Source organism: Leptodactylus fuscus, chromosome 1 (assembly GCF_031893055.1).
Source record: "Leptodactylus fuscus isolate aLepFus1 chromosome 1, aLepFus1.hap2, whole genome shotgun sequence".
NCBI lineage: Eukaryota > Metazoa > Chordata > Amphibia > Anura > Leptodactylidae > Leptodactylus > Leptodactylus fuscus.
The window spans coordinates 128,462,799-128,534,887 of NC_134265.1; the positions used below are offsets into that span (position 1 = coordinate 128,462,799).

At 41.0% G+C, this 72,089-nt stretch overlaps 4 protein-coding genes and 1 pseudogene across 4 annotated transcripts; 4 read left to right on the top strand and 1 right to left on the bottom strand.

Annotated features, from left to right (window-relative positions):
* The first annotated feature begins 3,338 nt into the window (after nt 1-3,338).
* On the top strand, nt 3,339-4,286 carry LOC142189585 (olfactory receptor 6B9-like). The gene has a single exon (XM_075262195.1). The coding sequence runs from the start codon at nt 3,339-3,341 to the stop codon at nt 4,284-4,286; it is 948 nt and encodes a 315-aa protein (XP_075118296.1).
* Nucleotides 4,287-10,971: 6,685 nt separating this feature from the next.
* On the top strand, nt 10,972-19,633 carry LOC142189586 (olfactory receptor 6B1-like). Its single transcript, XM_075262196.1, has 4 exons — nt 10,972-11,889; nt 17,078-17,178; nt 18,310-18,329; nt 19,554-19,633. Exons 1-4 carry the CDS (start codon nt 10,972-10,974, stop codon nt 19,631-19,633), a joined length of 1,119 nt encoding a protein of 372 aa, XP_075118297.1.
* Nucleotides 19,634-20,218: 585 nt separating this feature from the next.
* On the bottom strand, nt 20,219-21,185 carry LOC142189587 (olfactory receptor 6B1-like; annotated as a pseudogene).
* Nucleotides 21,186-26,546: 5,361 nt separating this feature from the next.
* Nucleotides 26,547-27,739, top strand: LOC142189588 (olfactory receptor 6M1-like). The gene is made up of 2 exons (XM_075262197.1): nt 26,547-26,559; nt 26,760-27,739. The coding sequence occupies exons 1-2, from the start codon at nt 26,547-26,549 to the stop codon at nt 27,737-27,739; spliced, it is 993 nt and encodes a 330-aa protein (XP_075118298.1).
* A 9,581-nt stretch (nt 27,740-37,320) lies between these two features.
* On the top strand, nt 37,321-40,821 carry LOC142194065 (olfactory receptor 6M1-like). Its single transcript, XM_075263094.1, has 2 exons — nt 37,321-37,339; nt 39,905-40,821. The coding sequence occupies exons 1-2, from the start codon at nt 37,321-37,323 to the stop codon at nt 40,819-40,821; spliced, it is 936 nt and encodes a 311-aa protein (XP_075119195.1).
* Nucleotides 40,822-72,089: the final 31,268 nt, after the last annotated feature.

A 72,089-nucleotide genomic window follows, 5' to 3' on the forward strand; every position in this document is an offset into this window, starting at 1 on the left:
GGCTAATTAGAGGCTCCCTCCACCATGAATTGGTCCAAACTGGGTTTTTTAGAGGCTCCCTCCACCATGAATTTGCCCAAACTGGGCTGTTTAGAGGCTCCCTCCACCATGAATTGGTCCAAACTGGGCTGGTTAGAGGCTCCCTCCACCATGAATTGGTCCAAACTGGGCTGGTTAGAGGCTCCCTCCACCATGAATTTCCCAAAACTTGGCTGTTTAGAGGCTCCCTCCACCATTAATTGGTCCAAACTGGGCTGGTTAGAGGCTCCCTCCACCATGAATTTGCCCAAACTGGGCTGTTTAGAGGCTCCCTCCACCATGAATTTGCCCAAACTGGGCTGGTTAGAGGCTCCCTCCACCATGAATTGGTCCAAACTGGGCTGGTTAGAGGCTCCCTCCACCATGAATTTGCCCAAACTGGGCTGTTTAGAGGCTCCCTCCACCATGAATTTGCCCAAACTGGGCTGGTTAGAGGCTCCCTCCACCATGAATTGGTCCAAACTGGGCTGGTTAGAGGCTCCCTCCACCATGAATTTGCCCAAACTGGGCTGTTTAGAGGCTCCCTCCACCATGAATTTGCCCAAACTGGGCTGGTTAGAGGCTCCCTCCACCATGAATTGGTCCAAACGGGTTTTTAGAGGCTCCCTTCACCATGAATTGGTCCAAACTTGGCTGTTTAGAGGCTCCCTCCACCATGAATTGGTCCAAACTGGGGTGGTTAGAGGCTCCCTCCACCATGAATTTGCCCAAACTGGGCTGTTTAGAGGCTCCCTCCACCATGAATTGGTCCAAACTGGGTTTTTTAGAGGCTCCCTCCACCATGAATTGGTCCAAACTGGGCTGGTTAGAGGCTCCCTCCACCATGAATTGGTCCAAACTGGGGTGGTTAGAGGCTCCCTCCACCATTAATTGGTCCAAACTGGGCTGGTTAGAGGCTCCCTCCACCATTAATTGGTCCAAACTGGGCTGGTTAGAGGCTCCCTCCACCATGAATTTGCCCAAACTGGGCTGGTTAGAGGCTCCCTCCACCATGAATTGGTCCAAACTGGGGTTTTTAGAGGCTCCCTCCACCATGAATTGGTCCAAACTGGGGTTTTTAGAGTCTCCCTCCACCATGAATTGGTCCAAACTGGGGTTTTTAGAGGCTCCCTCCACCATGAATTTGCCCAAACTCTGCTGGTTAGAGGCTCAATCCACCCTGATTTTCAAAACAAATGTTGGTGCCAACCTCAACTTACTACAAGGGCCAAATTCACTGCTGGTGACAAGCTCTCCTCACTGCAAGTGCCAAATACACATGTTTCAAGGTGTTTTCCTACTGTCAGAGAGGTGGTATTGAGTGTGTAAAGTGTGTAGTTGTTAGGCTGTGATGTTGGGGTAATAGAGGGTCTTTGGTGTGTTAGATGCCCCCAGACATGCTTCCCCTGCTGTCCCAGTGTGATTCCAGAGGTGTTGGCATCATTTCCTGGGGTGTCATAGTGGACTTGGTGACCCTCCAGACACGGATTTGGGTTTCCCCCTTAACGAGTATCTGTTCCCCATAGACTATAATGGGGTTCGAAACCCGTTCGAACACACGAACATTGAGCGGCTGTTCGAATCGAATTTCGAACCTCGAACATTTTAGTGTTCGCTCATCTCTAGTAGTAATGGTAGTAGTGGTAGTAGTAATGGAAGCAGCAAGAGTGGTAGTAGTAGTAATGATAGTAGTGGTAGTAGTAATGGAAGCAGTAAGAGTAGTACTAGTAGTAATGGTAGTAGTGGTAGTAGTAATGGAAGCAGTAAGAGTAGTAGTAGTAGTAGTAGTAGTAGTAGTAGTAGTGGTAGTAGTAATGGAAGCAGTAAGAGTATTAGTAGTAGTAGTAGTAGTAGTAGTAGTAGTAGTAGTAGTGGTGGTGGGAGTAGTAATAGAAGCATTAAGATTAGTAGTAATGGAAGCAGTAAGAGTAGTAGTAGTAGTAGTAGTGGTAGTAATGGTAGTAGTAATAGAAGCAGTAAGAGTAGTAGTAATGGAAGCAGTAATAGTAGTAGTAGTAGTAGTATTAGTAGTAGTAATGGTAGTGATATTAGAAGCAGTAAGTAATAGTAGTAGTGGTAGTAGTAATGGAAGCAGTAAAAGTAGTAGTAGTGGTAGTAGTAATGGAAGCAGTAAGAGTAGTAGTAGTAGTAGTAGTAGTAGTAGTAGTGGGAGTAGTAATAGAAGCTTTAAGAGTAGTAGTAGTAATGGTAGTAGTAATAGAAGCAGTAAGAGTAGTAGTAATGGAAGCAGTAATAGTAGTAGTAGTAGTAGTAGTAGTAGTAGTAGTAGTAGTAGTAGTAGTAGTAATGGTAGTGATATTAGAAGCAGTAAGTAATAGTAGTAGTGGTAGTAGTAATGGAAGCAGTAAAAGTAGTAGTAGTGGTAGTAGTAATGGAAGCAGTAAGAGTAGTAGTAGTAGTAGTAGTAATGGTAGAAGTAATAGAAGCAGTAAAAGTAGTAGTAATGATAAATGAGAGTTTTTTGTAAGTGTCCTTTATCTTCCAACTCAATGCCAACTCATAACTGCTTTAGTTCAGCACTACTGTATAACTTGCATATATTACATGGCACACTAAGGTTTAGAGATCTCTCCATGTATTCACACAGTTTGAATATCAATGAATGGAGATGATTCTTGGTACTACATATACTTGAATGAACATACTATCAGTTAGTACCATGGAAATGGTTATTAAAAATATGATCTGTTTCTTCATGAGATATTGAGGGTAAAATGAGTCGTTTCAATCCAAGTAAATTACCATTTTTTTTTTTATGGCTGAAGTGTCCATATATTCCCACTAGAAGAAAACTGTTAACCCATAGTAGTGTATTTAATGACTAAAGCCTTATTCACATGGTCATACTGCAATACATTGTAGGAGTAAATGCTCTTCTGGCATAAGCCCTGTCTGTACTAGTCAACACTTACTGAAGTCACCTCAATAGTCTATCTTTGTTCCATTATTTTACTGTATCATTTACTGTCACACTATAGTCATTTCTCCATATTGAGCAACATTTTTTTTTTAATTGTAAAAAGAAAAGAACATCTTTTTTATAGTTGAGTATGTTTTGTCTTATTTTATACAGACATAAAATGTACTATAACTGGAATTGTTCCTGTTATTTTCTGAGCTTTACTCATAGTTCTCATTTGATTTGGTAACCCTGTACTTTGTTGAACATGCAGTAATATGCACTGTATACCATAAAACGAATGTATCTTCCTTTAGGACTAAGCAGCTGGTTGTTGGCCAGAGTCTGTATACTTTTATGCCTTCCAACTTAACTAACACAGAAAACAGATCTGCAAAAGATGGATGGACATCTAGGTAACAACATATCTGTGTTCATACTCATCGGATTCCCAACACGTCCTGTGCTCCAATCAGTTCTCTTCACCGTCTTCCTTATAATCTACATCTTAACTCTAATTGAAAATGTTGTCATCATCATAACCGTCAAAATTAACATAACGCTACACAAACCAATGTATTATTTTTTAGGTAGTTTATCATTCCTAGAAATCTGGTATGTCACAGTCACAATACCTAACCTTCTGAATAACTTTATAACGCAAGACAGAAAGATCTACTTCTTTGCCTGTATGGCTCAGTTGTATATTTTTATATCCCTTGCTTGCACTGAATGCTTTCTTTTAGCAGTCATGGCCTTTGACCGATATGTTGCCATATGTATCCCTCTGCGTTATACGGTCATAATGAGTGACACTTTATGCTTATATCTGACAATTGTCTCCTGGCTGCTTGGATTTGCCATAGCTATGGTTAAAATTGTCTTCATTTTCAGAATGTCCTTCTGTGGCCCTAATATTATCAACCATTTTTTCTGTGATGTTTCTCCAATTTTGAATTTGGCATGTTCAGATGTTTCTCTTGCACAATTTGTGGATTTCATTCTCGGAATGATAGTTACTTTAGTTCCTTTATCTTTAATCCTCATCAGTTACTTTTTTATTGTTTGGTCGATTTTGAAAATATCGAGCTCAAGTGGACAGACCAAAACCTACTCTACCTGTGCTTCGCATCTCACCATTGTTGTTATTTTTTTTTCAACAACATTTTTCATTTATGGTAGACCAAACAAAATTGGTCCCTATGATGAGAACAAATATTTATCTCTACTTTATTCCATTGTGACTCCTTTTTTAAATCCGATCATCTACTGCTTTAGGAATGCAGAAGTTAAGAAAGCTTTAAGAAAGACTTTTAGATTTGGGGGGAAAACAGATACAGATTCATAAAGTGATTTTACTAAGGATGGAGGAGAAAATTATAGAGATATTCCACAACTAAGTATGTATAATAGACTATCTGCAACTTTATTACTATGCACCAATAAATCTCCCTGCATCCTATACAGAACTGTCTACTGTGTAGTCTTTTCTAGGACTGGGATGTGTAGTTTTTCCAAATTTTTTTCATGGCAGGACTGTCCATATATGCCCACTAGAAGAAAAATGTTAATCCACAGTAGTGTATTTAATATGTGTAATGTATGTATTTATTTAGTGTATGTAAAGTATGTAGCATTACATTTTATATATATATATATGAAATTGTTAAATAAAAAATACCTTTATCTCTAAAACACTGGTTGATTGAACCTCACTTTTGGCTTAATTTATAGTGTAGCAGTTTACTCAAAGAAAAGATCAATGTGTAGGATTTTTCATTATAATAGTTTTTATATATTGTAATTAGGAATTTAGAGATTAGCTGCCAAATTTAATTTAATATTAAAATTCAATATTAAATTTAAAATGTAATATAATTGTAAAGCCAGATGCTGCTGAGTCAAATGCAACCCACGTTATAGACTTGGTAATGGTTTAACCCCTTCCCGACATCCGCCGTAATAGTACGGCGCTGCCGGGAAGGACTTCCTGCATGGTGCGCACACAGAATCTGTTTCTATAGACAAATAACATGCAATTTATATGAGTTGTTGCTGCAGAATTGCAGAGTTGCTCCAAAAGCTTGGAAACTTCATAACTTAGTTTGTGGGATTCAAATTATGGTTTGTTAATTTTTCTCCCATGTTCTCCCTCCCATCCCAGTTTTCCTCCCCCCTCCTGGCCCTGGAGTTTGCTCTCGTGTGCCCAGACCACCCCCCCAGTGTGCGTTGTCAGCGCTGTATGATTTTCTCCTCAACAATGCCACGCCGAAGCTCCCCTCTTACGTGGCTGCCTGGAACTCTGACCTCCCTTCGAGTCTGCAGCATGCTGATTGGGATAAATCCTTCCTATTGTCTCACAAATTGTCACTGCCCTGCAGTGCGCAGGAGAGGAGCTTCAAGATCCTTACCCATTGATATAGGTGCCCTTATCTCCTCCACAGGATTTTTCTGCGGTCTCCGACTGGTGTTGGTGCTGTTGCACCGAAAAGGGTAGTATGCTTCATGTCTGGTGGGAATGTGACATCCTCTGGCCATTCTGAGATGCGGTCTTCTCCTTGTACTCTAGGGTGTGTAGATGCCCTGTTGCTATCTCTCCCCAAATGGCCCTTCTCTCAGTTATCCCTGGTAAGCTGTCAGAAATCAAGAAGGACCTCCTGGGACATTTTCTCACGGCCGCCAGGGCTGTCATTCCGAGACATTGGCGCAGCTCTACTCCACCTTCCATGCTCAAATTCATCAGGAGCTTCTCCTTATTCGGAGAATGGAAGCCTTGGTCGCAGAGGATTCCTCTGTTCCCTCCAAGTTTGAACGTCTCTGGTGGTCTTGGGTCCTGTTTCCTCATCTCTTACTTAAGTTGGAGTTAGGTTTCTCCTTGCCTTCCCTTCCACGCTTCCCTCCTGGTCTCCCCTCCTTACCTTCTGTCTTGTCGTGTCTCTTGGGTATGTCTCCGTTGTCTTGTCTTCTCATCTGTCTTTTATTTTCTGGTTCTGTACTTTTTCCCTTTCTTCTCCTCCGCCATTTGCTCTGGTCGGTGTTTTTCGCCCGTCTTTCCGTTCATTTTTTCTTGGTGATGTGTATTTGCTAATATGGTATCTTGGTCGGGGGTGGCTTATTATTGTTTTTTTTGTTTGTTTAATATTTCATATTATAAAAAATCTTCAATAAAACCCAATTATACATAATTTTTCTCCCATAAGTCTATGCAGATACATATGTCAGTATTTTCCATATGTGCACAAATACTTGCATTTCAATTCACATGTTCAGATTTGGGGGACTGGATTAGTTTACTCAAACCAATATTTCTAATTGTATATTGAAAAATTGCAAAATCCAAAAATATCTCAGAATATCATTAAAAAAGTATCTGAAGAAAGAAAGACAGAGGCAAATCATGTCACTATTCTAATACAGAAATATTAATCAAATTCAATTTAGAACACAAGAAAAGTCAAATATTAATTTCTATAACAAGTAAATGAGTTCTATAATGAGGAAAACAAGCTCTGGTATAGAAATACTCAATACATATTTTTTCTTTGTGAAAATCCTGGTGCTGGAGGCTCTATGTGTTCTCCACTGATCTCTATAATCTCTAAGATAAGACCATCTAGAAATAATATACTGTAAAAGGAGGCACAAAGCTACATTACATAAAAATCAAATTGTTACTCACAATGAAAGGAAAAACTGTATGTAAATTTATATATAATTTATTCATATATATATATATATATATATATATATATATATATATATATATATATATATATATATTGGCAACAGAAGCAAGTAATGTTAGAGGGGATGTCCCGGCAATAAAGTTTTCAGTTAGGAAGTTGGGGAAGGTGTAAAAATTGCAAATAAACAAAAAAACAAACAAAAACAAACCCATATTGATCTGTACCTAGTGCTCCAGTATCTCCCTCCTATCTGTGCATGAAGAGTTCCCAAATAACTAGCAAGTACTTACTTGAAAATGTTGTATGGAGTCTCAATATAGTTTTGTCTTGTCTTATACCTCATGTATGTTTGAAAAAGGTTTTATTTTTCATTTGGAAAGTGTAGATCCATACATCCTTTTTTGATTGGGGTTTTTACTCTATAATACTTATGGTCTGTTATTCACCTGGATTCTATGCAATCCTTACGCTCAGAGGTTCTGCAGTTTCCAAGATTTTTAAGATTTCATATTTTTGTCTGCTAAATCGTTGTGACAGTCCACAGCTTACCCAGGTGAGGGTACATCTTAACCACTGATGGTTGTATATGTCCCTTTTGCATGTGGATGCTTGTATAGTAGTTGTGACTCTCACAGCTCAACAAGGTGAGGGTACATCCCTACCATTTACACATGTAGTTCTGTCTCTAGATACCCCCACCACACTACTGACCATTTTCTTAATATAACGAAAGTGTACTAAGACCACAGAATTCAACCCATGTGAGTGATCCTATACCACTACACTTTTCTTTGAGCACTAACCAATTTTTATTAAGTGTATCAAGATATGTGCCGCTCGGCGTTGTTGTTTTTATCTCATTTCTAAAGTATTACCCATTTTAGAAAGGGATACAAGGTTTTTCTAGTGATATAAATCTACAGCTTATCCCCTACACTGTATTGGTGGAAAAAAAAAAAACTTTAAATCTGAATGTGAAATTTTGAATTGAAACTGTATATTCAATTTTGGAATCAGTAAACAGCCAACCAGTAAACAGTTAATGAAAATATTAAGACAATTTCCTTTAGATAGTAGGTGGCCAGTCATTTTGCCCATCCTCCACAGAATACAATATAAAATTATCACCCATAGATCCATCCATAGCACTGTCTCCCTATATCTCCTCCCATGTCACTGTCTACCAGCCTAACTACCCTCTCTGTTCAGTCAATGACATTAGACTTGTATCCTCTTTTATCTGTACATCTCACTCTTGTCTCCAAGACTTTTCTCAACCTGCAATGGTACACTGGAATTCTCTACCCCAGACAGTCAGATTAATACCCAACTACAACAGTTTCAAACATTCCCTAAAAACACTTATTTTTAGGCAGGGTTATTACATAACCAGATCACATAGTTCTACACCTCCTCACACTAAGCTAACATTTGTTATCCTAAGCTATCCTTCCTACTCTATACCTTAAAAGCTGACCCTCCAACCTGAAGTTACCTCGCACTCCATGCATTTGGTATCTATATATTCACGGGCTCATATAGCCTCAGTTACATGACCTTTTTTTTTTTATTAAAAGTTGGCTGGACCACTGTACCAAACAAGCCCTCATAAATACTTCCTCATAAATTTTAAGCTCTCACGAACAGAGCCCTCTGTTCTATTTCATATCTTAATTCTTTGTCAAATTGCAATGTCAATTATTGTCTGTAGTAATCTAGTAGTTATAATAATCTCTCGTGGTAAAGGCAATGTCTATACTGACTGAGGTACTTCATAGTGCCCTGTTCATCAAGCATACAAAGCCTGCCCACCAGCTTGGTGAAGAATATAAGAAGTGAAAAGAAGAGACACCAGGAAAACTACTGAGAGATGGAGATGAAAAAACCCCGTTAAGTGTTATTACTTATTACTGCTGATGGTCACTGTGAAAGCCACACGCAGAAATACCTTTTCCTAATAAAGTTTGGACAAAAAAAGTACATATTAAATTCACAATAAATAATTGGTGTAAAAAAATCTCTCTTCATCAACATGTAAATTTTGGACATTTGTCCATCAGCAACTATGTCATTAGTACGCAAAAGACTGGGGCACAATCCATTCCAGTTGTAATGGTAATGGCTTTGTTTGGCAATGTCCGGACATGCTCTATATTAACCTTCCAGGAAATAGAGTTTGTCGTCACCACTTGGTATAATATGTGAGTGTATTTACAAATTTTCATGTTTTTCAGCATCTTAAGAAAAAAAGTAGCACTTTTATTTACATTTAAAAACAATGGCCCAGATTTGTTCATAGCTAGGCAGTCATAAAATGTTACTGATTTATCAAAGTGATTGATACTGAATACTGAAAGTTTATACTGTCTATTCAGTTGGCTTACTTTGACTTATTTTATGCAAATGTTGGTGCATTTTGTTACATTTAAGTCACTCCACTTTTCTGAGGCACCATGCTAACATGTTAAGCAAGTCGGAAAACTAGATGTGGCAAGATGCACCAGATTTAAGGCAGTGTCTAGTTGTAACCACAATAGTAAAACTGCCTTTTTGTTGAAATATGGCTTTGATTTTCCCTGCGAAAATACAATAAAACTCAGAATACTTGCTGTATTAAAGATACCCATGCCACAATTTCTGCACTCTAAGGCATTGATGGCATTGCCTAGCCATATCTCATCAATCTTTATTATTGGAATTCTACTTGAAAACATAAATCAAATAATGTCTTTACATTTATTTGCACAATAAACTTTAGCAAATTTAATGTTAAGTTGAATTAAAATCCCATGTGTCTGTTGGTGGTAACCGTAGAGAACAATTCCCTAGGTAAGACAATCATGTGGAGAAGTAATAACGCCAGCTAGTCTCACATGGTCATGATGTATTTGGTGTATTGTGTATTTATCCGACTATATAACTGACACCTAATAACCGAAGAATCAGATGCTCTATAACAACATTACAGGAACATTCATACCAGAATGTGCTTTATTACTCTACTTATAATGTGCTTTTTCCTTCCCACAACTGGTCTTCTTTCTATTTGCTCTATTGACAGCCTGGATAAAGGTAAGATTGCTGAAATATAATGTTTCTTATTGAATTATAAAGTCATTGTTAACATATTTAAGCTGGTAAAAATAACTAGAATTTGTGTATGGTCTCTATAAAACAAGGAAGTTGGTGTTATATTCACAGATCATGTGATAGATCACAAATGGTAAATCTCAGTAGCAGAAATGTTGACCTTGTGTCTGTCCTTTAAAAACTTAAGATTACTTTGCATGTACACAGTTCTACTTCTCTAAAGCAAAGACGATATCAAATGTCATTTATAAAAACTGCAGCACATCTGTAGCTCAGGAAATAAAACCAGAGGATGAAAGCAAGTTCTTTATTAACTATCATGTCAGAACAGGGATGAGGGACAAGGTCTGAAACTGAAGAAAAAAGGTTAGGCTTTCGGGAGAAGCTGTAGAATAGTCTAGCACACTTAGTTGAAGCAACATGTCATAGATGTTTACTAAATTTATATATTTAGTTGAATGTTCCTCTAGTCTGAATACCAGTAAACAGTTGTTTTTCTTTGTTTGAGGCCCAATCGCAACATCTTTATTTGGCCTGATTTTTGTTCCTGTTAAAGAAACACTCCAGAATTTTATTTTTTTTAAGTAATGAAAGTATATTCAGAATCTGCTACTGCCCATATCTAGAATCTGTACTCATGTTTGTTGTATGTTTCTCCAAAACACCACAGAGCTCATAAAACTATATACCTGTCATGACCTTAGACTGTGACTTAGGATGATGTCACCACATGCTCTCATAAAGCTGAACCAACTGCTGCTGATAACACTGGAGAAGGTAATGGTGGAATGGTGACCTGACTATGAGAGAGGGAAACTATGGGCTGTATGTGAGAGTGGGAGGTTCGCTATAGGGAGTAGATTATGGGAGAGACAGAGGAGGCTTTGTCACAAATGTGGTAGGGCAGAAGTAGGTCACTTAGTAGTTCTCAAGAGTATCTGTGGATACCTCCTATTTGCACAGTAATACATGCTAGAGAAAAGAGGTCACATTGTAATCATATGACTTATTGAAGACACAATTAGTAGACAGCTATTACTATTGAGTGGAAGGTCTTTCAGACAATATAATGGCTCAAGATAAATAAAAAAAAGAAAAAAATCAGAATAAAAGTGTCCTCTTCTTGTTGACCTTGAAGAATACTTGTGTTTTACTTTACTTGTCTATGTAGATTTGTCATGGTTGACTCATATCCAATATGATAAGATTTTCAAAGCATACTTTTACTGTTGTAGGTATCATCTACAGGTGAGCCCTATGATGGACATTCATAACGGGAACAACATTACTGAATTTATCCTAATTGGATTTCCGACACGTCCAGAGCTGCAGTATATTCTCTTTATATTGTTCCTAATAATATATCTTTTAACTGTAATGGAAAATGTGGTCATCATCATAACAATTAAATGTAATGTGAAGCTCCATAAGCCCATGTATTATCTTCTAGCTAGCCTGTCCTTCTTAGAAATCTGGTATGTTACAGTTACTGTTCCGAATTTACTCAACAACTTCTTAACTCAGAACAATAGAATCTCTTTCTTAGCTTGCATGATTCAGTTGTATATCTTCATATCATTGGCCTGCACTGAATGTGTTCTTTTAGCAGTTATGGCATTTGACAGATACATTGCGATATGTTTCCCATTACTCTATCCAGTTATCATGAACAACACCTTCTGTTTGCAGTTGACCATTGGCACCTGGGTATTGGGATTCTCCATTGCTCTGGTTAAAGCTATTTTTATTTTTAGGTTGCGTTTTTGTGGACCAAACGTGATTAACCACTTTTTCTGTGACATTTCTCCAGTACTAAACCTAGCTTGCACAGATATGTCTTTCACGGAGTTGGTGGATTTCTTCCTGGCCATGATAATTATCATGATTCCTCTTGTATTGATAATCATAACATACATTTGTATTCTCTGGGCAGTAGTAAGAATGCCAAACAACCAGGGGCGACAAAAGGCCTTTTCTACCTGCGCGTCTCATTTGACAGTTGTCATCATATTTTACACAACAACATTGTTCATATACGCTAGGCCAAAGAAAGCTGGTCCATATAATATGAATAAACTGGTGACTATTTTGTATTCAGTTTTGACTCCATTTCTTAACCCAATAATTTATTGCCTGAGAAATGAGGAAGTGAAGCAGACAATAAAGAAGTCATTGGTAACATTGCATGGCATGGTCTTAGGATAACTGCCATCCTCTACCGCCAGCTGCCCTTATTATTACAGGTTATTAGCATATATTTAAATTATTTCATGGTATGTTTATTTGTATTGTTTATGTATCTTATTATGTAATTAGAGCACATGTTCTTTTATGTCACATATGTTCACATGACTTGTTAAATATACAGAAAATACAGTTCACAGTAAATATAAATCATGTTCTAAATATTTCTGGTAATAGTTTTGTCTTTTACAAATGTTTTTCCGTTAAGTTTAATGGAATTTGCCATGTAACGTTTTATCAGGTGCTCCTTGCCAATCTGCCATTTTTCTAGTCTCGATATGATCTGTTCCTAAGGAGCCACAAGGAGAATTTTAAATACCACACAACAAATTTTTATTAAAAAAAATAGCAGCACGAATTGAAAGTCTTCTAGACACCATGTTATCCATGCACTTCCTTTACTAAGGCTGTTTTGAGTAGAGTAGAGCAGGTTCCTAACTACCATAAGTTTACTTTGTGGTCCTAGGCCCAGGCATGGTGAGGCATCCATCTGTATGCGATCACCTTGTTGTGGCAAGTGGACAATTCAATAAATATAATAACAATATAATAACTATAGAATTCTATAATCCATATATTCCATATTCAGTGTTGACACATATCTTAGCACCCATCTTTTTCTTTGCTTTTGCATTACAGTCACAGTAGACATGCACCTCATATGTATTTTACGTTGCTTGAATCTGCTGTGCAACTTTGCTTTTAACCTATGTAGTTCTCTGCACAATTTTTTCTCAGTTTTTTTTTTTTTTTTTTTAAGGACAGGAACATATTTTGTTGCAAAAATTGCAAAATGACTTGTGTAAACACCACAGTCCAAAAGTCAGAAACTTTAAAACGTCAAAGAATAATGTTGGTAACCGGTGCTGCAAATATTTTTTAGATTTCTGACTAACCTTAAGAAAACATTAACTGTACAGGCCGCCATCATTCTTGTATTCTTGTATTAGTGCATATATAATGAAAAGTAAAGCAACTTTACAACTAGTTTTATTTGAAAATAGTTTTTGTTTTATGGCTATAAACTTTATAATGCATAATGGTTTGTAGACTGACACAGTAACTATGAATGTGTTTATTTTACAGCAGTAACAAATAAATCGACTCTAGTGTTACCACAAGATCGAATTATAAAAAGTGTTTTTTTTTTTTTGTTTTTTTTTTTTAACATAGAAACTTATAGGCTAGTACAAGAGCTATAGGCACAACATATTAGGTAATTTTTAATATTTTTAAGACTCTTTGCAAAGCTTTTTTCATTTTTGGTTTTAGATACATTTGAACAACAAAAAGTAAAGACAAGGTGGACACAGAAAGCCATGTTTTCTATATGAAAGCAATTTTTTCTGTTGATGTATATGTTTGAGGACTTGTTTTTCTTTCTTTTTTTACATAGATTGTGAGCCTCATATAGGGCTGAAAATGTACATTTTTCCCTAGCAGTATGTCTTTGGAGTGTGGGAGGAAATCCACACAAACACGGGGAGAACATACAAACTCCCTGAAAATGTTTGGCCCTTAGCAGGATTCAAACCCAGGACTTCAGCACTGCAAGGCTGCACTGCTAGCCAATGAGCCACCGGGTTCCCCGAGGGCTTGTTTTTTTGTCAGATGAGTTGTATGTTTTTGGTGTGCCTATAAGTTATTGACTAAAGTTTATTAACTCAAGGGTACAAAAAAAAACAACATTATTTACAGCATTTTCTATATCATTTTCAATAGTTTTCACTGTACGTTATAAGTAACATAATACCTTTATTCTGAAGGTCAGTATAATTACAGTGATAACTAATTGATATATATTTATGTTTTCTTAATATTATACAATGAAAAATGTTAAAGGAAAACATTTGTTTTTGCACCATCATCTTCTGAAATCCATGAGTAAGCTGTAAGTAATCCATGTAAGCTATACTTAATGGTTGAATTTACTGGAAAATTTAACCTGAAATACAGGGGACAGGGAAATAGGATAAGATAGAAAACAATTAGAATACTTGATGTAATATCTATAGGCAAGCATCCCTCCTCGTTTTTCTTCTCTTCCATGATAGTCCTCTTCGGTTGGCCTCTTAGAAAGCTCGTCTGGTGTTTTCCACACAGTCTGTGCACCAACACCCCACATATATCAGTTGCTGCATCTGATATATCTTCTGCTGACTCTGTCCTTAGCGACTTCTCCACCAGTGGTTACAAAGCAGATGTCACTAGAGGGTTGATGGCTGGTTATATCCCCAGCTAAAAGACAGGTACTTGGGACGAAACCACTAGACCACAACATTGTGCATTTCTTTCACTTACAGTTGATACTTCCCCATATAGTTTAGTGAGTTCTAGGCCTGCTCACACATTGAACATTATCTTGTCTACTAGAAATGGTCCATTCTGCTTAAACATCAGGATAAATGGGGATTACCTGGTAGTCACCTGCACCATCTTGTTGTACACTCACACCAACTCAGTAATGTAATTCAGCCAACCCTCCTTCTTCTTCTCTTCATTCTCTCACAGGCATTGTTCCCTTGAGGGGGAGGGGGGGGGATGAGGTGACCATATTTAGAAGTAGGAAGAAATTTAGTGTTAGCTTCATGTGGGTTTTGCCTTTGGATCTACTTGGTAGGTTTGTAAGCTTACTTGATGTACTTAGTAGTCAATTCTAACCAACTGTAGTAGACTTGTATTTTACATTGACACCACCAGAAAGCTCTGCTTCAGTCCTCTGGCAAGACTACAAGTTCAACAACTCTTGCAGGCCTGCAGCAGCTCTGAGTGGTGCTCTGAGGCAAAAGTCTGCTCAAACTTAAAGTGCCCCTTCTTTTCATGCATGCATCTATCAACATCTTGGGTTGATTCCAGTGCCATTGCCAAGTGCATATGGTGTCAAAGCACTCTATTCTGCACCATCAGTCAGTTTTGCTGATGGCATAGCCTTTTACCCTTGCTGGACAAAGCCTTCCTCTACTGACATTACAGCACCCTCTGAAGCAGTTTCCACTTTAGTTAACTGAGAGTCTTCAGTTATCATCAGTCATCTGTTGAGTAAGCTCCTCCATATCCTTCCTAGGGTTCTAGGAATTTTTCCCTGATGGGCTCTGTCTGTTGTTGTCTGTCTGTCAGAGCCTCATGCACGAACATAACTGCCTTCTCAATGTATCTTTGTGTGCCTGCTGGATGCCTCTAAAGGCTTCTAGGATGGCCAAAAATGTTCATATCCATGGGTTGCGTCATCACCAATTCCTTGATCATAGGCAGGGGCAAGCAACTCCAGGCCGTACAAGCCTTCAGCTATTGGGAATCAGCACAGAACAATAGCAAACCATTCTTCTTCTTTACCAAAACTATTTTGGAAGCCCAATGGCTCTTGCTAACCTGTATCACCTGACTCATTTGTGCATGCTTCAGCAGGTCCTTGTCTATTTGATACAGGGTCAGGGTAATTGGATTGTAACATTGCCAGATGGATGCCCCCTCCTTGTCAATATGTTGTACTCCAATATAAGTATTTTTTATAAATAAGCTTCATGGCAGGAGAAAGTGCTGGCATGGACCCTAGGAACTGGACTATGGGCTGACAACTCCACTTACCATCCGGGTTTTCTCAGGGCCTGGGCATTAGCCACAACTAGTGGTAGTGTCACCTCATGGTCGTTGAGAGTCATCATGTGCACCCATACACATTCTTCTTGCACAGAGGGATGGTGATCCAACCAACGACCACCCCTTCCTGTTATAACACAGGTTGTAGCATCACCTCAGCTCTGCACCAAACTCCAACTCTCCAACTGGCAATTGCACCAATATCTTGTGACCTGTGAGCAGCTTTTCCAGCATGACAGAGGATGCATTATAGTACTCACAGTCCCAGCCCTTATATCATCAGCCTGTCCAGCTCTTTGAAGACATTTATCCCTAAAATTACCTTGACTTTGGTGTCCATGGACTACTCCACCACAACCACGCCCTTCTTGTGTATGATAAGTTAATATAAGTTACTATAAGTTTTCAGTTTTAATTTAAGGATCTTTCAAAGTAGAGTGGAATAAAATTATTTTATGAAAAAATTATTTCACATTATTATTAGAGAGTAAATCAGTCAGAAATTAATGGGGTTCACCTCAAATGTTGCAAGTTGGTTTTTAATTAAACTGAACAAATGATTATTTGTTGGACAAACAAAAATGGCCACGCTACAAGAAAGTGACCACTTCCACATGTTACACCAGGAAATACAGAGCAGACAATGTCATGTGTGCAGTGACTCACACATCACATGATAGCTAAATCGGACAGCCTCTCAACCAATAGACAGTGGTAGGCAGACCTTACAGTGCTGATGTCATACATAGACTACATAAGCTTGTACACTCATGATTAGCCTTTAGTTTCTGTAATGGTGGACATGCACACACATCTGTGTGCTATTAGCTAGGCTATAAGAAGAGCAAGTCAAAAATTGAATAATAATTATAGCAGTACTTTAGTATTGCTAGAATAGATAGACAAGTTCAATGAGTGCTGCAGACGATTAACCCTTTAATTACCAGGAAATAACCTAATCATGAGAAGTAATATTTTTTTTTGCCATCTTGCCTCACAAAATATGCTATAAAAAGGATCAAAAAGACATATGTTTCTGAAAACAGTGCCATCCTTTTGCCCTGCAAAAAGTTAATGTTCAATGAACTGTGTAAACTAAAAGATAAAAATGTTATGCATCTCAGAAGACGGCGATGCACAAGTAATTGATTTATGTCCCTAAATGGGAAATTAGTAATGCATAAAAAAAAATAGAAATTAGGTATCACTGTAATTGTACCAACCCACAGAATAAAGCTAACATGATACTTAGCTGTACGCTGCACAAAAAAATATTTAAAAGGTAAAAAGCAATACCAGAATTGGTGTATTTTCTTTTAACAAGAAAGAATTAATAAAATTTAGTCAATAAGTTACTGTATAGACATCTCTTGTTGTAGCCAGACTAGCGTACTTAATTGAAATTCCTACACTAATCTAAACACACATCCCCCACCTACTTTCTAAATTACATAATTTAGCAAAATTATATAATTATCCAGATTTTTGGACTATCCAGTGATGATCCATTTCCCATTTCCAGAAACAGAACATCACCAATACAACTCCCTTCCACCCCATCATACTCACGTGTCTTCCTTCCAGACTTCCTTCTGTTGGGAAATCTGAAGAGGAAGAAGCCAGGTAAGTATAATGGGGCAGGGGGGTAGGCTGAGTTAATTTGGAAGGTGAGTAATGGGCGGGATAGCTAGGGAGACAGGGTGTTGGTATTAGAGAGGGAGAGGAGTGAGAGGGAAGTAGTGTGAGAGCCTACAACTACCATGATGCATTACATTAGCCAAGACATTGTGTAAACAAATGCAGAAGATGCCAGAAACTCCCAGATAAACCCAGAAATCACTCAAAACAATGCTAAAGGTATTTATGTACACTTATTAACCCATTAATAGCACTAACAGACCTTTTTTTAAAAAACAAAACAAACTTTTTTTTGCTTGTAAAAGCCTTTAATGTCATATGTAGGTATAAACTGCTGTTTGGGCACACAGCAGGGGACAAAATGGGAAGGAGCACTATTTGGTTTTGTAGCATATATTTAGATGCTTGACTTTTTGGAAGCCATGCCACTTTTGCAGGGCTCATTATATACCAGCAAAGTGGAATCCCCTACTGTTTGGAAACTACAACCCAGAAGTAATGTGTCTGTAGCGGCAACACCTCTTCTTTTGAGCCATCTGTGCACAGCCTATACTTATGCTCCTTAGATATCTGGTGTTTGTGGGAGCGTGCTACGATCGCTCTGCTTTGTTATTAGTGGAGCGATGGCATTCTCCTCCTCTAGCCATGTGCTTTTGTGTACACAAAAAGAAAATAAACATGTGTGTTCTTTCCCAATTGTGCAGGCCCTGCTCCAACACCATGCAAACCCATCCACCTCCTTTTTTTCCTCCTGTCTGGACCATTTCTTGCCACCCATCTTCATCTCTTCATCAAAGCAAGACATTGCATCCATTCCTTCTCCTGCCTCCTCATTTCATGGTTGTACGATGAAGTGCTGCTATGTGGTGTTACAATTAATGAGCCTGGATCACAAGAGCCACACAGTGGAGGAGTTGCTTCACTGTATCCTTATGGATGGCTCCTTGCCAACTCCAACTCAGCGGCCTTGCCAAAGACAACTTTACCAATATTGTTGCTGCACTGCAGTCAGGATGAATGACACATTATCCCTATGTGGTGCATGTCCTTAACCTGTATAGTGGATTAAAAGAAGTGCTCCTTGAATGTACATGATTAAAAAATCTCTATTTATAGGGATACAGTCGTTGTCCCCAGTAAGTGAAGTTAGGGTCCCACCCTGTCCAGTAGAAAATATGGATGAACTTCACACTGGTTTGTGTAAACCAATCACCATTTATTATTAAAGCATGAGTGAACGTTTTCGGTCAAAAGACCTTCCTCAGACTCTGTTATGCGGTAATAGATTGAAGTCCATATATGGCTATGCCGTTATGCAAATGCCATCAATCTCCAGTCAGTCCAGACCAGGCCTGCAGAAATGCTCAATTGTACAATAATAAGTCAGGTAATACCACATAGTGCAATAGGAAAGATGCCTATGGCTGTAGGGAAAGGCACAATTCTGCTGGTCTGGTCTGGACCAGAACTGTCCAAAATTCGAGGGAATGCTCCCAAAAGCAGTATTTGCTTAAGGAAAACTATTTACCAGAATTTAAGCAGTGATGTCCAAAAAGCCAAAATGACTACTAAGAAGGAACCCAGGGACTATTGGTTGCTAAATCGCCTCGATGTGATGATTGTAGAAAACAAAAGTAAACTAATTTATCCTACTAAAGAAGGTGTCAGTACTATCTAGTATTATGTCACGGACTCCAAGTTATTTCTTTCACGTACTTCACGGAGCTCATTTGGCTTTTTCATACTTTTCCTAAATAGCATTTGGCATTTTATAGAATGCCTAGGTATTCTATAGCATTGCCTAAAAACGTCGGCCATTCTATAGAATGCCTGCTTTTCATACATTGCCTTTAACTTATATATATAGAATTGTTTTTCTGTCCATTTATTGAATAAGAAAAAATACTTTTTTGTTATCGTGGTTTTAACCAGATTGTGGCTCATTAACAGAAACTCATAGCTTGACCAGTGGTGTCATCTTTATATACCTCCATATTCTTTCTCTTGTGGCTAAACATTGATAATACCGAACAGTACCTGGGATAGGAGGAGGGAGCAGACGCTTATTAAATGTTTGACATTTTTGGACAGAAAAACCTCCAACTGAATCACCAATGTAATTCTCCTGGGATTGGGATGATACTATGCATACCCCTTCTGCCTTTGGGTAAAACCTTCTCTCCCCTTTCATTTTTCCATTGTTTATTTTTGAATTTTTTAAAATTTCATTTAATTTTTACATTTTTGGGGGGCACTGGCTGAATTGAGTATTGGTGAAGGGAGAGCACCCTTTATTCAGAAAAGAGAATAACAAAAACAATTTGTTAAATCTTTTCCTTTTCTCGATTTAACCCCTTAAGCATACATTGATGACGTGACTCTCATTGCACAAAGTGTGTTTGAGTTGGATATGAATAAATATCAAAAATTGTTGGGATGATTTACATGAGTGTATTTTTTTAAATTACTTTTCAGACCTTACTTTATTTCTAGAGTGATCTCTTACGTCAAATTTATGACAACGACTCTCACCGGTTTATAAATTTGTCTCAATCCTCTTTTACTTTTGAATAAAAAGCTGTATTAGGAGCAAATCACTACAGAATTAGCGCATACACTTAATAAATTAGGCATAGTCATAAAAGTTGCACAACAGGTAAAACACTGTAGAATTGTGGTGTAAAATCAGCCCCATTCTATTGAACTTTTTATTGAGTGTTGATCATTGCCAATGGAATAAATAGTGTGTTTGAAATTTAATTTTATTGGTTAACAATATATCCATAAAAACATTGAAAGAAAAAAAAAACATAGAACAATAGCATCCAAACTGACAACTGAGAATCTTATATAAATCATGCATGTATAGTTTTTAGTAAAAGATAAAAAATGATAGGCATATAATACATACAAACAGCACCGACACACTATAAAATGTAGTCACACTCAACTATCTTGTTAATGGTGAAGGCACAAACCACTAATGGTAATACTTTAAGGCTTACTCACCATCCTTCCTCGTTTCCTACTTATTATTACACACAGAAAAGACGTCTGGAAAATTTGTTTGTCGGCACAAATATTTTGTTAACGTATCCAATATTTCTTTGTTACGGAGACAATAAATAAAAGGATTAATCATAGGAGTAAAAACAGCATACAACAGAGATATTAGCTTATTCGCATCTACTGACTTGGCTTTTTTTGGTCGTGCGTACATAAAAAGTGTAGTTGAAAAGAATATGGAGACCACTGTTAGATGAGAGGCGCATGTCGAAAATGCCTTTTGTCTTCCAGCAGAGGATGATATTTGTAAAATTGTGTAAATGATACAAATATATGAAATAGCAGTCACCAATAATGGGATAAGGAGAATAACCAGAGCTAAGATGAAGTCCACCAACTCAGCTAATGACATGTCTATACATGCAAGATTAAGAACTGGCGAGATGTCGCAGAAAAAATGGTTGATGATGTTCGGGCCACAAAATGATAGTTTGGATATAAAATACACTTTTATAATAGTTATTGTAAATCCGGACACCCATGAAGACAAAGCCAGTTGAATACAAAGCTCTTGGTTCATAATTTTAACATAATGTAATGGATGACAAATGGCAACGTAACGGTCAAACGCCATAACCGCTAAGAGAACACATTCTGTGCACATAAGAGAAATGAAAAAAAAGAGCTGTGTCATACAACCGGAAAAAGAGATGGTTTTCCTCTTCGTCAGAATATTTACTAGTAAATTGGGAATGGTGACTGAGACGTAACAAATTTCAAGGAAGGCCAGGTTGCTTAGGAAGAAATACATGGGCTTTTGTAGTTTGGGATTAAGTTGTATAGTGGTAACAATAATGATGTTTTCAGATATGGTCAGGACATAAATAAGTAAAAAAAAATAGAAAAAGAATGATCTGCAGTTCAATTAAAGATGGAAATCCACGCAGAAAAAATTCGGTGACCTCAGTTTTATTTTTAGACTCCATATTCTGTAGAAAAATATCCATATGCCAATGGTTTGTTTACTCCACTAAGCAAGTGTATGTTTTTGCCTGATACTCCTAAAACATGCACACACACAAACATACACACAGATGCACCCACACATACACACACGCACGCATGCACACACACAAAGATGCACACACACGCATAGATGTACACACACAGACACACATGCATATACATCCCCCTCACACACACACAAACACACACAGATACAGACACATACACACACACAGATGCACACACACACACACAGATGCGCGTGCACACACACACACAGATGCATACACACATAGCTGCACACACAGATGCGCATGCACACAGACGTACACACCCACAATCTTTAAACAGAAAGTCATCATTTAATTATATATTTTCCATAAATAATTACACATTGGGTCACTGAACTACCATAAGCTTGTTCATATTTATATCATTAAAAACTTGCAATATGGTAAACAAGAAGTTGCCACTTTTGGTGCAGTTGTTTGGTTTAAGAAGGTTTTACACAGGCAAAACAGCTTTTGTGGTAGTTTTGCACTAAGGTATTTGAACTCAAAGACATAAGTGGATTAAAAGGTTATAGAAACATAATGGAAGGACATATAACTCTCCTTCATGTTGGATCCACTTCTGACTTTGACTCTTAAACTGCATCAAAAACAGCAGCACCATATACTTCCTCAAATAATGTTCTATGTGACACCACCATTACTAAATACATAGCAACGAACAAAAAAAGAATTCTCATGTACTATGTGTGTTATTTATCGTGATATTATAGGAAACTACATTGAGTAGATTCTGGTTAATTTTAGCTAATTATTGAGTTTAATTATGATCATTTATGATCCCAAATGTATTCGTAGAAATATTTTGCTTTCTGTTTTTTTCTCTAAATGTAGATTGTGAGCCCCACATAGAGCTCACTATGTACATTTTTCCCTATCAGTATGTCTTTTTTGGAATATGGGATGGAAAACCATGCAAACACAGGGAGAGCATACAAATGCCTTGCAGATGGTTTTTTTGCGCTTGGCGGGATTTGAACACCAGGACTCCAGCGCTGCAAGGCTGCAATGCTAACCACTGAGCCACCGTGTGGCCCCCATTTTGCTTTCTGTTTGGAATTAGAATACTTAAAATTCTCTGATGAAGAATAAATGTTCTGAATGAAAAAAAATGATTCTGTAAATTGTAAATGACATCAATGAAGTTATTTACTATAAAATGATGAATTAAAAGGTTCCCAAATAATTGTGATACTTTTACAAATGTGTATGGCATCTAATGCTCTTATGTGCTCTAATAATATCTGAAAATGTGTGTGCATAAGGATAAGAAAGAGCAAAAAATCCTTAAAGTTACCTTTGTATAGTCAATAAGAGTGAATGAAGAGTTCAGGAAATGAATGAATATGACAAAATATTAAAGCTGATGAATATATTTACAGATCCTGACTCCTGTAAATGACGGTTCATACTGATCATCTTCTATTCTTTGGAGGCGCCTTATATTGGTTGTCAGTATATTATTGGTAGAAATCCCATGATAACCATACGAGAGATGCAGAATTTTTTTCACATATGAACTAATGGGACTAATTAAATCTAGAGAAAACTAGAACATAACTTATCAGTTAAAAATAATCAAATTTTAGTATTTTGTCTTTATGTGGCTTTAGCTACATATGTTGTAACATTAAAATGGTAATACTAATGGTAATACATTTTACTTATCTCTTCATAGACACTGAATCCATTTGTCAGACATGTTTGTTTTGTTTTTTTCATGAACTTTTGTTGTTTATAGATGATTATTATTTCTGATATATAATTTACATGTTTTACAGGCAATGGAAAATAAAGGAAATTGACCAAATAAACAACTACAAATATTTTACATGCGTTTTTCTCAAAATGGATTCAAAGTGCAGTGCAACGGTTAACCAAATAGTATTTGCCCTATCCTATGTATAGAGAGGGTGTTAGTTGCCCCAAAAACTAGTGGAGAGATAAGTCTTGAGTCTTATTTTCAAGTGGATGTTTGAGGATTTGATGTTGGAGAAAACCTTGTTCCTAAAAGATAATGCCCATCAATAACTACATCCAAGATTTACCCTTTGTCCGAATTTCTTAGAGTTGTATCTTCTATGGATAGAGATGATGACTGTGAAAGTAGCCTTCATGCCATTGAACACAGAACTCCAATCATGTGAGCTTCCATTTTGTTAAGATTTAGCTTTAGCCAGCTGGTACCATTCTTAAGACTCAAGATAGGAAATTGACTCCCGACTTCTAGTATCAGTAATGTAAAAACAATGTCACAAAGCTAGAAAGTTATTTGTATTATAAATGTGCAAAATTCTATGCATAGTATGATACCTCCAGATTGTCCACAATATGTCCACATTCATTCCTATAGCATGAAACTTCCACAGTTTGTCATAGCTTCAGTATATAAATATTCTCAGTATTCAGACTTCTTTAGTAACATACCATTCCACAGAAGCCAGAAGACAGCTAGGACAGGAGACAACAACATACAGGCTATGGGATAGAATCTGTAAAAAAGAAAAAAATCAAATTTACAAAATCTTAATTTGTTCCAATTAGGGTTGTGGCATCAGCTGTGGCCCCTTTAAGTCTGCAGGGTCTACAGAGATGAATTCCCCTTTAAGAAACTGCGTTTTAAATTATGTGATGGTCCGGGTCTTTATAATCCCCTCCATTTCTGACTTCCATGCCGGCTATTGGTTTTAACCTGGTTTTGGACCTTGCTCTGTCATTAAATGTTTGTCTGGTGAGTTGCTTGCAATTCTGATCTCTGGCTTTTGCTTGCAGTTAATCAATTTGTGGCACATTTCTCTGTGCTGTCAACTCCAGTCTGGGATCCTGCCAAGTCCATCTCCAGCACTAGGAGCTCTGGTGAATATGTCCTGAGACTAGCTTTGGCTTATACTGGGTGTGTAGCTGTTTGGTTACGGTTACTCCGCTAGTGGTTGTTAGTTTCGGTTCTGGTGCTTCTCTCTATTCTGACTATTCTGGACCCTGTACCTAAATCTGAGATCCTAACAGAATAGCAGGCCCAAAAAACTTTACCTTAGAACACCTCTAGTGTCTGGTGGATCAGATGCAGGGTGTGACTCAGTTTGTACAAGATTTAGCCCAAAGTGTACAGGAACAGGAGCAGGTTCATTCAAATGTTTCTAGCCATGGACAGTTACCTCTTGAACCTAAATTTAACCTCCCTTTCTGGAGATAGAGAACATTCTTTAACTTTTGCAAGTTGTAAGATGTTCTTCCGTCTGAGGCCTCATTTGTCTGGGACTGAGAAATAGTGAGTGGGAATAATTATTTCCCTCCTAAAAGGAGATCCACAATCTTCGGCCTTTTCTTTTGGTCCTCAGGCCCCAGAACTGAACTCTGTGGAGAGATTTTTTGATGCCTTAGGCCTGTTGTATGATGAGCCAGATCTTCAGGCAGTGGTCGAGTCTAACATGTTGTCCTTGCGTTAGAGACACCATGAAGCCTAGGAATACTGTTCTGAGTTTCACAGGTGGTCCGTTGTATCACAGTGGAATGATCCTGCTCTCGTTTATGCAACAGACTCCCTCAAAGTTTTGTCGGTGAATTATCCACAACCAGTCACCTTGAATGAATGCATGAAGCTCGCCATTCATTTGAAAAGACGCCTACGTGACTCTTAGAGTGAATGTTTGACTGGTACTGTTTCCATCTCCTCTCCAGTCTCCACTCCTGAACCCACTCCAGAGCCTATGCAACTTGGTTCTGATATGTCCCCGCAGGACAAAGGAAATTTCCAGAGACGATGAGGCTTATACTTCTACTGCATGGAGGCTGGACGTACTCTGACTGTCTGTCCCAAATGCCTGGGTTCTGGAAACTTCAGCTTTCTTTAAGCTTAGTCTCTGTATTTGGTAATGCCTTTTGGTCTAAGTCAGGGGTAGGGAACCTTCGGCTCTCCAGCTGCTGTGAAACTACAACTCCCAACATGCTCTATTCATTTCCATGGGAGTTCCAAAGACAGCAGAGAAAGTATGCATACTGGGAGTTGTAGTTTTGCAACAGCTGGAGAGCCGTACGTTCCCTACCCCTGGTCTAAGTAATGTGCCTGCAGTTTTCCAGAACTGATATTTTTGGCAGTTTGTAATTGTGTATTTGGATGACATTCTAATATTTTCCTCTGACTGGTACACTTACATCAAGTATGTCAGGTCTGTTTTTCAGATTCTTCAAGAGAACTGCTTGTTTGTTAAATTGGAAAAACGCCTTTTTGGAGTGCAGGAATTGTCATTGCTGGGTTATATCTTTTCCTCGTCCATCCATATGGATCCTGCCACGGTCCAGGCCATTAATGAGTGGACTTAACACATCTCCAGAAATGACTACTCAAAGTAAACTAATAGTCACAACTTTTTTTAAAAAAAATCTCGTTTTCCAGTTTATTAATGGACAATGATGCCCATTTCTATTATATTAGAATTATAGAACATAACTGAAATTACAAGAACATTTTTAATGAAACCACAATGGCGCTATTAGCTAACTGGCAAATCTCCAAATGTAGATGATACTCAGTTCCCAGAGGTGGATTGTAACAGTATTTAAACCATCCGTGCTTACTCCTACTGTCATTCACAGACCACCTACTACTATTTTCATCTACCTATTTTCTGTAGTAATTACAACAAATATCTTAAAACTCCATCTAGTAGACCATGTCTATTATACAAAATTGTACAACTCAACCTAAAGACAACCTAAATAGTGAGTACCGGTATATATTTTTCTTCTGAGACAATCTAACTTCTTTATAGATTCTATCCAATCCATAAACCACTTAAGTCTGTATGACTAAGATACATATTTGTTATATTTCTTGATTCTGCAAATATTCATCACTTGTAATCGCTGTAATTTATAATAGTTGAATTTATGAGGCATTAGTATCTACAATAGTCATATAAACAACAGCAATCGAAGAATAAGCTGATAGTGGTGGGCTCCAGCATTACAACTGAAAACTAAGGTCTTGGTTCAATAAATCATGTTGTATTATTCCAGAAGACCCAGTGAGAAATGTTATTTTATCATATATTCATCTATCTTATATTTCTTTATATTTATAAAGACATACATACACAAGAATTTATTGGAGGGATCATTGCAAACTAGACAAACATGCAAATAAGGCACAATAACTGGACTGAAAATATATTAAACATATCCTGAGAATACAGGTCTAGCCGCACTGGTGTAGCAATACATCACTTTTTTTTCTGTACAGCAACACCCCTGCCTCCTGCCGTCCAGGAAATCATGGCCCATTCTGGTAAGTGGCCACAGTTTGCTACATAGCCCCCTGCCTCCTATGTAGGGAAAACTTTGAAGAGTTTGCAGTGTCACACCAATCCAATACTAAACTGTGACCCCTTGTAAATAGTGATGCCCTATATTGCACAGCCACAGGTTAAGAGTGATGTATGTGTTAAATGTTTTACCCTGTCCAACCCTGTGCATTATTTTATTTAGAAACAAGTACAACTCTTTATTTCTTTAACAATACAGATATTGTGAACACAGCAAACCTTACAAGAGTAAAAGAGTTTATCATTCTTGGATTTTCCAATGTCAAGGAGGTCCAGTTGACTTTGTTTGCTATTTTCTTGGTCATGTATATCCTGACATTCGCACAGCATGCAGTTATTATTGTGGTTATCCACTTAGATCATCATCTTCATACCCCTATGTATTTTTATCTCATTAACCTCTCATTTTTAGAGATAGGTTACATCACTGTTACCGTACCAAATATGTTGTCCAACCTGTTGTCAAGTACGAAGACAATTTCTTTCAATGCATGTTTTTCCCAGTTGTACATTTTCTTCTTTTTAGGTAGCACAGAATGTTTTTTGTTGACTACTATGGCATATGATCGATATCTGGCTATCTGTAATCCTCTGCATTATAATGGAATCATGAATAGACAAACTTGCATTAAGCTAGCAGGAGGTTGCTGGTTGACCGGCTTCTTCTCTCCACTTATTCCGACCACTTTTACTTCTCGTCTCCCCTTCTGTCGCTCCAATGTTATAAATCATTTCTTCTGTGACTCAAACCCACTGTTAAAACTCTCATGTCAAAACATCAACACCATTGAAGTGATTAATTTTATTTTGGGTTCACTTATTCTACTAACATCCTTCTTGTTGACCATGACTTCGTACATCAAAATAATCTCCACCATATTGAAGATCCCAACTGCCGATGGTCGTAAAAAGGCATTTTCTACTTGTGCTTCTCACCTTATAATTGTATCTATATTTTATGGCACCACAATCTTTACATATGTCAGACCAAAGACCCTGAATTCCTTCAACTTCAACAAAACGGAGTCTTTAATTTACTGTGTCATCACCCCTATGATCAATCCCATGATCTATAGTTTAAGAAATAATGATATAAAGCAGGCGCTGAAAAAAAATGTAAGACTAATAAAGATAAATTTTTAGGTGCATATATATAAAAATGATGGCCTCTTAGCAGTAGTTAAATGGGCTGTTGATGTGTTGTGTATTTATTTGACCTCTATAAAAGCTACAGATGTGTCCTTCATTACCTATTAGAGATGAGCGAACAGTAAAATGTTCGATATTTGTTTCGAGTAGCCCCTCAATATTCGACTACTCGAATCAAATATCGAACCCTATTATAGTCTATGGGGGGAAAATGCTTGATCAAATTATACTTACCAAGTCCACGAGTGAGGGTCGGGCTGGATTCTCCGAGATGTTTTCTCCTTGCAGCATTTGCACTACAAGCGGACATGCGCAGTCGGCTCTGCCCAGGCCCGATGACTGGCAGAGTGAATTCAGAGCCGGAAGACACCGCGGGGAAGCTGCACGGAGAAGACTTCTAAAGGTAGGAGAAGATCAGCGTTGATTGGCCGACTGTATAGCATTCGGCCAATCAATGCTGGTTCTGCATCGAACTTTTACATTCGAATAGCGAGTGGTACTCGATCAAGTACGAGTATTTCGGATACCGTAGTATTCGATCGAATACCTACTCGATCGAGTACTACTCGCTCATCTCTATTACTTGTGTCTTAGCTGACATGGTTAGTTGTGTTTATTTCAAATTTAAGGGTTTATGTAGGGATGTAAATGTATTTACAGTGTGTTTAGGACACTGAATAAACATGCTTACTGTATAGCAGACGGCCCTCCAGGACCCCAATGATTCACTTTATAAAGCAGTGCAGAGGTCTTATTCCTTAGCCTGTCCTGATGCTGCTTTGCCTCCCTGTGATGTCACTGACTCTTCTCTGCTGTAACTGCATAGAATAAAACAGAGATGAACAAGTGACATTTACAAATCATTAGGGTGCCAGCCTTTAGGTGGCAATGCACTTATGTCACAAAGAACGCCACAGTGTGCCTTGGAAGTGGCAGCTGATGCTGGCCTGGACAGGAGTGTGGACAGGTGAGTAAAAATTATTGTCCACTATCTATTATTATTATTTTTATTATTATTATTATTTTTTGGATCTAAGGGTCCATTCACACGGAGTAATGCGAGGCGTTTTTTGTGCTTATTTTGTGCTTATTTTTACGGCCATAAAAAGACGTTTCCATTGAGTTCTATAGTAAAATACGCCTGTATTTTTACGTCCGTAATTTTACATCCGTAAAATAACGGACGTAAAATTACGAACGTAAAAATACAAGCGTATTTTACTATAGAACTCAATGAAAACGTCTTTTTACAGCCGTAAAAAAAAGCATAAAATAAGCACAAAAAACGCCTCGCGTTACTCCGTGTGAATGGACCCTATCAAAAACTAAAATATGTCTGAAGCGTATATCTGATATACATATCAAACAATGTACAACTTTTAAAACATACCTTTAACCACTTCAGTACCGGGCCAATTTGTGGTCCAGGACCAGACACATTTTAGGTTTATTATGTATGTGCAGTTTTGAAGTCTGTAAAATTTTTCTCATATGTCTTAGTCAACTAATTTTTGCGTCTTTTTTCGGGGACACATAGGGTTTTATTTTTATGTTATTTTTATTTTCAAATGTGTTTTAATTTTTTTTATATCCAGGAAAATATAAACAAAATAGGAGGGAAATTGTGTCTGGTTTTCAATTTATAATTTTTTTTAAATTTAATAACACAAAGTGTCACTGAAAAACTTTATAAGGCTGCATTCACACAGAGTAACGCCAGGCGTCATTTGTGTGTAATTTGTGTGTCTTTTACGGCCGTCATAAAACGTTTACATAGAGTTCTATAGGAAAAGACGCCCGTCATTTACGGCCGTCATTTACGGCCGTCATTGTAATGACGGCCGTAAATGACGGCAGTAAATTACGGGCGTCTTTTCCTATAGAACTCTATGTAAACGTTTTATGACGGCCGTAAAAGACACACAAATTACACACAAATGACGCCTGGCGTTACTCTGTGTGAATGCAGCCTAAAATAGTTTTTCCTCTCCGTTACGGTAATTTTTATTTTGTATGGTGTTGTAAGGGGCGGGGCTATAACCTTTAATAACGGCATTTTATTAGCGTATTATTTATTTATTTTTTATTATTATTTTATTTACATTTTTTAAAAACTTTTTTATTATATTTTTATTTTATTTTTTTTCCAGATTGTGTCCCCATAAGGTGATAAGAGACCTTTGGGGACATCTGATCACTTTTTTTTTGTACTTGAGGCTGATTTCTCCTATAACTGGGGCTGGTACATTTAACCTCAGTTACAGGAGGAATACAGACTCCTGCACACTGTATACACAGTATGCAGAGCTGATCTGAGTCCTGTAGGACCCAGCAGCTCTGGCAGGACACTGCTCCTGGCAGATCACGTGTCCGCCGGGTCAGAGGGCAGCTGAATTATGGCTGCGTCCATAGCCGTGTATACAGCGCTCATTGAGCGCTGTATACACAGCGATCGAGAAGGCAGGGGAGGTAATAAATCTGCCCTGTCTTCTCTCTAGGAGCTCCGGCTGAAGTTACAGCCGGCTCCTAGTGAAAGCAGCTACACGATCTCCGTGCAGCTGCTGTGTTCTGGTGGATGTACAGGTACGTCCTGGCAGAACTAGGCAACCACTTCCCAGACGTATATAGTCTATGGGCGGTCCGGAAGTGGTTAAGCATTGAATGGCCAGTATCATACTTGGGGATGCTTTCTTGCACAAAATCTTGTAAAATTTCTAAACAAGGAGCATAAAATGAATACTGCTAAATCGAAAGAAAATCTTCAGGAAAACCAGCTGCAGTCCATAAACAACTAAAGTAATTTCCAATGAAAACAGTACATTCATTCATAAAGCCAAAACCATTAAAGGGGTAATCCCATGTACATAATCATAGCTATATTTTAATTTGTAATCTCTTCCCTTCATCCCCCGGCATAGTATAGTGGATGTCGATTATTTAAAGGGATCCTATCATTAAAACAGAATTTTTCATCTTCTTCAGGAACGGGCTCTTCATGCGTCTTCTTCTGGTGCTGGTGGTCAAACTTATAGGCCTTACAAAGTAAGTAAGCGTCCATTTTCTTGTTGCCTATTGGCATGTACAGTCGGCTCTGCCTGAGACCTGAGGCCTAGAACTTTGATCACCAGCGCTGGAAGAAGACGTGTGAAGAGCCCGTCCCTGAAGAAGATGGAGGTGGCACTGGAGAGTTCTCTCACAGCATTGGGGATGCCTCCAGTCCTGTTTGAGCGCTGTTGCCCGCCACCAGTGCTGCGAGAGAATTCATTTGCATACCAACGAAAACCGTGATTTATACCGAACGGCGGCGCAGAGAAGACAGCTAAAGGTAGGAGAAGAATAGCCTTTCTTAAGGCTACTCCTACGTGTTAGTTAGCAAAAATAGTGTTTAATGATAGGATCCCTTTAAGCATTGTGACCACTCAGTAGCTGATTGCCATAGCCCTGGGTCTCTGATATATTATACAGCAGAGACCTGATGCTAATGCTCACGATCAGTGCCCCCACTGATCGTTGGCAATAACTCCCTGATGCATTGCTCAAAGCTGACTGAGGCACTATTTTGCCAGGGATCTACTGCGCCCTGAGCAAGATCTGACGTTGGCGTCCGTTAATGGCATTGCCATTCTAATGCATTGTATTAGTGATCACACTCCATGGGGTTCAAGACCCCTAGGGGGTCTAAAACATGCCAGCAATTTAAAAAAAAAAAGTAAAAAAATATTGAAAAATATTAAATAATTCAAATCACCCCCTTTTCCTACAACACATATAGAAGTACTTGAATACTGTGAAACACATACACTTTACAAATCCCTAAGTCCAAAAATGCCCCATCTACAAATTTCTAAAAATATTTTTCCTATACAGGAAACACCGTAGTGAGAAAAGAAAATGAAAAGTGACGAACCACCGCTTTTTTTTTTTTTTTTTTGCTGTTTTTCATCTGGTAAAAATTTGAATAAAAAGACATTCCACAAAATTATATAACTAAAAAGTACACATGACCCCGCAGAATGAGATGCTGTATTTCTACTGCACACAGAAAAAATTATGGTGACTTTAAGAGAAAAATTTTGGGGGAAAAGTTTTAGATCTTTCTTAAGGGGTTAAATGTAAATAAAAGTATGTAAATTTGGTATCCCCAGAATCGTACCATAACATAAACTACATGTGACATGTGATTTTGGCTTCAGATTAAACGTTGTAAAAATGAAGTCTGTAAGTCCTCGTTCACATCTGCATCAGTAATCTGTTTGGGGGTGTCCGCATAAGTACCCCCCGAATGGACTACCAAAGGCATTTGCAAGCAGACTGCAGTGAAAGCACATGGATCTCCATAGACTACAATGGGGACTGTGTGCTTGCTCCAAGATCTCCGCAGGGAACATGCGGACAGGAAAGTAGTTCACAATCTACTTTTCTGTCCGCATGACTCGTGTGCAGATCTTGCGGCAAGCACACAGACCCCATCATAGTCTATGGGGTCCATGTGCTTTCACTGCATACCACTTGTACATGCGTTTGGTAGTCCGTTAAGGGGGTCCCCATGCAGACTCCCCGAACAGATTATCAAACACAGATGTGAACCAAAGGTAAGAAAGTGCACTTTTTCTCCAATTCTGAATTTCTTCCAGCTTCCCAGTACATTGTACAAAATAATAAATCATACAATTATGAAGAACAATTTGTCCTGCAAACAGTAAGCCTTAATATGGTTCTGTGAATGGAAAACCCCCCCAAAATTATGGGGTTTGGGAGGTGGGGAGTCAAAAACAAAAATCAAAAAATGTCACTGGCGGGAAGAAGATAAAGAAATATGCCATGACTTTTGGATATGGGATGTCCCTCATTCCTTCCTAAAACCACCCAAACTACGGTAAATATTGACTTTGAATAAATGCACAAAACAATTTATTTTGGGTGTCAAAATGACCACAGCTTTATTAAACTCACAGAAGTAAAATAATGACAGAAGGAGTCAAGTGAAGTGCTAGACCATTGGGATTTACGAATACTGTGAGATCCCCAGCTGTCTGACATACAGCACTCGGCCAGACAGCAATAAATAAATAAAGGGGGTGGCACACTCCAGCTTGCAATTCTAGCAGAGCCAGTACTCTTTAAGGGCACCAACGACCCTGTGCTTAACCCCTGTGCCCGCCCCTGGATGACGTTACTATTACGACATCCTTCAGGCTGGCCATTTCTAAAGCTCAGCCTGTTCACCACCATGAGGTTTAACCTCCTCTATTAGTTAAAATAAGTCCACAATAACTTACCTGCAACTTCCACCTGACTCCTCAACCGCAAAAGTAAAGCTGTGACAGTTTATCAATGGACCATGTGACACGTAAGACTTTATTACACACGACTGACTAAATAATGGCAAACCCCCGACTCACAAAGAGTCATCCTACAGCACTCAGGAGAGGAAAAAAACCCTGTGGAGGAAACCTCTAGGGAACCATGGCTGGAGGACGGCCCTTCCCTTGGGCTTAGAAGGATAATGCCCAACAATAACTCATCACAGTCATCTCATAATTGAATATATAGAGCCAAATACACAATTACAGTAACAAAGCAATGATACAATAATACATTAGACAGGAAAATGTGAAAAAAAAAGTGTAACATAGTGATGAAAAGAGGGTGGACGGGCGGGTGGGAAACACTTCATCCAGGACTTGTGATGAGAAAGAGGATGAAGATGGGTGAGACAGGAAGTGACATCTATTCCTAAAATCCTCCCTCCCTACAGTAACACACTAAGCACTATATACTAAAGCAGAATATACACAGATACAGTATATACTCCTAAAGCAGAATATACACAACTATGTACTCCTAAAACAGAATTTACACAGATATATACTCCTAAAGCTGAATATACACAGATATATACTCCTAAAGCAGAATATACACAGATATATACTCCTACAGCTGAATTTACACCGATCTATTCTTAAAGCTGACCCAGTCTGTATAAATCTACACAACGATTGCACGAAGAAGAAACTACAGGAGTTATTGGTTCCCCCATCCCAAAGTCATGTCCCCCTTTTGTTGATGGCTCCGGGGTGTCTTTTCTGTGGGCAACATGTTGTACCCTCATGGTGTCTTTAAAGACATGCACTCCTAAAACTATTAAGTGGGCTATCCTGGGTTGAATATGTGGGCAAACTGCTGCTTGGGCACACAGTGGGGCTCACGAGGAGCACTGTGCTTTTTAGCCATTGAAGTATAGATTTAGATGGACTATCTAGACGCCATGTTGCTTTTGCGGAGTTCTAGAGGGGCCAGTAAATTGGAATTTCCCAATAGGTGACCCCATTTTGTAGGGGCAATTTTAGGGTCTCTGCAAATGTGATACAGTATGTTGTCCAAAAACCAACAATCTAAATCTGCACTTCAAAAGCACATAGCATTCCTCATATCTACGCCCTGCTGTGTGCCCAAATGACAGTTTATGCTCACATGTATGACACTGTTGTACAAAGGATACTGCACTTAACAATACTGTATGTGGATATTAAATTTCTGCTTGGGCACAGCTGGGAACAGAAGAGAAGGAGTGATAAGTTGTTTTTTTTAGGTCATGCCACTTTTACAGAGCCACTGAATTGTCAATGAAGTGGAATCTGCAGACATATGACCCCACTTGGAAATTACACCCCTTAAGGGATTTACCAAGCGTGTGTTGCATTCACTTATTTTCCAGAAATTAATATGCAGCTATTGCAGTGAAAAATAAAAATTGCAAGCGAGACAAACACTCCAAAAACTGTTAAGTGGGTATCCTGGGTACCACTGCTTTTGGAGCATTCATCTTTGATACAAGCTGGGCACAACATTGCGCATGGCTTATTCCTGAGTTGTGACATTATTCCATCAGTTGTGACATTATTTTTGAAAATTAAATTATAGCAATACTTAGGGGTTGAAAATGCTCACTTTACCCCTGGATAAATTCCTTCAGGGGTGTACTTTCCAAAATGGGGGTTATGTTTAAGGGAATTCCACCTTACTGGCATTTCAGGAGCTCTGCAAAAGTGTGATGACATCCAAAAACCAAACACTATACATATGTGCTCCAAAACCACAAAAGCACAGCGAATGGTGAAAAGTCAATATGTAAGCTGTGCGGAGTGAACTGGGAACACTAAATTTCCTATTGGTCACTCTGGGGGTCACTTCTGGTGTCTTTTCCCTTGTAACATCTACATTTCGAACATCTACATGCTTGAACAAAGCGTATATCAAAGTAAATTCTGGGATTTATGTCAACTAAAGGAGGGCCTGAAATGTAGAAATCTCCATAAAATAATTTTGCAATTGGAAGCACAAAGGATACATAGGCTTCAGAGTATGAGTGCTCAAGGGATTGCAGGATTCACTTATTCTGCATTTCTATAAAATGGATGTGGAAAAGTTTCATATTATTCATTAGAATATTCTATAATTAAAAGTGATTTATTATTGGTGATTTATGCTGTGTATGGACCACTCACTCTTGAGGAATAATTCCCTGAATTAATAATTATCGTTTTCTATGTTATATAATGTGCATAAGGATGCCTAACTTTAGGGTATATTCACATGGAGGAAAAAGTGGCGGAAATCTTTTCCGCCTTGTGAACATTCCGTGCGGCTAGCGGCTCCTGTTTAGGCCTGAATGAATGGGAATAAACAGGAGTGTGTCTCGAGCCACGGACACAGAGGCTGAGTCAGCGACAGAATACGTGGCAAGATAGGTTATGTCGCTTTTTTTTCCGCTACTAGCAAGCGGCTCCCAGTGAAGTCAATGGGAGTCATTTTTGCAGGTGGATTTTGAGGCGGATCGACAGTGCATAAAATAAATGACTATATAGTTTAATATACCGTGTTTGTCAAAAAATAAGCCCTACCATTATTTTTCAGGATTTTTGGAATATGTCCAAGCCCTACTCCGAGAAAAGCCCTAGCTACAGTTCATTAAAAAAAAAAAAGTGTCCAGCCAACTATACATGTAAAAAAGTTAATAGAACACAACAGAACAGATAATAGACGCCTCATCAAGGAAAGCAGACACCCCCAAAAGAAAGAAGACACCCCCAAAAGAAAGAAGACACCCCCAAAAGATTTGCAAACTCTAGAGAATCGCACATTGACTTTTAGAGAGCTTTCTGCACAAGATGGCACTAGTGAGAAAGTTCTCCACAACAGTAAGGGTTGACTACCTATATTGCTGGTTTCTCACACACAGATCGGGTAGTGCCGTTGGTATGACTACATTATGGCTGCCTTCAGTCACCAGGGGGAGCCAACTGCTATACTTGGCTGCAGTGGAACTCTACTGCAATTGCAAGGGGCTTGACACAGTAGTAACGCAGATCTGTGTGTGAGAGCCCATCCACCATTAGTACTGGCCAACTTTTAAATTGTTTTGGGTGTATGAGGGTCTGGTGAGTGGATTGTTGGTCATGGAAAAAAATAAGACATCCCCTGAAAATAAGCCCTAACCTATTTTTTGGAGCAAAAAAATAATATAAGATCCTGTCTTATTTTTGGAGAAACATGGTAATAAAAGTTATCTTGCACAAATATGGGAAAATGGAGCTTTTTCTGCTCATTTGTTAAACGCTAAACAAGTATAGATGAATTCTTGTTCAATATCATATTCTCTGTTCCTTATTTGCAGCTAGGAAAGTTTTGCCATAGACAAGCTTCAATAATTATATTCCTATAACAGGCCTGGAAGTTTCACAAGGCTCCTGGCTATCATAGGAACTGCACGTCTCCTGCAATCTTGCCGTGCAGGGGCAGTAACAGTATTTATAATGTAGATGATGAGTGGGGGCTGTGATCAGAGGGGCACATAGGGGATAATAGTGGGCTTAACACTAAGGCCTCGTTCACATCTGCATTGGTATTCCATCCGGGGAGTCCGCATATGGACCCTCCCCTAAACGTAATACCATAGGCAATTGCAAGCGCTATGCAGTAAAAGCACACGGATCCCTATAGACTATAATGGGGTTCATATGCTTGCCGCCAGATCTTCGCACAGAACATGTGGAGAGGAAAGTAGTTCATTTGGACTCCCCCGGACGGAATACCAACGCAGATGTGAACGAGGGGTAAGAATTTGATTGTAGACTTTACTGTTGGGTCTCAGTATAACAGTGGAATTCTGCCCAATATGCTTCTAAACAGATGATGGACATGTCTTGCTTCAGTCACAGTCCTGTAATCAGATATCTGTCTTGTCTTGTAACTTGCACTTGTGTATTCATGATATGACCATGGTCCACTGGAAATGAACAAAGAAAGACAGCACAGAGTATATTTTTATTATACAAGCAATAATATTTATTTTCTGGAACTGAACAACCCTTTAATGAAACCTCAATGGTGCCATTAGCTATCTCACATACCTCCAAATTTATTAAATAGACAGTTCCCACAGGTGGATTGTAACATTACTTAAACCATCTGTACTTTCTTCTACTGTCATTCAATGGCCACCTGCTAATACTGCCATATACCTTCTACTCCAGTAATTGCCCTAAATACTTTAAAAATCCATCATGCAGACTATGTCTACTATAAACAATTGTACAGCTCAACCTAAAGCCAACCTAAATAGTAAGTATATATTTTTCTTCTATTCTATCCGTAAACCACTACATTCCATATGACTAAGATACATATACAATGTAGAAGGCCTTTTATTTATACTTGATACCTCCATTACTGTCATTTATAATGAAGATTAGTTACATTTATGGAGCACTAGTATATAATATAGTATACAGTGTAGTGTATGTAGCAATAGTCATAGAAATAGTTAAAAAATAAAATAAAAACACTCCAAAAATATTTAAAGAAAATAATTTTTGAAGGACATATTTTATATGAGACATTTAAAACAAACAAACAAATAAATAAATAAATAAATAACAACACTAAACGAATAAAGTGATGGTGGATGGAGTTCTGCACTCCAACAGTGAGCCAAGGTCTACATCTCATATATGTTGAATTACTACTGAAGATCCAGTAAGAAAAGTTGTTTTATTAGATTATGTAATCATCTTATATGTATTTATATATTACAGATACAGAGGCATTTATCATAGAGATCATTGTAAACTGTAACAGTCCGTGGAGTCTTGTCTTCCTCTTAGTTGGTGACCGCTATATGGGGGGGTGGTTTGGGGTATAACAGTCCATGGAGTCTCATCTTCCTCTTGTTTGGTGACAGCTGGACACGTATTGGGCAGTGATCTCCAATCTCCACAGTGGCCTCTTCTTCTCCCAGTAGGATGTAGAGTTTCCTCTTCTCATCTGCAGATATGAAGTCTGGGATGTGGGCAGAGAGTCTTTGGTAGTTGACGGCCCTCACAGCTGAGTATTTGGTGCAGTGTAGCAGGAAGTGGGTCTCGTCTTCTAAGGCCCCCTGGTCACAGTGCTGGCACAGTCTGTTCTCCCGTGGCTTGTACGTCTGCCTGTGTCGCCCCGTCTCCATCTCCAGGTTGTGGGCGCTCAGTCTGTACCGGCTCAGGGTCTGTCTGTGTTTGGGGTGGCGTATTCTCTCCAAGTAGGTGGCCATGGTGTAGTCTCTTTGCAATGACTGGTACACAGTGAGTTTCTTGGAGTTATTTATTGCGCTTCTCCATTCCTCGATGTACCGCTCTTTGTTTCTCTGAATGACTCCTTTTATTTGAGCCTTGTTCAGGGCATGTTGGGGGTTTTGGCTTGGCAGATGGGTGATGCTTGGTTGGGTGTTATCAGTTTTTCTCAGGGCTCTGTGGCTCAGCCAGGCTTGGTGGTGGTAAGAGCCAGGACTGCTGCCCTGTATGTGAGTCCAGAATGATAGCGACCTCTTCTGCATGGTGAGTCATAGAGGGAGTCTGCCTAGCTCTGCCCTGCAAGCCATGTTGGAGGTGCTGCGATGGACATGGAGCAGGTACTTGCAGAACTCCAGGTGGAATGTCTCTATTGGGCTGGAATCCCACTTTGACTGGTCTGGGTAGGTGGCTGGGCCCCAAACCTCACTGCCATAGAGAAGGACCGGAGCGATGACTGCATCAAATATCTTCAGCCAGGCCCTCACCGATGGTTTGAGGTGGTACAGTTGTCTTCTGATGGCGTAGAAGGTTCTGCAGGCTTTTGCTTTCAGGGTTTCTATTGCTGCTTTGAAGCTTCCTGATTGGCTGAGCTCCAGCCCTAGGTAGGTGTAGCTGTTGGTTTTCTCCAGTGTGGAGCCGTTCAGTGTGAATTGTGGGGTGGGGGCTTTGTTGTGGCCCTTCTTATGAAATACCATGACTTTGGTCTTCTTCTGGTTGATGGGTAGGGCCCATGTGGTGCTGAATTTTTCCAGCACTGACAGGCTTTCTTGGAGGTCTTTCACGGTGGGGGACAGGAGTAGGAGGTCGTCAGCGTATAGTAGGAACTTCACCTCCTGGTCGTTCAGGGTGAGGCCTGGGGTTGGTGAGGCCTCCAGGGCTGTAGCCAGTTCATTGATATAGATGTTGAAGAGCATTGGGCTCAGGCTACAGCCTTGTCTGACCCCTCGGGCCTGTTGGAAGTATGCTGTCCTTTTCCCATTCACCTTCACACTGCACTGGTTTCCGGTGTAGGAGCTCTTGATGACGTCATACGGTCTTCCTCCTATTCCACTCTCTAGGAGTTTTAGGAGCAGGCCTGGGTGCCATACTGAATCAAACACCTTCTTAAAGTCCACGAAGCAGGTGAATATCTTGCCTCTTCTGGTGTTGTGAACGTGCGTCTTGATGAGGCTGTGCAGGGTGTAGATATGGTCTGTGGTGCGGTGGTTTGGCATGAACCCTGCTTGGCTCTTGCTGAGGACCTCGTGTTGCGTGAGGAAGGTGATGATGCTGTTGAACTGTTTCCCTAGCGTACTGCTGATGCAGATCCCTCTGTAGTTGTTGGGGTCGTATTGGTCCCCATTCTTGTAGATGGGGGTTATGAGGCCTTTATTCCTGCTTCTTGTAAATAGTGATATCCTATACTACACAAGCAAAGGTTAGAAATACCGTATCTGCTATATATTTAAACCTGACTGTTAACAACATGATATTCTCTGATTCTATCGTGCAAAAAATCTTTAAACTTGAAGAACTAATTTATTTCTTAATACAGATATCGTGAACACAGCAAATCATACAAGAGTAACAGAGTTCATCATTCTTGGATTTTCCAGTGTCAAGGAGGTCCAGTTGACTTTATTTGCAATTTTCTTGGTCATGTATATCCTGACATTCGCACAGCATGCAGTTATTATTGTGGTTATCCACTTAGATCATCATCTTCATACCCCTATGTATTTTTATCTAATTAACCTCTCATTTTTAGAGATAGGTTACATCACTGTTACTGTACCAAATATGTTGTCTAACCTGTTGTCAAGTACAAAGGCAATATCTATCAATGGATGTTTTGCCCAGTTGTACATTTTCTTCTTTTTAGGTAGCACAGAATGTTTTTTGTTGACTACTATGGCATATGATCGATATCTGGCTATCTGTAATCCTCTGCATTATAATGGAATCATGAATAGACAAACTTGCATTAAGCTAGCAGGAGGTTGCTGGTTGACCGGCTTCTTTTCTCCACTTGTTCCGACTATTTTTATTTTCCGTCTCCCCTTCTGTCGCTCCAATGTTATAAATCATTTTTTCTGTGACTCACCCCCACTGTTAAAACTCTCATGTCAAAACATCAACACCATTGAAGTGATTAATTTTATTTTGGGTTCACTTATTCTACTAACATCCTTCTTGTTGACCATGACTTCGTACATCAAAATAATCTCCACCATATTGAAGATCCCAACTGCCGATGGTCGTAAAAAGGCATTTTCTACTTGTGCTTCTCACCTTATAATTGTATCTATATTTTATGGCACCACAATCTTTACATATGTCAGACCAAAGACCCTGAATTCCTTCAACTTCAACAAAATGGTATCTTTAATTTACTGTGTCATCACCCCTATGATCAATCCCATGATCTACAGTTTAAGAAATAATGATATAAAGCAGGCGCTGAAAAAAACTGTAAGCCTAAAATAGTTCATCAAGTTTAAGGGGCCTATATAGGAAAATGACGGCTTCATAGCAGTAGTTAAATGGATTACGCTCTACAGACAGAGTGTGTGAGCCCTGTCTTCCATTGATTTAAGCTTTGCATGGTTACATAGGTACTGACGCTTTTCTATTAATTGTTATTATGCATAGCTGTAAAACAAGCACCATATTGTATAATATGTTGAGTGTAATTTGTTTATTTATTTGTTTATACGTTTCTTCATTGAATTATTAACTGTTTTAGGAGGTAGGATACTTTGCATATTAAAGGGGTTATCCAGCTTCCAAAAATTATCTGAAAATACATCCACAGCAGTGCTAAATACTCATAGTTTCCTTGTGCAGCGTTTTTTGGCTTTATTTCACTTGAGACTCCTTGTATCACTATTATTTACATGCAGTGAATCTGTGAATTCAGTGACTTTTTTCATATTTTCCTTCTCCCTTCCAAAAATTCCTAACTTTTATATTTTTCTGCTGACATAGCTATGTGAGGGCTTATTCTTTGTGGGATGAGTTTCATTTTGCACCATTTTTTGTGTTTTGTTTTTACGACATTAATTCTGCATTAAAAATTATATGGCAACGTTGTCCAGTGGGTCTTTATGGTTACGGTGATACAATATTTAAATTGGTTTTACTGGTTTTAAAAATAAAAAATCACATTTTCAAAATGAACAATTTTCCTGGGGTCACCGTATTCTAACACCTGTAACTTTTTTTTACTGTTTTGTTGCTGGAGATATGTCAGGGCTCTTTATTTGCAGGACAAGTTATACTTTTTTATTGGCAACAATGTTTGGTATATATGACTATGGGGAAAAATGATTTGTTTCAGGGGATCCCACCATTCAACTCAGGAGAGTCACCAAGTCCACTATGACACCCCAGATAATGATGCCAACACCCTGGAATGCAACTGGGACAGCAGGGGAAGCATGTCTGGGGGCATCTAACATGCCCAAGTCACTGTATTACGTCGGGATCCCGGTCAGCTTGCGACATGCGCGAGCTGGCTTTTTCCCATAGGAATGCATTGACCAGCATTGATTGGCCAGTGTACAGCATTCGGCCAATCAACGCTGGTTCTGCCGGAGGAGGCGGAATCTAAGATCTGTCCACAGCAGTTTCCATTGTGTAGCACTGCTACACGGAGAAGCGGCAGAGTTCAGCACACACAGAGATGCAGCAGAGCTGAGTGTGCAGCATGGTTCAGAATGGTTCACCATTCGTCTAAAATGGAGGTCACCTGATTTCGGCAATTCCTTTTTCTGATTTTTTTTCTATGCCTCCGTTGTCGTAGTTCCTGTCCCACCTCCCCTGCGCAGTTGTTGGTTCAAAAAACGTGCCAGGGAAGGTGGGAGGTGATACTAATTTTTACTGCGTTTGCCTCATGGTATTCGATTGTAATAGAATACCTCGAATGGCCTGATATTCGATCGAATCTGTATTCGATCAAACGGTGTTCGCTCATCTCTATTTTTGATCCTTTTTTATTGCCATTCTTTGGAATGCGAAGTGAGCAACATTTGTTAATTTTTACATGGCGGTATTTTATTATTTTTTTAAAGTGTTTAATATAAAGGATAAATAATGCTATTTTTGGAGAGTGGGGAGGTATGTACCTAACACGTTAGTTTGATTTTTCTTTGTTTACTTTGTTTTAATTTTTTTTTTTAAGACTTCATTGTGAACTTTTTTTTTTCCTTTTGACCTTTCCCACAAGGGGACTAAAACCAGCCAAAAGCAGCCCGTTCATTTCTATGGGGAGGGCACGTATGCCAACTCCCATAGAAAACAATGGGATCTGTTTTAACGTCGCTGATTCGGAACGTTTACACTTTCAGAATCAGCGAGCGTATATTCCGTGTAAAGGGGCCCTGAACTATTTTTCTGTATGCATGTTCTGTGCAGAGACCATGAGGAAAGCACACGGAGCCCATTATGGTCTATGGCAGACCTGGGCAATAACCGGCCCTCTGACTGATTCAGTCCAGCCCATATAGCTTGTGGGATAAAAGCATAGCTCCTGAGCTGCCCGCTTTTATACTCAAGTATCACGCAGCTCCCTGCATGTCTCGCTATGTCCCTTTAGTGTTTTATTTAAGAAACCTTTCCTCAAATCACCTCCCTGCTTTTATAACTGCAATAAAAGCAGGGAGTGACCGGGGAAAGCTTGCACTACTGTACTGAGAGGACCTATGTGACGTCAGACGTCACATGACTAGGGTGGCGTGTCTTAGTGCCGGCAGGACAGTGCAAGAAGATGGGGACATGTGAGGTGTGTATCCTAAGGTACTGAGAGGGGAGGGGAATGTGAGCTGCAGGATGGAGAATGTGTGTTTGTCTGTGAACGTGTGTGTGTCTGTCTGTCTGTGTGTGTCTGTCTCTGTGTGTGTCTGTGTCTCTGTGTGTCTGTCTGTCTGTGTGTCTCTCAGTAACCTAGGGGCAGAGATGGAGGGGGAACATGAAACTGGGGGCAGATGAAGGGGGACATGAAACTGGGAGCAGATTGCGGGGGGGACACGAAACTGGGGGAGAGATGGAGGGGAGACATGAAATGGGGCAGATGAAGGGGGATATGGAACTGGGTGAGAAATGGAGGGGGGACGTGAAACTGGGTTAGATGAAGGGGGCATTTAAACTGGGGGGCATTAAACTGGGAACGACTGGAGGGGGCATTAAACCATGGAGGTAGCTGGAGGGGACTTGTCTCTAGTTGCCCCCAGTTTAATATCATCCTCCCTATCATCCCATCCTACCCCTACTGTTTAATGTCTGCTTCCAGCTGCCCGAGTTTAATGTCCCCCTCTAGTTGCCCCCAGTTTAATGTCCCACTTTATCTGCCATTAATTTATTGTTCCCCTCCAACTACCTCCACTGTTTAATGTCCCTCTCCAGCTGCTCCAGTTCCATGTCCCCTCTAGTTTCCCCCAGTTTAAACTGGGGCACCAGGAGAGGGACTTAATACTGTGGGGCAGTTGGAAGGGAACATTATAATGTGGGGACATGTAATGTACGGGTGACTGTAGGAGGATTATACTGTGTGGGGGCACATGGAAAGATGATTAGGAATCGGCGGAGTCAACATAGAAGTGGGTGGAGCTAAATGTGTAGCAGAGCGAATAGCCCTCTTATGCGGCCCCAAGGGGAAAATTAATTGCCCACCCCTAGTCTATGGGGTCCATGTGCTTTCACTGCACTCTGCTTGCCAATGCGTTTGGTAGTCCGTTTGGGTGGGGGGTCCCCATGCGGACTCCCCAGAATGGATTACCAGGACAGATGTGAACGAGGCCTAACGACTCACCACACTAAAAAGATTAATACAGTATGAGACAAGTAAATTAGAATGTGAGCACCACTGGACAGAGATTGACAACAATATCTATGTGACTGCAAAATACAGATGCAAAAGGAATTACATTGAACAGAGTTTCCAAGATTGTATTATGTATTTTATTTTTCTTATCTTTACATTGCTTATTCATGTACATGATATGGTTGTACTCCTGGCATTAGAAATGTTTCAACAAGAAGAGATGAGCTTGCAGCACTCCGAAGTCTTAAAAAATCTTCAAATTTTATTTAGACATTTCTTTAAAAACAGATAGTCCACAAAACATCCAGTGTAAGACGGAAAAAACACAAAACGTGATTTAAATGAATCGCTTACGCGTTTCGGGGGTTAGCGCCCCCTTAATCATAGCTTGACCTTGTCTGAATTTTTCAGCCTTATATATGGTGTTCACACAAACATTAGAAATGTTTGATATTGTCACTCACTGTCGTTTTGTCCTTATACCATAAATTTAAGGGTCCATTCACTTTGAGTTTTTTGGCAAGGATTTTGACGAGGAAAAAATCCACTTAATGAATTAGGAAATTTGCCAATTCCACATTGATTTTTGCCAAATCCACATGGATTTTCTGCCTCCCATTAATTGCATTGGTTTTGCAGGCAGAATCCGCCTGAAGGAAGTTTTTTTTTCCACTAGTGGAAAAAAAAAGCTAGCAAAACCCATAGAACTCTATGGGGAGGCTTTTTTTCCACATGGATTCTGACACGGATTCAGCACCAAAATCCTCACCCAAAAACTCAGTGTGAATGGACCCTAAGGCCAGGTTCACACGATGTCTTTTGGCACGTAATGTGCCACGTAGATGCCGCGGGAGCTTTTGCGGGCCGTATACGCTCCCATTGTTTTCAATGGGAGCCGGTACCATATACGCGGCGCTATTTTGCGGCCGCCACAAAATCACGGCCGCAAAACATTACATGTCAAAAGACATTGTGTGAACCCGGCCTAACAGCACATGTTACCTATATACATTATAACCGTAAGCACAGCCGCAATGATGCAGTAGCTTCTAACACCAAGACCATGTGATAGTCAGCTAGCTACCATTTAAGTCATCATGCCACTAAGGCCCCCAACATTTATTAGTCTAACAGGATATGTCTATATTTAGTTATGGCATACCATACGTTTCCCATAATGAAGACCGCTGGGAAGAATGGAAGACTGGGGAAAATTAGGCTTAGGCTGCATTCACACGCTGGCGTTTTTTGTGCTTATTTTTGCACATAGCGCCGCGTTAGCACCGCGTATACGCCGCGTTTGCGCCGGTCAACGCCACCACAAAATAGCACGGCGTTAATGCGGCGCTAACGCGGTGCTATGTGCAAAAATAAGCACAAAAATGTGAATGCAGCCTTACAATGATGTTGCTGGATTAATACAGTGTTTTTCTGACAATTCAGAGTTATGTAAAGACAGGCTAGATTCTTTTGGAAAATGTGCACCAGGATGGGCAGGGTTTAGAATTGTGCAAATGTGATTCAATAGCATAACTAAAAAATAAAAAATAAAAATATATATAATTTATTGATGGACATACATATTGAAAAAGCACTATATGCGCAAAATGGCTGTTAACTGTTTTTTTCTGCCTAGATGCTGTCACTCTCTCTCGATGTGTTTAAACTACTGGAATAAAGAAATCTTTTTATGAAAACGATTGCCTTGGTAAGTGCCCCTATTCTTTTTTCTACTTTTTGCTGATTTTTGTCGTGTTTATTTCTGGGAGCGTGCACCTCCATTAAAAGGCATAGACAGGCCTAGCCTGCCGTTTCATTACATTAATGCTACCTACAGTACAGGCCAAAAGTTTGGACACACTTTCTCATTCAAAGAGTTTTCTGTATTTTCATGACTATGAAAATTGTAGATTCACACTGAAGGCATCAAAACTATGAATTAACACATGTGGAATTATATACTTAACAAAAAAAGTGTGAAACAACTGAAAATCTGTCTTATATTCTAGGTTCTTCAAAGTAGCCAAAAACACTGATACAAAACAAAAAAGGGAAAAAAAAGGGGGGGGGGGAGGACCTGAAAAGTCCTATAAAGTACCAGTAACCACCTTAAAGTGGGATGAAACAGGGAAACAGGTCAATATAAATAGTCTAGATTGCCATATGTAATAGGTATAATATAAAATAAGCCGACACCCTCTCTAGCAATATCCGTTACACACTAAAATAACAGCAATAACAGGCCTGTGACAGGTGGAAAAGTTAAGTCACTCACAATATAAAATCCAAATTTTTGGCATCTTTCAGATGGGAATAATAGCCGGTGTTTTTTCTTTTTGTTTTGAACTCACAGCAGAATTGAAACATTTGAACTTTGAACTAGTTTGGGGTTCAAAAAACATTTTAACAGAAAAAGGTCGTCTAATTTTACACGCATAAAATGGAATCCATTGAAGTCAATGAGAGTCTTTTTTTCAGCGCTGATTCTTTACTTGAGTAATTGTGGCAAAATCAGCGCCACAAAACTCTGCTTGAATGCACCCTAACACTTAGAGACTTGACCTGAGCACGAGTTTGCACGGTATCGTCCCACCTATCCGCTGTTCACATCAGAGGCTCCCTGAACAAAGTAGCGGATCAGTTGAGTGGGGGTATTATTGTATCAGGAGAATGGTCCCTCAATCCAGACGTATTCCAACAGGAGGTGAGGTCTCCCAGAAGTGGATCTGATGGTGACCTGACTAAATGCCAAGGAAGAGACATTCTTTTCCCCTTACAGACAGGACAATCCCTAGGCAGTGGATGCCCTGTCCATCCCATGGAGGTTCAGGCTGGTCTACATATTCCCTCCAGTTTCCATGATACCAAGAGTGTTGATGAAACTTAGACAGGACCAGGTCTCTGCAATCCTAGTAATCCCATTCTGGCCAAAGAGATCCTGATTTGCGCAGCTCATGGAAATGAGCAAAGGCAATTATTGGAGGCTTCCCCCCTCCCAGAACCTGATCACACAAGGAGAGCTGAAATGTCAGGTTCTGAGGAAATTCAACCTGACAACCTGGAGGTTGAATAGTCCCTATTAGGGAATAGAGGACTGTCTAAGGCCGTTCTGAGGACGCGTGCCTTTGCTAGGGCTGAGTCCACCAACAGATCTTATGGAAGAATTGTAAAAATCTTCAAGAGGTGTTGTCAGGACCACAACTTCAGTTCCATTGATCCTCCGGTGCCGGTGATCTTGGACTTCCTACAGAACGGCCCAGATAAAGGACTATCTCCTGCCACTCTAAAGGTATATGTGGCTGCCCTTTCCACCTATCTGGAGAGGCAGTTATCTCAGCACTAAGTAATAAGTGCATTTCTAAGAGGTGCTACAAGAATTAGGCCTGCAGTGACTGCCCCGGCACAACAATGAGACTTTGGAACAGTCCTATCCTCTCTCTGTGGACCTCCATTCGAGCCTTTGGAAGAAGTAGATCTCAAACATCTATCATATAAAACCATTTTTCTCCTCGCCATTACATTGGCAATGAGGGTTGGTGAGCTGCAAGCCTTGTCATCTGAGTACCCCTATAGTTCGTTTTTTGAAGATAGGGTGCAGCTTCACTTTCTTTCAACCTTCAGGCCAAAGGTGCCTTCTGTGGAGAATTTATCTCAGTTGGTGGTTCTACCAACCTTCTTTCCGGATCCTTCCTCTTTTGAGGAAGAGAGGTTACACAAGCTAGATGTGGTGTGTTGTCTACAGATCTACATAGACCTATCCAGAGCTTTTAGAAGATTCAAGCATCTTCTATTAAAAACAGGTGGCATTCAGAAGGGGCTGAAGGCCTCAAAAGCATCTATTGCCTGCTGGATTAAAGAGACCATCAAGCTAGTGTTCGAGATTCAAGGGAACCTCCTCTGTGCTTTCTAAAGGCCCATTCTTCTAGAGCAGATATGTGCAGCAGCCGCCTGGTCATTTCATCTAACTTTTGTACGCCATTATAGATTGTCATCCCGTACTACTGAAGCCACTGCCTTCGGGCGGGCGGTTCTTGAAGCTGTGAGATGAGTGGACCCTCCCTAGGGGTATTACTTGTCAAGTCCCCATATATTGTGTTGGGGACGTAAGGGAATGGAGGATTATGTAGATAATCTGTTTTCCCTTAGTCCTAACAGCAGCACAAGATTTCCCTCCCTAAATTTTGTGTATTACTTGTTAAAATAACACACAAGGGGGAGGGCTCTAGGTCTTCTTATAGGGAGCTAGGCTACATTTATTATGCTAATTAAAAATTCTGCCTGTCCTATTAGCACACAGGGTCAGAAAATACACCATATGTTGTGCTGCTGTTAGGACTAAGGGAAAACAGATTATCTACATAATCCTCCATTTTCTCCAACAAGTGAGGACTGTACCAGGGCATTTATCCTTTGCTACAAGTTTTCTATATCAAGCAAAGCTCAGGAAAGCAACTTCAAAATATCGTCAGAGTTGTGCAGAGTCCCTGTCACCCTACCTGTAAGTTACCCAATGGTGTCAGATATCTACTGGCATTGTGGGCACAAATGTGGGACAACGCTATACCATGGAACGGCCACCATGGACCAAGGTTACTAAACTGATAAAAAAAATCTCACATATGTTGAGATTGAAAACAAATCTGCCACTCTGCTATCCATTCTTCTTGGCCGCCTCAAATTCCTTACCAGTTCCTTGATCAGCTTTATGCGGATTGCCATGAGAACAGTGATGCTGTTAGGATTGTGCAGTAACTGCGGCAATGACATGGGTGTCGCCGAATGTTCCTCTGCACAGTCCAGGGTTGCAAGGGTTAACCTGCCTTGCAACAGCCGGGCGTGGTCGACTGGTTGATCGACATGTGTGTCGACCTATGGACGCTCGGATTGGGCAGCTGGGCTATTTGGTGGTGACCGCCCCTTGCCTATATAAGGGGGCTGGTCTGCACGCCCGGCACTCTATGATCGCATTCCAAAACCTGAATTGATGTGTGTGTGTGCTTGGGTTCCTGCCAGAAATATTATTAGTTTGCCCTAGCTAGTAAATGACCCCTGAGCTAGTAATGCCATTGTTAGTCAGGCAGCATGCTGCCTTGTATGTGTGGTAAAAGTCAGTAGGGTCAGCTAGCAAAACTTCTCAGACAGGGTGACTGGGAGTGGGCTTGGCAGTTGTTGCCTGGGTGGTTGGGTGGAACTACCACACACAAGGTTTACTTGGTCTCTGGCTAGTCCTGGAGTTCAGGCTAGCCAGTTTGTTTATTTGTGCGGCTGCTCTGACTGCATGCCTCTGTGAATGTTAACAGAGCGCACCTGGTCATTTAATTTAGCTGGCAGTGACATCAACTGTCAGTCACTGTTCACACCAGGGTTTTAGCAGTCATAACCCAGAGGGCTCCGCAGGGTTTTCATTTTAGTTTTTTTTTTTTTTTTTTTAATAAACCCTGCTGACCATAACAGATGCCTAGACTTTGGAAAAACACGAGAGCCCCTATAGTAACAGATTGTTTCCAGGAACTTACTCATTTGAAATGTATAGAGGGAACTTGCATTGTGCCCATAATGAAGTCAAACAAGTGGGTTTGGGTCTGGGCTCTATGGTTAGCCTTTCCAACATCCCCATAGTTTGTGACATACACCTAATGTGGGGTTCTCTGACTGGTTACGATGATACCATATTTGTATCGGGTCTATTATGATCTAACAAAATTACTGAATAAAATACCATTTAGCAAAAGTAACAGTAATCCTCTCCCCCTACTGGATAAATAAAATTTTTGGATAGTTTAGACTTGTACGCGTGCAGTGACTCCTAATATTTTTATTTACTTTTTTGCTTACTTTAATTGATTTTGAATGGGAACTTAAAGAGAACTTAAGCTTGTGTAATAGGGCAAAGCAGCTAGGAGGCCGTTGATTACATGGCTATTCCTTGCAATCTCACTGAGAGTGGAGAAGGGGTCGAGAGGGAGAAAGAAGGAGAACTTTCTCACTTCTACAGCTAGCTTAATCTGGAACCAAGTGCCATAATATTATGGCAATGAGAGTTACCTATATGGTTAGTGCAAGCATCATCTCCTTCACAGGGATTTGGACTTCTCTTTGGAATGATAACCAAGTGGCTACCATTTAGACTTGTCCTAATGTAATTAGTGGCTGGCGAGGGCCTTATTTGCTTAGGCACCTATGAAGGGATCAGAAAAAACCTAAATAGCATTGGCGGACCATGGCTTGGTTGGGCACATGTTAGCCTATGAGTGTACCAGAGGCAGGCCAGGGAAATGGGCACACAGTAGTTGGGTCTACATGAGGACATGCTGAGAGAGGAGGTGGACGATTTGCCTAATTTTTTTTTTGTATTCTTACCTTTTGTATATCAATAAAAAAACACTTAAAATAATTTATATTCTGCATTTGTCAATGTATACAGAGCTTATATGGCAACATTATATGGCATTTATCATATCACATCAGATCAATGTACATTCCATTTTTGCAATACTAATCTGCTTTGCAGAGGTAACTCCAGGACAGAAGCCTCCAAGGTTACATCATAGAAATAACATTTTCATCAGTTTAATTGGTCTCTCTACTTTGCTTATTATTAACAAAAATCATTAACTTAAAAGAATACATGAGATCTAATTAATCCTCTGGCTCCAGGACTGGAAATAATCATTGTCTTCTCTTGGGCATGTTCCTAATTGACTGGCACTACACTGATACAAAGCACAGAGGACCCTAGAAAGCAAACTACATCATCTTGAAAAAAAAAAAAAAATCCAGCTCAGTGCCAACATTTGAACTTCTTCTGTTGTAATGCTAAAAACTTTTAACATTTACTAATTCTATGTATAATATTCGTTCTATAACTAAAGTTGGAAGTCAAATGACATGTTTATTATAAATAAATAATATTCTTTGTTAATTGTGGTTATTTTTTAGCAGGGAAATATAACTGACTACACACAGTAAAGATAGTCGCCCATTATTAGAAAAACATGGTTTCTTATTTTTCTTTAACCAGCACACACTAGACATGAGTGACCCTCTCAAGATTCATTTTGTTTCGGGTTCGGGTGTATTGGGTTCCAGATTTGTTTTGGGTGGAATAAATTGAGTATAACCACAATTTAAATTGGATTAAAATATACAGTAGTGTCTATGGCAAACACAGCTGAAGTTATGTCATAGTGAAAGTGACATGTCTGTCTATGGAAAAAAAAGATGCTAAGCAGTGGTTACAAACTCCGAGCTTAACCATACACTGCACTGCCACTCTCTTTAAAATGTTCCAAAAATTAGCCATTTATTAGGGAAAGGTGTTTGCCCAAGGTTTTTTCTAGACACATAGGGCAGTTATATTGTAAACCGAATTTTGTTGAAAAATTTTCCAGTTTTCATGGTTTGTAAGTGCTACAGGCTTGTTATTTTGGAAACCAATTTCTCGCTGTGAGTTTAGTTAAAAAGTGATGAAGAATTGGATGCAGAATTTCACTCAAACATTGTGTATATATTGGAAGAAGCAATGCTACTTGTGTACTTTATTTTGTGTACTTTATATTCTTTCAGCAGATTTCAGGTTCAAGTCTCCTTTATGGGACAGGAAAAAAGTTTAAAGAAAAGTTTCAAAAGTTAATAATAGTTTTGAGTGAATCCAAACTGCAGCACAGTGAACATAACTAAGCATCTACCCATACTGTCTCCTAGTGAAGACTTTAACTCACATGGTGGATGTTGACACATCTCCTGGTACTTAGCGACGGGTCCTCCCTGTTCACTTTCTGGGTTGTTAAAATTGGACACATGGCCAGAACCTTCCCTTTATGTCTTGGAGGTGCTGGTTGCCCTGTGGCAAGTTTCCTTTCAGAATGTGTGTTCAGCACCGCAAAGGGTGTCATCACAACAAGAGGATTCGCCTTTCCACAGCCAGTGTGGACATACTTACATTCACTGAGATGAACCAAGCATGGATGCCACAGGACTTGGCTGTGCCAGCACAAGTGAGTACTGTAGCATGAAAGAGAGCATTCCTTTTACACTGTCATCTGCTGATCCCACATAGATGTCTACAGAACCTGTTCTATTAAACACTTAGGGCCCCTTCACACGGAGGATACTCTGGCTGATTCGGAACGTGTAAACATTCCGAATCAGCAGCGTTTAAATTAGGTCCCATTGCTTTCTATGGGAGCTGGCATATGCGCGCTCCCCATAGAAATGAATGGGAAAAAGCAGCCCATTCATTTCTATAGGGAGCGCACGTATGCCGGCTCCCATAGAAAGCAATGGGACCTGCTTTAAACGCTGCTGATTCGGAACATTTATACGTTCCGAATCAGCCAGAGTATCCTCTATGTGAAGGGGCCCTTATAAAAGTAAATCCCCCTGACCGAGTGGAGAGGTTGTGTTGACGTAACTGATTATTTTACCCTTCCTTTGATCCTTCAGAACAATGTGTGCATCAGAATATTAGCTGAGGCAGGTAGCCAAAAGATACCAGTCTCTTTTGTCAAGTTTTCAGTGAGGCAATATGGATGATTTAATCTGATACATCAGGCATCGCTGGGTGGAAATCCTGGCTGATCCATACCTGATTCATCTTGACAAAGGTCAGTCTCTCCATATTCTAGGTGGACAGGCGAGTTCTCCTTGGGATAACTATGGTCTCCGCCGCACTAAACACCCGCTGTGATGCCACACTACTGCCTGGACAGGACAGCTTTACCAGGGAAAACTCCAGTTTGGCTAACCATTAGTCTAGAGGTTTTTCAATGATGGTTGGCAGAGTACACTCCAAGTATGCCACCACCTGTTGGTTCAGGTTACAAATTATTATACATAATCTCTGCAGCTATTATAAAGCCCTTCCTTGCGTTTATTATAGTGGGGAGAAAATAAGTGGCTTATTTGGCATTGTGTGTTGAAAGGAGAAAATTACAGGCATTTTTGCCATGCATTAGTGGCAAAAGAAAAGGATTGTTATCAACAAGCTCGTATTCACTGTATAGTGGAACTGAGCCCACAGCCTACAGTAATTGTCAAGCTAAGGAAAAGAAAAGGACAGAGGTAGGTTGAGGACATGTGAGGGTACAGGGCCTGTTCCCAGGCCATGCGAACTAAGGGTTGTGTCAGACGAACCCACCAACTGTTGTATGGGGGTGTATGATGTGACTTGGGAAGAAATGGATGACCGAGTCAACCATTCTATAACCACTGAGTTGCTGGTCAAGATACAATCGCTAACTGTCACTGGGATCTCAGGCCTCTGGAAGTGACCCCTGCTGCCATGCTCCCTTAATATGCTGTGATCTTTGCCTGCACCAGAAATATCTAGGCCTGTGACCCTCCCCATTAATGGTCTGCTGCTTTTCTGTCTGATATAAGATAAGATAATCCTTTAATAGTCCCACATTGGGGAAATTTCAGCATGTTACAGCAGCATAGTAATACAGGTACAGGATAATACAGAGTAATATATTACAGACGTAGACACACATAAGCTAAGAGGAGAAAGATATACTAGGAGTCCATAGCAGCTAAGGAAAAACGGAAGAGAAAGAGGAAAAACCTCATGGTCATCGTTATAATCATTAGTTCTCTGTGCGGAGAGATCTTCGCTTGGTCTGATGTAGATTATACAGCCTGGTCGCGGTTGGAAGGAAGGACCTGCGATAGCACTCCTTCTCACTCTTGGGGTGAAGCAGATGGTCACTTACAGTGCTACCAGGTCCCATCAGGGTCCCATACATGGGGTGGGATTTGTTCTCCCGCATGGAGGTCACCACAGACAGTATCCTTCTGTCACCCACCTCCTGTACTGGGTCCAGGGGGCTCCCCAGGACAGAGCTGGCCCTCCTGATCAGCCTGTCAAGTCTATTTCTGTCCCTGGTTGATATACTGCTCCCCCAGCAGGCCCAGTTTCGAATAGTACTCGCTCATCTCTAGTTATGGTAAATATCAATGGTTCAGTTATATCTGAAGAAGAAGCTCAGAGGAAGCTTCGAAACGTTATATTCTGTCATCATTATGAGTTAGCCATTAAAAAAGGTATCACCTACTGAAGACTTGCAAAGTTTTTTTGTTTTTTATATTTCATCTCTAGTTATAACAGATAACTGTGGAGATTAATGGGTAACAATCCTTTTATTTGCCACTAATGTATGGCAAAAATGCCTGTAATTTTCTCCCTTCAACATACAATGGGGAATAATCCACTTATTTTTGAATCCACTAATAAACGCCAAGAAAAGACATTATAACAGATAATTTCGGAGATTAATGGATAACAATACTTTTTTTTCCCAGTAATACACATCAAAAATGCCTATAATTTTCTACTTTCAACACACAATGGTGAATAAGCCACTCATCTGCTGATGTCTACAGAACCTGTTCTAGTAAATATTTATACAAATAGTGCCCCCCAACAAAGTGGAGAGGGCGTCATAGTGACATGGCGAAATAGTGTTAAGGTAGCAGCAGCATGAGGAGGCCACAGAGTGGCAAGGTGATATAATGTGGAGGTTGCAGCAGCCTTAGGAGGCCATGCAGTGCCCAGTGACAGATTAGGGGGGAAGCAGCAGCGTGAGGAGGCAATACAGTGACCCAGTGGCAGAGTGGGGAAGTGGCAGCAGCATGAGGAGGCCATACAGTGACCCAGTGATCGAGTGTGGCTAAGAATGATTGATTTTTGCCACTACTGTCTTGAGAAATGCAGTGTAATTTGATAGTGGCAACAAAATAGCAAATATGTCTGTAATTTGTTTCCCCACTGATAACCACTTTTAAAAAAGAATAACAACAGATAACTGCAGAGATAACTGGATAAGAATTCAGTTTTCTTTGGCAAAGTAGTACTGAAAAATGGCCTGTAATATTATGCTTTGAATGAACAGTGAATAAGCCCGATATAAAAAAAAACTCCTTGAAAAAGGCATGAGAACAGATAACTGCAGATATTAGTGGATGATAATTCACTTTTTTTTTTTTTTTTTTGCTGTAAAAGGCTTGTTGTGTTCCACCTTGAACACACAGGTATGAGTAATGAGCAGCAGTATAGCAGCAGTGAGTGCGCAATGTGTATTAAGATTCTTGCTGTTAATGACACTGTAACCACCCCAAATTCTTCTTTGATTTCCTCTCTACACTTGTAAACTTATTTCCCTGAACTTGTATCCTTTTTCTCACACTGTCCTTAGCTTCTGCTGATGGTTGCAGGCATGTCTAAGTGACAATAATTAAGGTGCACATGCATTTTAGCTAAAACCCACAATTTTCAGCACATATTGTTCTGCACAATACACACTAATGTTTAGGACATTCTTTTATTGTACTAATGTACTGGCCTGGAGAAATCTTGAGGTTTGAAATGTCTTAGTTTAATGTGCTGAGTTATCACATATCTTTTGTGCAAAAACCATATATTTCACACTAGGATTTGGATTAGATCATTATAGGACAAAGCAATTGTACCTTTCTGGAAGGTTTTGCTTTAGAAAGGTTTCCTGTCTTTGTCCTAATGTGATACGATCCTATTCCTGGCATTAGATATACAGCTACTGCACTGATCCATATTATAGCCACCTGAATGAATCTCAAAGGAAATTGTACATATAGAATTTTATAGGGACTGTAAAATGCTGTGGTTTTTGCCATGTGGGGATTCAGCATAAGACAATTATTTGTGTGGTTCAGACTAAGGCCCCATGTATTAAGCCACCGCCAAAAATCACTACAGGAAAAACCGTGGTGGAAACATATTGCAGTTATTTTTTTTTTTGCACTACTTATTGCAGAAATTCCATAGAGGCTTCCAAACCACGGTGTTTACACCATGTGGGGTCCCAGTCTTAAGGAGTATTAGTCATTTAGACAGGATAAGGAGCAGTTAAGTTAACCCCTTCACAACATCACTCGTATTATTATGGTGGATATCTGGAATTTAAATATGATGAATAGAGATGAGTGATCAGCCGATCCGAACAGCACGCTTGCATAGAAATGAATGGACGTAGCCGGCACGCGGGGGGTTAAGCGGCCGGTCGACGTCAAAGTGGAAGTACCAGGTGCATCCATTTATTTCTATGGAGCGTGTAACATCTTTCTCCATCCGGGCGTTGGCGTCATCATCCGGCCGCACGCTGCGGCACAGGAGATGTAATTTATTCCGTTGGTTTCTCTTTGCACTGTCTGAACACTGCCCTATGCCTTTTCTTTGGTAATTGATTTTCCACCACACCCATCTCCTTCACCTTCAGTTTGCTCTGATCCTCTAATGTTTAATCTGACCTTGCCCTGTGATTGACGGCCTGCCTTCCTGTCAACTCCATGGGCGGGTTCTTCCTCCCTATTTAGCCTTGGCTCCCAGTCACACCAGTGCTTGCTATTGCCATGCGCATACTTGCTCTTTACTGTCTCTGTTTTGATTACTCTATTATACTTGACCTTTGGCTTTCCACACTGACTTCTCTTTTTGGACTCCAATTTGGTACTGCATTGCCTGACTGTTACTGACCCTTGGCTAAGTTGACTTCCCATTGTTGTTGTTCGTCTTGTCTGCATTTTGTGTGTCACATATTCAGGGAGAGAACGTCTTCGTGGTTGCCGCCTAATACGTAGAATAGGGCCTGACAATAGGAAGGGACAGTTGGGGGCATAAGCTTAGGGCTCACTGTCTCTTGTGTCCCCGTTCCAGGGTTCCCTAACACTGCCTAACAGCATGCTGTTCGGATCGGCTCATCCGAACAGTACTCGCTCATCTCTAATGGTGAACACTCAGAAGCTGAGCATCTGCTATAGACGCCGGATCTCCAGCGCCTCAGACAAAACCATTTTTGTGGCAAGGGCGCCATTTTCTTGTAGATTATCGGCACTTGGAACAAGATCTGGGTAACTACATCTTACCCTGCAAAAAAGCACTCTTTAAATATTTACATTTAACCTAATATTAAATAAATTCTAAAATAGAAATGAGGTTAAAAAAAGTTCTATTATTATTTTTTAGTATTACTGAAAAAAAATGCAAAAAGTATTTATTTAATCCACCTCTCAGATACTCTTCAGTCTTTCCTGTCCCCCATCTCCTCAATCTCCTGTACCAACCTGGCCACCAGTCACTATACTGAAACTCTTAAAAATGCATTGGATGAGGTTGCTCCCCCCCTCCACTCCTAAAGTCCCACATAGGAGGCAGAAACCCTGGCACACGTCACAGACACGATTTCTTCAGTGGTGCTCTAGGTGTGCCGAACGTGTTCTGGAGAAAATCACGCTCACCTGCAGATTTCCTTCACTTCAAGTTTATGCTTAAATCATATAGCTCTGCCCTTCACCTTGCCAAACAAGACTATTTCACTGCCCTCATCTCTTCTCTCTCCAGCAACCCTAAAAGGCTTTTTGAAACCTTTCACTCCTTACTCACACCCAAGGTACAGACGCCATTCACAGACCTTAGTGCTTATGACCTGGCCACGTATTTCCATGATAAAATTGATAAGATCCGTCAGGAAATAACTGCCAAAGCCCCAGGTGGCATTGATTCCCACACCTACCATAGTACCGACCCCCTCACCAACCGCACTTCAGACTGCCCATTCTCATCTTTCGAACCTGTTACAGAAGAGGAAGTCTCCCAGCTACTTTCTTCATCTCGCCCTACAACCTGCAGTAGTGACCCCTTCCCCTCACGCCTTCTCCAATCTCTGTCCCCTGCTGTCACAACTTAACTTACTAAAATATTTAACCTCTCTCTCTCTTCTGGAATCTCCCCATCCTCCTTCAAGCATGCTGTTATAACTCCGCTATTGAAAAAACCCTCCCTGGACCCGTCCTGTGCTGCTAACTATTGACCCGTCTCTAACCTCCCCTTCATCTCTAAACTTTTGGAACGCCTGGTTTATTCTCGTTTAATCCGCTATCTCTCTGCTAACTCTCTGCTTGACCCCTTACAATCTGGTTTCCGCGCTCTGCACTTTACCGAAACGGCTCTCACAAGAGTCTCCAATGATCTCCTGACGGCTAAATCCAATGGTGACTTCTCTCTTCTTATTCTTCTGGACCTCTCTGCAGCTTTTGACACTGTTGACCATCAACTTCTCCTCACTATGCTCTGCTCAGTCGGCCTCAATGACACTGTGCTCTCCTGGTTCTCCTCTTATCTCTCAGATCGCACTTTCAGTGTATCATTCGCAGGTTCTGTTTCCTCCCCTCTTTCCCTTGCTGTTGGGGTTCCTCAGGGCTCGGTCCTTGGCCCCCTGCTTTTTTTCTCTCTACACAGCCCCCATTGGACAAACCATTGCCAGATTTGGCTTCAGGTACCATCTCTATGCTGATGACACCATATTATACACATCTTCCCGTGACATCACCCCTGCACTCATACAGAACACCAGTGACTGTCTCTCTGCTGTCTCTAATATCATGTCCTCGCTCTATCTGAAACTAAATCTCTCTAAGACTGAACTACTACTGTTTCCACCAACTAATAGATCTATCCCTGATATATCCATTGCAGTCTCAGGCCTTACTATAACTCCTAGACAGTATGCCCGCTGCCTCGGGGTCATGTTTGACGCAGACCTTTCCTTCACCCCTCATATTGAATCACTCGCACGTTCATGTCACCTCCACCTCAAAAACATCTCCAGAATAAGCCCTTTCCTTACCAGAGATACACTAAAGACACTTATTGTCTCTCTGATTCATTCTCGCCTTGACTACTGTAACTCCTTACTAATTGGTCTTCCCCTTACTAATCTCTCCCCTCTACAATCTATTCTGAATGCAGCGGCCAGGCTCATCTATCAGGCTAGATGCTACAGCGATGCCTCGGGTCTGTGCCAGTCACTACATTGGCTGCCTATTCATTATAGAATAAAATATAAAGTCATCACTCTCATCCACAAGGTTCTCCATAATGCCGCACCTCCCTACATTTCCTCCCTCATCTCTGTCTACCACCCAACCCGTGTTCTCCGCTCACTCAATGACCTAACACTTACCTCCTCTATCATCAGAACCTCCCACGCTCGTATACAAGACTTCTCCCGAGCTGCACCACTTCTCTGGAATGCTCTACCCCGGACAAACAGATTAACTCCCAATTTCTACAGCTTTAAGCGCAAACTAAAGACACATCTCTTCAGACAGGCCTATCACAATTCCTAATGTCAACCCTTCCGTACTACAATTAGAATCCCTAAATTTTAACCCTCCTCTGTCCCCGCTCCCACACTACCCCACTTGATATGGTGCCTTTTCAGCCTAACTTATCTGTTCAAGCTCCATCCACATGTTAAACGTCACCACTAGTGACGGTTCATACAGTATTATTTGTGTAATGACAGTCACCTCTATTACAGAAGCGTCTGAATACTGTATAAGCAATGCCGCCCCTGCTACCTCTTGTGTCACCCCCTCTGCCCCATAGCTTGTAAGCTCTCTTGAGCAGGGCCCTTAATCCCATTGTGTGAAATGAAGTTCTTTGTTATGTATCTGTCTATATCTGAACCCTACAAATTGTACAGTGCTGCGGAATATGTTGGCGCTATATAAATAAAATGTATTATATTATTATTAATTATTATTATTATTATTATTATTATTATTATAAATATCACAGCCTTCAAAACCGTTTGTACTAAAATCCCCAAAAATATGTCTGTCATGAACTAGGAAGAATGACCCAATCATGAAGTAGTTCACTGCAAACCAGTGGTCCAACCCATTGTGGTACAATGTGCAGTTTTTATGATATCATGCAGAGCATTTTTGACCTGCTCATTTCTAAAACTGAATACGAAAGGACTGATAGGTGGAATAATAAAAACCACTATTCCGCTTACTGTCTTATTGATCACCAATGAGTAACCTTGCCTTGGTGTGATATACATAAATATGCTGCTGGCATACACAATGATCATGATTAGAGATGAGCGAACACTAAAATGTTCGAGGTTCGAAATTCGATTCGAACAGCCGCTCAATGTTCGTGTGTTCGAACGGGTTTCGAACCCCATTATAGTCTATGGGGAACAGATACTCGTTAAGGGGGAAACCCAAATCCGTGTCTGGAGGGTCACCAAGTCCACTATGACAACCCAGGAAATGATGCCAACACCTCTGGAATGACACTGGGACAGCAGGGGAAGCATGTCTGGGGGCATCTAACACACCAAAGACCCTCTATTACCCCAACATCACAGCCTAACAACTACACACTTTACACACTCAGTACCACCTCTCTGACAGTAGGAAAACACCTTGAAACATGTGTATTTGGCACTTGCAGTGAGGAGAGCTTGTCACCAGCAGTGAATTTGGCCCTTGTAGTAAGTTGAGGTTGGCACCAACATTTGTTTTGAAAATCAGGGTGGATTGAACCTCTAACCAGCAGAGTTTGGGCAAATTCATGGTGGAGGGAGCCTCTAAAAACCCCAGTTTGGACCAATTCATGGTGGAGGGAGCCTCTAAAAACCCCAGTTTGGACCAATTCATGGTGGAGGGAGCCTCTAAAAACCCCAGTTTGGACCAATTCATGGTGGAGGGAGCCTCTAAACAGCCCAGTTTGGACCAATTCATGGTGGAGGGAGCCTCTAAAAACCCCAGTTTGGACCAATTCATGGTGGAGGGAGCCTCTAAAAACCCCAGTTTGGACCAATTCATGATGGAGGGAGCCTCTAAACAGCCCAGTTTGGGCAAATTCATGGTGGAGGGAGCCTCTAAAAACCCCCAGTTTGGACCAATTCATGGTGGAGGGAGCCTCTAAAAACCCCAGTTTGGACCAATTCATGGTGGAGGGAGCCTCTAAAAACCCCAGTTTGGACCAATTCATGGTGGAGGGAGCCTCTAAAAACCCCAGTTTGGAGCAATTCATGGTGGAGGGAGCCTCTAAAAACCCCAGTTTGGACCAATTCATGATGGAGGGAGCCTCTAAACAGCCCAGTTTGGGCAAATTCATGGTGGAGGGAGCCTCTAAAAACCCCCAGTTTGGACCAATTCATGGTGGAGGGAGCCTCTAAAAACCCCAGTTTGGACCAATTCATGGTGGAGGGAGCCTCTAAACAGCCCAGTTTGGGCAAATTCATGGTGGAGGGAGCCTCTAAACAGCCCAGTTTGGGCCAATTCATGGTGGAGGGAGCCTCTAAAAACCCCAGTTTGGACCAATTCATGGTGGAGGGAGCCTCTAAACAGGCCAGTTTGGGCAAATTCATGGTGGAGGGAGCCTCTAACCAGCCCAGTTTGGACCAATTCATGGTGGAGGGAGCCTCTAAAAACCCCAGTTTGGACCAATTCATGGTGGAGGGAGCCTCTAAACAGCCCAGTTTGGACCAATTCATGGTGGAGGGAGCCTCTAAAATCCCCAGTTTGGACCAATTCATGGTGGAGGGAGCCTCTAAACAGCCCAGTTTGGACCAATTCATGGTGGAGGGAGCCTCTAAAAACCCCAGTTTGGACCAATTCATGGTGGAGGGAGCCTCTAAACAGCCCAGTTTGGACCAATTCATGGTGGAGAGAGCCTCTAAAAACCCCAGTTTGGACCAATTCATGGTGGAGGGAGCCTCTAAACAGGCCAGTTTGGGCAAATTCATGGTGGAGGGAGCCTCTAAACAGGCCAGTTTGGGCAAATTCATGGTGGAGGGAGCCTCTAACCAGCCCAGTTTGGACCAATTCATGGTGGAGGGAGCCTCTAAAAACCCCAGTTTGGACCAATTCATGGTGGAGGGAGCCTCTAAACAGCCCAGTTTGGACCAATTCATGGTGGAGGGAGCCTCTAAAAACCCCAGTTTGGACCAATTCATGGTGGAGGGAGCCGCTAAACAGCCCAGTTTGGACCAATTCATGGTGGAGGGAGCCTCTAACCAGCAGAGTTGGTGGAAATCAGGGTGGAGGGAGCCTCTAACCAGCAGAGTTGTGGGAAAGCAGGGTGGAGGGAGCCTCTAACCAGCAGAGTTATGGGAAAGCAGGGTGGAGGGAGCCTCTAACCAGCAGAGTTGTGGGAAAGCAGGGTGGAGGGAGCCTCTAACCAGCAGAGTTGTGGGAAAGCAGGGTGGAGGGAGCCTCTAACCAGCAGAGTTGTGGGAAAGCAGGGTGGAGGGAGCCTCTAACCAGCAGAGTTGGTGGAAATCAGGGTGGAGGGAGCCTCTAACCAGCAGAGTTGGGGGAAATCAGGGTGGAGGGAGCCTAGTATTAGCAGAATTGTGCAACGCTTATGGTGGATGAGTATGAGGATGCGGAGGAATTGGAGAGGTTGAGTACAGACATGGAGTTTCATGTTGGGGTGCTTTACACAGGTGGGCCCAAAAATGAAGGCTCTATCCAGTGGTGGTTCATTTTTATCAAAGTGAGCCGGTCGGCACTCTCAGCTGACAGACGGGTGCGCTTGTCAGTGATGATGCCACCGGCTGCACTGAACACCCTCTCAGATAGGACGCTGGCGGCAGGACAGGACAGCACCTCCAAGGCATATAGGGCAAGTTCAAGCCACAGGTCCAACTTCGACACCCAATACGTGTAGGGCGCAGAGGGGTCGGAGAGGACAGGGCTGTGGTCGGAAAGGTATTCCCGCAACATGCGCCTATACTTCTCACGCCTGGTGACACTAGGACCCTCCGTGGCGGCACTTTGGCGAGGGGGTGCCATCAAGGTGTCCCAGACCTTAGACAGTGTGCCCCTCGTTTGTGTGGACAGGTGAGAACTTGGTTGCCTACTGGAGGAACTGCCCTCCCTGCCGCCAACGTCACATGCTGGAAACATCTCCATCATATTCTGCACCAATTGCCTGTGGCAAGCATTGATGCGATTGGCCCTCCCCTCTACCGGAATAAAAGACGAGATGTTGTTTTTATACCGGGGGTCAAGGATAGCAAAGATCCAGTACTGGTTGTCCTCCATGATTTTGACAATACGCTTGTCGGTTGTAAAGCACCCCAACATGAACTCAGCCATGTCTGCCACAGTGTTAGTTGGCATGACTCCTCTGGCCCCACCGGAAAGTTCAATCTCCATTTCCTCCTCATCCTCCATGTCTACCCATCCGCGCTGCAACAATGGGACGATTCGAAGTTGCCCGGAAGCCTCCTGTATCACCATCACATCATCGGACAACTCTTCTTCCTCCTCCTCCTCCATTAAACGCAGTGAAGCGGACAGATGTGTGGACCTACTCTCCAGCTGTGACGGATCGGATGCTATCCCTAACTCCTCTGTGTGATCTGAGTTATCCCTGATGTCAATCAGGGATTCTCTCAGAACACACAAGAGCGGGATTGTAAGGCTCACCATCGCATCCTCAGAGCTCACCCTCCTTGTGGACTCCTCAAAGACCCGTAGGATGTCACAAAGGTCTCTCATCCATGGCCACTCATGGATGTGAAACTGAGGCAGCTGACTTTGTGGCACCCTAGGGTTTTGTAGCTGGTATTCCATCAAAGGTCTCTGCTGCTCAACCACTCTATTCAACATCTGAAACGTTGAGTTCCAGCGTGTGGGGACGTCGCACAAAAGCCGGTGTTGTGGCACATGCAGGCGTTGCTGGAGAGATTTTAAGCTAGCAGCGGCTACTGTCGACTTGCGAAAGTGGGCGCACATGCGCCGCACATTCACCAGTAGCTCTGGAACATTGGGGTAGCTCTTTAGGAAACGTTGCACCACTAGGTTGAAGACGTGGGCCAGGCATGGAACATGTTGGAGTCCGGCAAGCTCCAGAGCTGCTACCAGGTTCCGGCCGTTATCACAAACGACCATGCCTGGGCCCAGGTGCAGCGGCTCAAACCATATTGCCGTCTCATCGAGGAGGGCATCCCTCACCTTGGAGGCAGTGTGCTGTCTGTCCCCCAAGCTGATCAGCTTCAGCACAGCCTGCTGACGTCTACCAACGCCAGTGCTGCAACGTTTCCAACTTGTAGCTGGGGTCAATCTAACAGCGGAGGAGGAGGCGGTGGCGGAGGAGGAGGCGGTGGCGGAGGAGGAGGCGGTAGAGGAGGAGGAGGAGGGGGTGTTCTTCTCGTGTCCCTGCCAGGAATGTTAGGCGGGGAGACGAGGTACACCGGGCCAGTTTGGGAAGCAGTCCCAGCCTCAACTACATTCACCCAGTGTGCCGTCAGTGAAATGTAGCGTCCCTGTCCGCATGCACTTGTCCACGCGTCGGTGGTCAAGTGGACCTTTGTGCAAAGCGCGGAACTAAGGGCCCGCCTGATGTTGAGTGACACGTGCTGGTGCAAGGCGGGGACGGCACACCGGGAGAAGTAGTGACGGCTAGGGATGGCATAGCGAGGTGCCGCAGTTGCCATCAGGTCCAGGAAGGCGGGAGTTTCAACAAGCCGGAACGCCAACATCTCCTGGGCCAGCAGTTTAGCGATGTTGGCGTTCAAGGCTTGCGCGTGTGGGTGGTTAGCAGTGTATTTCTGCCGCCGCTCCAATGTCTGAGAGATGGTGGGTTGTTGTAAAGAAGCGCCTGATGGTGCCTTTGATGGTGCAGGAGAAGGAGATAAGACAGGAACAGGGGAGGATGAGGGAGAAGTCAACAAAGTGGCGGAGGCAGATGAAGTGGTGTCCTGGCTCGTCCTCTGGAGTGCATCGCCAGCACAGTCAGCAGTGGCAGTGGCAGAGGCAGTGGCAGTGGCGTGAACGGCAGGCGGCCTTTGTCCTGCCGTTGCTGCCTGCCACTGATTCCAGTGCTTGGATTCCAAATGACGGCGCATTGAAGTGGTGGACAGGTTGCTCTTCTCAGAGCCCCTAATCAATTTCGAGAGGCAAATTGTGCAGACAACACTATATCTGTCCTCGGCGCATTCCTTGAAAAAACTCCACACCTTCGAGAAACGTGCCCTCGAGGTGGGAGTTTTTCGGGGCTGGGTACGAACTGGAACATCTTGGGAGATTCCGGGTGTGGCCTGGCTTCGCCTAAGCTGCTGACCTCTGCCTCTGCCTCTAGCTACCCTTTTTGGTGCTGCACTTGCCTCAACATCCACACTACTTTCCCCGCTTGACATCCCCCCTGTCCAGGTCGGGTCAGTGTCCTCATCATCCACCACTTCCTCTTCCAACTCCTGTCTCATCTCCTCCTCCCGCACAATGCGCCGGTCAACTGGATGCCCTGACGGCAACTGCGTCACATCATCGTCGATGAGGGTGGGTTGCTGGTCATCCACCACCAAATCGAACGGAGATGGAGGAGACTCTAGTGTTTGAGCATCTGGACACAGATGCTCCTCTGTTAGGTTCGTGGAATCGTGACGTGGAGAGGCAGGTTGAGGGACAATGAAAGGAGCGGAGAACAGCTCTGGGGAGCAGGAACAGTTGGGGTTATTGTTCTGTGAAGCTTGGGAATTTTGGGAGGAAGGAGGACAAGACTGTTGGGTAATAGGAGGAGAGGAGGCAGAGTCTGACTGGCTGCTGGACAATGTGCTGTAAGCGTTCTCTGACAGCCATTGCAAGACCTGTTCCTGGTTCTCGGGCCTACTAAGGTTTGTACCCTGCAGTTTAGTTAATGTGGCAAGCAACCCTGGCACTGTGGAGTGGCGCAATGCTTGCTGCCCCACAGGAGTAGGCACGGGACGCCCTGTGGCTTCACTGCTACCTTGCTCCCCAGAACCATTCCCCCGACCTCGCCCACGGCCTCGTCCACGTCCCTTTCCGGGAGCCTTGCGCATTTTGAATTCCCAGTTAGAAATTGGCACTATATACCAGTAGCAAAAATTGTGGGTGCACGTAACCCCAATATATTCTTTGAATTCCCAGTCAGACAATGGCACTATATACCAGTAGCAAGAAATGAGGGTATTTATAACCCCAATATATTCTTTGAATTACCAGTCAGAAACTGGCACTATATGGCAGTAGCAAGAAATGAGGGTATTTATAACCCCAATATATTCTTTGAATTCCCAGTCAGAAACTGGCACTGTATACCAGTAGTAAAAATTGTGGGTGCACGTAACCCCAATATATTCTTTGAATTCCCAGTCAGACAATGGCACTATATACCAGTAGCAAGAAATGAGGGTATTTATAACCCCAATATATTCTTTGAATTCCCAGTCAGAAACTGGCACTATATGGCAGTAGCAAGAAATGAGGGTATTTATAACCCCAATATATTCTTTGAATTCCCAGTCAGACAATGGCACTGTATACCAGTAGTAAAAATTGTGGGTGCACGTATCCCCAATATATTCTTTGAATTACCAGTCAGAAACTGGCACTATATGGCAGTAGCAAGAAATGAGGGTATTTGTAACCCCAATATATTCTTTGAATTCCCAGTCAGAAACTGGCACTGTATACCAGTAGTAAAAATTGTGGGTGCACGTAACCCCAATATATTCTTTGAATTCCCAGTCAGACAATGGCACTATATACCAGTAGCAAGAAATGAGGGTATTTATAACCCCAATATATTCTTTGAATTCCCAGTCAGACAATGGCACTGTATACCAGTAGTAAAAATTGTGGGTGCACGTAACCCCAATATATTCTTTGAATTTTCAGTCAGAAACTGGCACTGTATACCAGTAGTAAAAATTGTGGATGCACGTAACCCCAATATATTCTTTGAATTCCCAGTCAGACAATGGCACTATATACCAGTAGCAAGAAATGAGGGTATTTATAACCCCAATATATTCTTTGAATTCCCAGTCAGACAATGGCACTGTATACCAGTAGTAAAAATTGTGGGTGCACGTAACCCCAATATATTCTTTGAATTCCCAGTCAGAAACTGGCACTATATGGCAGTAGCAAGAAATGAGGGTATTTATAACCCCAATATAGTCTTTGAATTCCCAGTCAGACAATGGCACTGTATACCAGTAGTAAAAATTGTGGGTGCACGTAACCCCAATATATTCTTTGAATTACCAGTCAGAAACTGGCACTATATGGCAGTAGCAAGAAATGAGGGTATTTGTAACCCCAATATATTCTTTGAATTCCCAGTCAGACAATGGCACTATATACCAGTAGCAAGAAATGAGGGTATTTATAACCCCAATACATTCTTTGAATTCCCAGTCAGACAATGGCACTGTATACCAGTAGTAAAAATTGTGGGTGCACGTAACCCCAATATATTCTTTGAATTACCAGTCAGAAACTGGCACTATATGGCAGTAGCAAGAAATGAGGGTATTTGTAACCCCAATATATTCTTTGAATTCCCAGTCAGAAACTGGCACTGTATACCAGTAGTAAAAATTGTGGGTGCACGTAACCCCAATATATTCTTTGAATTCCCAGTCAGACAATGGCACTATATACCAGTAGCAAGAAATGAGGGTATTTATAACCCCAATATATTCTTTGAATTCCCAGTCAGACAATGGCACTGTATACCAGTAGTAAAAATTGTGGGTGCACGTAACCCCAATATATTCTTTGAATTACCAGTCAGAAACTGGCACTATATGGCAGTAGCAAGAAATGAGGGTATTTGTAACCCCAATATATTCTTTGAATTCCCAGTCAGAAACTGGCACTGTATACCAGTAGTAAAAATTGTGGGTGCACGTAACCCCAATATATTCTTTGAATTACCAGTCAGAAACTGGCACTATATGGCAGTAGCAAGAAATGAGGGTATTTGTAACCCCAATATATTCTTTGAATTCCCAGTCAGAAACTGGCACTGTATACCAGTAGTAAAAATTGTGGGTGCACGTAACCCCAATATATTCTTTGAATTCCCAGTCAGACAATGGCACTATATACCAGTAGCAAGAAATGAGGGTATTTATAACCCCAATATATTCTTTGAATTCCCAGTCAGACAATGGCACTGTATACCAGTAGTAAAAATTGTGGGTGCACGTAACCCCAATATATTCTTTGAATTCCCAGTCAGAAACTGGCACTATATGGCAGTAGCAAGAAATGAGGGTATTTATAACCCCAATATATTCTTTGAATTCCCAGTCAGACAATGGCACTGTATACCAGTAGTAAAAATTGTGGGTGCACGTAACCCCAATATATTCTTTGAATTCCCAGTCAGAAACTGGCACTATATGGCAGTAGCAAGAAATGAGGGTATTTATAACCCCAATATATTCTTTGAATTCCCAGTCAGACAATGGCACTGTATACCAGTAGTAAAAATTGTGGGTGCACGTAACCCCAATATATTCTTTGAATTACCAGTCAGAAACTGGCACTATATGGCAGTAGCAAGAAATGAGGGTATTTGTAACCCCAATATATTCTTTGAATTCCCAGTCAGAAACTGGCACTGTATACCAGTAGTAAAAATTGTGGGTGCACGTAACCCCAATATATTCTTTGAATTACCAGTCAGAAACTGGCACTATATGGCAGTAGCAAGAAATGAGGGTATTTGTAACCCCAATATATTCTTTGAATTCCCAGTCAGAAACTGGCACTGTATACCAGTAGTAAAAATTGTGGGTGCACGTAACCCCAATATATTCTTTGAATTCCCAGTCAGACAATGGCACTATATACCAGTAGCAAGAAATGAGGGTATTTATAACCCCAATATATTCTTTGAATTCCCAGTCAGAAACTGGCACTATATGGCAGTAGCAAGAAATGAGGGTATTTATAACCCCAATATATTCTTTGAATTCCCAGTCAGAAACTGGCACTATATGGCAGTAGCAAGAAATGAGGGTATTTATAACCCCAATATATTCTTTGAATTCCCAGTCAGACAATGGCACTGTATACCAGTAGTAAAAATTGTGGGTGCACGTAACCCCAATATATTCTTTGAATTCCCAGTCAGACAATGGCACTATATACCAGTAGCAAGAAATGAGGGTATTTATAACCCCAATATATTCTTTGAATTACCAGTCAGAAACTGGCACTATATGGCAGTAGCAAGAAATGAGGGTATTTGTAACCCCAATATATTCTTTGAATTCCCAGTCAGAAACTGGCACTGTATACCAGTAGTAAAAATTGTGGGTGCACGTAACCCCAATATATTCTTTGAATTACCAGTCAGAAACTGGCACTATATGGCAGTAGCAAGAAATGAGGGTATTTGTAACCCCAATATTCTTTGAATTCCCAGTCAGAAACTGGCACTGTATACCAGTAGTAAAAATTGTGGGTGCACGTAACCCCAATATATTCTTTGAATTCCCAGTCAGACAATGGCACTGTATACCAGTAGTAAAAATTGTGGGTGCACGTAACCCCAATATATTCTTTGAATTCCCAGTCAGAAACTGGCACTATATGGCAGTAGCAAGAAATGAGGGTATTTATAACCCCAATATATTCTTTGAATTCCCAGTCAGACAATGGCACTGTATACCAGTAGTAAAAATTGTGGGTGCACGTAACCCCAATATATTCTTTGAATTACCAGTCAGAAACTGGCACTATATGGCAGTAGCAAGAAATGAGGGTATTTGTAACCCCAATATTCTTTGAATTCCCAGTCAGAAACTGGCACTGTATACCAGTAGTAAAAATTGTGGGTGCACGTAACCCCAATATATTCTTTGAATTCCCAGTCAGACAATGGCACTGTATACCAGTAGTAAAAATTGTGGGTGCACGTAACCCCAATATATTCTTTGAATTCCCAGTCAGAAACTGGCACTATATGGCAGTAGCAAGAAATGAGGGTATTTATAACCCCAATATATTCTTTGAATTCCCAGTCAGACAATGGCACTGTATACCAGTAGTAAAAATTGTGGGTGCACGTAACCCCAATATATTCTTTGAATTACCAGTCAGAAACTGGCAATATATGGCAGTAGCAAGAAATGAGGGTATTTGTAACCCCAATATTTTCTTTGAATTCCCAGTCAGAAACTGGCACTGTATACCAGTAGTAAAAATTGTGGGTGCACGTAACCCCAATATATTCTTTGAATTCCCAGTCAGACAATGGCACTATATACCAGTAGCAAGAAATGAGGGTATTTATAACCCCAATATATTCTTTGAATTACCAGTCAGAAACTGGCACTATATGGCAGTAGCAAGAAATGAGGGTATTTATAACCCCAATATATTCTTTGAATTCCCAGTCAGAAACTGGCACTGTATACCAGTAGTAAAAATTCTGGGTGCACGTAACCCCAATATATTCTTTGAATTCCCAGTCAGACAATGGCACTATATGGCAGTAGCAAAAATAGTGGGTGTATATAGCCCCAATTCTATTGCTAGGGGACTTGCAGGGTATTTCTGGGGTGAAGGTGGGGGGGCACACCGTTGGAACGGGTATCGGGGGTATATATCGGGTATACGGGAATACACTGACAGTGTATTCCATTCAGGATCCTGGGAAAGCTGGGTTGCGGCGATTGAGCCCGTCAGTGCCACGTTACACTGACAAGCTTCTCCCTGGAATTTAGCTCTTATAAGAGCTGTTGGTTGTCTTCTCCTTCCTATCCTAGCCTGTCCCTGCCTACCCAGAATCTAAGCCCTAGCTAGCTGGACGGAAACCTCCGTCCTCGGTGAATTGCAAGCTCAGAATGACGCGAACCTGGGCGGCGCTGTTCTTTTAAATTAGAGGTCACATGTTTTCGGCAGCCAATGGGTTTTGCCTACTTTTCTCAACGTCACCGGTGTCGTAGTTCCTGTCCCACCTATCCTGCGCTGTTATTGGAGCAAAAAAGGCGCCAGGGAAGGTGGGAGGGGAATCGAGTAATGGCGCACTTTACCACGCGGTGTTCGATTCGATTCGAACATGCCGAACAGCCTAATATCCGATCGAACATGAGTTCGATAGAACACTGTTCGCTCATCTCTAATCATGATTGAAAAATGAGATGTGCAAGTGGAAAAGGTTTTTTTTCCTTCCAGTCACTGATGGAATATGAAAAATAGTCAATAGAATGTAGGTATATGTGACTATGACAAAGATTAAAGACCCTAGAATCACTAATGAAAATAGACAAAAGTCAATGATCTGAAGTAAAGAGGTATCTGTACAAACCAACTGAATCAATGGCACCGAGTCACAGAAAAAGTGGTTAATTTTGTTTGGACCACAATAGGGCAACTGAGCCTTGAAGATTGATGGTATGCTAACAGCTAGGAATCCACCTAACCAAGGATGAACTCACACAGACATACGATTAGAGAGCAAAGAATGGACCTCCCGGTGCCAAAACACTTCTGTAATCAAAATCATAATATGACCCAGGATATGAAGATCCTGGTACTAAGGGGGAATTTCAGAGACAGAAAAGATCGCCTCATATGGGAATTTAAACTTATGACGACCCTTTGCACTCTCCAACAAGGTTTAAACAGGGCCCAGGGTTTTATGGCCTTTTATAACCACTAGACACCACGTCACTGATCAAAGAAGCCATAAACCCAGAGAACTTTCCTGCGAACTGATATATATGTGTTGTTTTTTGTTTTTTTTAAACTGTTTATGTTCTGTTTTCCATCTATTTTGCATCTAACACTCCATTTCTCTGTATATATATGCCTACCTTCAGACATTGTGTTATACCATCCTGATGAAGGGACCTTTATAGTAGTCCCGAAAGCTCGATATGTCATCAAAAAACTTTTTGAGTTGGCCATTAAAAAAGGTATCAACTACTGAGGACTTCTCTCAGAAAATTTCTTTCATTTCATATCCACTGGCTAACACGGTACAAGGATATATATTTTTTCTCTAACCAAGATAGTACTACTAAAAAAGTGCATCGAGTCTTGCTCATAATCAAAGTGTAATGAAAAGGATTACAAACAGCAGTATATCGATCATAAGACATCATGGCAATAAGTATAAAATCTGCGGTCCCCAGAACGGAAAAACTATAGCTTTGTGCCATACAGCTGGCAAAGGAGATACTTTTTTTTTTGTAGACAATAACTGGATTAGAACATTTGGCATTATTACGCATGATTGGAAAAATTTCTAGAAGGGCAAAATTGCCAAGGAAAAAATACATAGGTGTTTGAAGTCGACTGCTTCTACATACTAGAAATA

Coding starts and splice junctions, on each gene's coding strand:
- LOC142189586 (XM_075262196.1), top strand. CDS start 10,972: ATGATGGACATTCATAACGGGAACAACATTACTGAATTTATCCTAATT. Junction 11,890..17,077: donor AGACAATAAAGAAGTCATTG/GTAACATTGCAT, acceptor TCCCATTTCCAG/AAACAGAACATCACCAATAC. Junction 18,330..19,553: donor GGATACAGTCGTTGTCCCCA/GTAAGTGAAGTT, acceptor TAACCCCTTAAG/CATACATTGATGACGTGACT.
- LOC142189585 (XM_075262195.1), top strand. CDS start 3,339: ATGGATGGACATCTAGGTAACAACATATCTGTGTTCATACTCATCGGA.